Source organism: Vigna umbellata, chromosome 4 (genome assembly GCF_029865625.1).
Source record: "Vigna umbellata cultivar VRB3 chromosome 4, Vumbellata_1.0, whole genome shotgun sequence".
Lineage (NCBI taxonomy): Eukaryota > Viridiplantae > Streptophyta > Magnoliopsida > Fabales > Fabaceae > Vigna > Vigna umbellata.
Genome location: NC_142168.1, coordinates 48690071 through 48762159, shown reverse-complemented (window position 1 = coordinate 48762159; position 72089 = coordinate 48690071). Strand labels below are relative to the sequence as shown.

The 72089-nt window shown below is 38.8% G+C and overlaps 4 protein-coding genes across 5 annotated transcripts; 2 read left to right on the top strand and 2 right to left on the bottom strand.

The window, feature by feature from the left end:
* Positions 1 to 32658: 32658 nt before the first annotated feature.
* On the top strand, positions 32659 to 33449 carry LOC148200453 (uncharacterized). Its single transcript, XM_088112956.1, has 5 exons — positions 32659 to 32691; positions 32773 to 32942; positions 33017 to 33106; positions 33203 to 33261; positions 33319 to 33449. The coding sequence occupies exons 1-5, from the start codon at positions 32659 to 32661 to the stop codon at positions 33447 to 33449; spliced, it is 483 nt and encodes a 160-aa protein (XP_087969082.1).
* A 1265-nt stretch (positions 33450 to 34714) lies between these two features.
* Positions 34715 to 38645, top strand: LOC124826633 (UPF0481 protein At3g47200-like). 2 transcript variants are annotated; one of them, XM_088111782.1, is made up of 3 exons: positions 34715 to 34839; positions 35086 to 35943; positions 36826 to 38645. In XM_088111782.1, exon 3 carries the CDS (start codon positions 36837 to 36839, stop codon positions 38130 to 38132), a length of 1296 nt encoding a protein of 431 aa, XP_087967908.1. In that variant the 5' UTR covers positions 34715 to 34839; positions 35086 to 35943; positions 36826 to 36836; the 3' UTR covers positions 38133 to 38645. The 2 variants fall into 2 exon arrangements, with proteins under 2 accessions (XP_087967908.1, XP_047155508.1); XM_047299552.2 differs by having other exon boundaries at positions 34723 to 35943.
* Positions 38646 to 40830: 2185 nt separating this feature from the next.
* On the bottom strand, positions 40831 to 45255 carry LOC148200452 (uncharacterized). The gene is made up of 4 exons (XM_088112955.1): positions 44220 to 45255; positions 43528 to 43910; positions 42134 to 42423; positions 40831 to 41302 (listed from the first exon to the last, which is right to left on the bottom strand). The coding sequence occupies exons 1-4, from the start codon at positions 45253 to 45255 to the stop codon at positions 40831 to 40833; spliced, it is 2181 nt and encodes a 726-aa protein (XP_087969081.1).
* A 2965-nt stretch (positions 45256 to 48220) lies between these two features.
* LOC148200451 (uncharacterized) lies at positions 48221 to 52645 on the bottom strand. The gene is made up of 3 exons (XM_088112954.1): positions 51610 to 52645; positions 50918 to 51300; positions 48221 to 48748 (listed from the first exon to the last, which is right to left on the bottom strand). The coding sequence occupies exons 1-3, from the start codon at positions 52643 to 52645 to the stop codon at positions 48221 to 48223; spliced, it is 1947 nt and encodes a 648-aa protein (XP_087969080.1).
* Between the last annotated feature and the right edge of the window lie 19444 nt (positions 52646 to 72089).

The window sequence follows — 72089 nt, the reverse complement described above, 5'->3', positions numbered from 1 at the left end:
GCTCAAAAGTGCTATTACAAGAGAGGAGTTGGGTATTTATAATAACCCATGCTCCTTAAGAGCTAAGCTAGGAAAGGTAAAAATACAAAAGAAAGACTAAGTCAAGTAGGATTCCATCATCATGTCTCATGAAAGAAATTCTAAAGTCAACCAATGGACCAACAAGAAGAAAATTTATAAGGAATATCTGAGAAGTCCAACAAGGCTAAAGGTATACAAGTCGTATCTACTTGATGGATTGAAAATGGAAGAAAAAATGTGTGCTTTTGTACTTGGGTAAATAACTTCGGTAATCAAATTCCCTTGAGAAGTCCAACCACTCCAATTCCCTTCACGTTGATAAATAAGTAGACCCATTTAAAACCTATCCCTCATAAATTTGGTAATCAAATTCATGTTAACTTTTTTCTTGTGTTTTCCTTCTTTGGATTCTTAAGAACTCCTTGCTAACTAAACGTAGACATTATTATGATGAATAATGATATAGGATGTCCTCGAGCACAAATATTTGACATTAATATCCTGGACGTCGACGCCCTGTAAAATTCGACTTTCAAACATCATTCACTGAAAAAGTAAAAAATCTCTTTGGATTCTTAAGAACTCATTGCTGAGTAAACGTAGATATTTCTATGATGAATAATGGTATAGGATGTCCTCGAGCACAAATATTTGACATTAACTTTCTGAACGTCGAAGCCCCGCCCGAATTTGACGTTCAAACATCATTTACTGAAAAAGTAAAAAATCTTTTTGAATTCTTATGAACTCCTTGCTGACTAAACGTAGACATGTCATTGAGCAATATTTCGCATCAAATGCACTCAACATTCAACGTCAACATTATAAATTTATTTTGTCTTGGAGTTGTTTCCACCATAAGAAATCAAATAGCTCTGAAATCTAATGGTAGAAGACAACTCCAAGACAATTTAAAAAACGATTCATACATAGTTGATTGTTGAAGTTGAACATCTTCTTTATATAGTTATTTTAGATCATAAAATTGTTTCAGCATTAAACATATTGTGAACCATATTTCTTTTTCCCAAGCACTTTCCTTTCAGTAAGATAACTTAATCATTTCTTTACTGTAAAAAGCATTTTGTTCACTTGAATATCAAAGGCCACCTTCATATGAACTGAGACATGACTGAGGCAATTTGACATTCAACCGAGCAAATTACAATTTAAAGAACAAACATAAATGCAAAGGAGATAAAAAGCATGAATCCTAATAGGTTTAATACGAAAACAGGAGGCAAGGGATTATGTTAAATGAAAGCTATATTTATAGATGAACTCATGACATACATCGTGTAATTATGCTTAGTAACTGCTATACTTCAGTTTCTTGTATGAACGTCGAAGCCCCGCCGAATTCGAGGTTCAAACATCATTCAATAAATTTCGTTTGATTCATTTAAAAACAAAATGACGTTCTGCTCCCCAGAAATTGTCTACTTTTAAATCACCCGCGAAGAAGGTGAGATTTGGAGGTCTTGAAGTTAAAAAGTTTGATGTGCCCCTCTATGTTCATATAATTCCACTCTCGATTTTGCTAACTTAATATAATTGATTCTAAATAATAAAGAATCGATCCAAAGCGTTATAAATTAAGAAATGAAAATAATGTTATTCATAGTATTTTTTTATATTATAATCATTTATACTAATAACTAATTATAATTATTAAAATATTCAAAATAATTTATCTAAATGTGGCAAATAAAAGTTGTTCTGAGTTCGTTTGATCTTTGATCGTCGTCGACTTTTTAAATTCGAGTTTTTTTATAAATGCTTATGTGGTAGTCGTGATCACTCCGTTTCAAATGTACATACCAATAAAATAGTGACATATAGTTGGTTCCTAAACAAAATTTTGTTGTTCCTAGAATTCTGACAAATCTCTTTCATGACCTTGCTTGTCTGTCTCGACTTTTTTGAATTTTACTTATGGTTCATAAGACAAAGATGGAAACACCACAATATAGGTATAAATGTTTAAGGCACCTAATTAAGCAACCCTAAAAGAAATATTTGCCACAAAGATGTTAATCTTTAATAAGAATCAAAGAACCAAGAACCAAAAGAATCCTCTCTCAACATTGCAAATGCAAATTTATGACTTCCAAAATGTCTACATATGTATTTGGTGTCCCTATATATAGGTATAAATGTTTAAGGCACCTGATTAAAAATCCCTAAAAGAAATATTTGCACCAAAGATGTTAATATTTTATAAGAATTAGAGTTGTAAACCAAGAACCAAAAGAATCCTCTCTGATGGAATCCTGCCTGACGTACCTTTCTTTCTGTTCTCTTTTTGTAATTTTACATTTCATCGTATACGTAGCTTAACTTACAAGGAGCATGGGTTACTATAAATACCTAGCTCCTCTCCCTTAATGGGACTTTTGAGATTAATTAGAATTAGGTCTTCTGAAGTAGAAATTATTCTCTCTTGAAAGTCAGGCTAGAGAGTCCAAAGACTCCCTCTAGCCACCTTCCAAGCACCTCTCTCACTTCCATTCTCCAAATTCCACGATGCTTCTCTCTCCTCCACGACGCCTTTTTCACCAATCCGCTTCCTCTCCGTGGCGCGCTCCTTCAACCACGCGTATCGTCTTCATCACTTATCGCCACATCTTCATTTGGCATTTCCTTCCACATTGTAGACACACACATCTTCATTCTCCACATTCTCTCGCTCGCGAGAGCATTTCTCCATCTCGCAAGCCACATCTTCAGATTTTCATCTTCTTTGTAAGTTTCATTCTCACCACAATTTCATATCTTCTTACTTCTTCACCATCGCAGAACCTTACCTTCTACCTAGGGTTTCTTCCTCTTCACTATTCCTTCCATTTCCATCGATTGTTTTCAATTTCTCACCATTTAAATCACTTTCCACCGATTAAACTACCTTTTCCACTGATCAATCTCCACTTTACACCGATTAACTCGGTTCATTTTATGTTTTCCCCCTTTTCTAAGGTTCCATGGGTTAGTTTAGGATTTCTGGTCCAGTTTAGGGTTTTAGTGAGTTCGATCTCACTTTTGGTCCGATTAGGTTTCCAGTTTGTTTCCTCCTTCAACTTTTTCCTTTATTCTGTTGCGTCGTTTTCTTCGTCAAAGAAGCTTCGAGGAGTCTGCATCGCGCCTTTGGTCACTTCTTGGAGCCGCTCTTCCATAAGTTGGCACCAGAGCTCAGGTTGCGTCCACGCATCAAAGGTAAGTATCTCTGTTTCGATTCTTTTTTCAGTTTGATTCGCGTCTCTGTCTCTGTTTCTAGTTTTGTATTTGGATTTTGTCTTGATTCTGCGTTTTGTTTTTCTTGATTCGATTTTGATTCTGAGTCGCCTTTCTGCTTCGCGTCTTTGTTGCGTTTTCTTCATTTACGTGTTGTTCACCATTTTTCGTTTAATGTCTTGAATTGTTTGAGTCTTTTAATTGTTGAATCATTTGAGTTTTTGCATCGTATTCTGTGAATTTTGTTTTCATGGGTTTAGGTTTCCAAATTCTGATAAGGTTGCTTGATCTGTGCTTGTTTTAAGCTTTTAATTTGTGCTTTGAGTCTTATTTCATTTTAATTCGGTGAATTCAATTTGATTGAGTCATTTTAATTTCTAAATCCATTTATGTCATGTCTTAGTCATGTTAATTGTTTATTTTGTCATTTAATTTCCAGTTTGAGCCTTGAATTCATGATTCTTGATTCTAAAGTGAGTCTTGCTGTTTGCATCACAACTGCACACCATATGAGCCATGAAAAGTATGACTAAGAGCTTGGGTGCAAGTTTATTTGGGAGCAGTATAGATCTGAATTGGCCATTGCATTAAGCTTAAATCAGTTTTCAATTTCTATGTTAATTGGAAATGAAGTTTGGTTTTTAGTTGAATTGCTAAGAAATTTCAAGTGTCCATGTAAGCAATGAAATGCTTAGCATAGCTTGGTTACAATTTGTGAGAACATAGCAGTAAGTGATTGAAACAATTTTCACTCAGAATTGACCTTATTTTTATTTTTCTGGTGTGTCTTTTCTGCTTGGTGTTATGATGGCAACCCCTTTAGGGACTTCCCATTCAAGAAGTATCAACTACAACTAAGACTAAAGAAAGGGAAGTAGAATAAAGATTTCCAAAACTCTTTCCTTATCTAAGTCTTAGACAGATTCTCTTTTAAACTAAATACCTTTACTTTGTTTTGTAGGTCACCAATAAAGGTGGGGAAACCATGTGTACACATACTAAGGAAGACTTGGAACCTATAGCAAACAGCCGAGAAGCCTTGCTGTTGTTAGTCACCAAATAGCCAAGTTGGAAGTACATTTTACATGTGCATCATGTGGAACACAAGCCAACCATGTGGCTTCCCTAATTCAGCACATGTTCAATAAAGTGCACATGAAACACATGGCCTGGAAGGAGCTCCTGCATGTTTGGATTCTGCACGTTTTAAATGTAGCTGATGTAGCTTTCATTGTACATTTCCAAGCTCATCTTTGCCTATAAAAAGAGAGCTTCATCATTTGTAAACTCAACTTGAATTGATATAGTGAAATGCTGTTGGATTGTTTCCAGCCACTTCTTCTTCAAGTTCACTAACTTGTGCCTTCCTAGCACACTTATCTCTAGCTTCCTTCCCTCTTGGAAGGCCGTCTGAGCTAGAACCTCTGCCTACACACTCCAAAACCGCACCAGACAATTCATCAAACACCTTCCGTGCACCTCCAACTACATCTGCGTTTTCCAATTCCGCTGCCACCTCTGGTCCGAGAAGCCGCTCATTCTTGAAGAGTGAAGCTGCTTCCATCATCTTAGCTCATTACTAAGCTTCTAGTTTAATCATATTCTAGAGTCATTTGTGTTTTGCATCTGGTGTTGTTAAAAAAAAGTTGTAGTTTTCTCTGTGTTGAATCAATTGTTTGTGACTCATATCTTGTGAAGTTGAATTGGAATAGAAATAAAATTATATGTTGTGAATTATAGTAAAAGAAAGTGAAAGTATAAAAGCATGAGATCTTGTGATTTGAAAAGAAAAGGCAATTAGAAAAGAAGTATTGACTGAACCACATAAAGAGCTAAGTGGCATGTGCAATTCACAACACAATTTTACTCTTAATGTTTCTCTCCTTTTTCTGGTTCATCATTTAATTTGATTGGAGTGAACATTTTAGAGCAATTGGCAATGCATTGTTCTATTTCAGTTGCAAATTTGTTTGGTCATGTATGATTCAACTTGCTTGGATTTTTCTTGTGTTCTTAATCTGTTCTAGATCCTTTGGTAGGTTCAGTTTGTGTGCCTTCTTAAATTACCTTATTTCTTGGTTGTCTTGTTGATAACTCTGGGCTTGTCTACTTCATACGTGCAATATGTTTTGTTGTTCCTAATTGAAGTTTTTGTTGTTTTTATAATCTGATCTATAGTTTCTATTGAGTCTGTTTACTATGTTGTCCTGTTCTATTCTGGTTTCTGATTTTGACCTTAGCCTAGTCTATTCTGGTTTGAGAAGCTGATCACTCTGGTTTCTGGAATTTGAAAGAAGGTTTGTGTGCTTGGTAGCATCTTAGGTGGTGATGGTCTGAAAGACTCTCCAGCCTTGAACTACCAAGGAGAATTTCCTTCCAAACCTTTCATTGGTGTGTGTAAAATCTTTTAAAAGAAGAGCCTGAGTTTAGTGAGTTTAGGGAGGCTAACATGGCCTAATTCCTTGGCACTTTGAAATAGAGAATTTGTTGTTCATCTAACTGTTTGTTGACTGATCATTGTGCAGATTGATTAAGCTAGGATGTACTCCATTTGACTAAGAGAGAAAGTTTTATTACAATCAATTTAAATATTGCATTCTGCTGCTTTAATTCTGTGTATGCTGTTTTGCAGGTCTGAGTTGATGGGAATCATCTAACTACGTGCAACAGATTCCAGTTTGAGAGCAATCTTAATTTGTTGTGTAGTTTTCGTGATATATGTGTTGGTTTAGTGTTTTTGATAGTTTAGTAGAATTAAAGTGAGCAAGTTGTCTCTTTGAGTCATTTCAGATAAGAAATTGGATACTGTAATAGTTGTTTGAAAGCTGAAATATTAGAAACATCAGGACAAAGAGAGTTTGATTTAGAATGTGATCTAATTTCTTTTGCTGCCAAAAGTCCAAGTTGAGATGTACTGCTATATATGTTGATGTAGGATAGTGTAGAATGCAGGGAGATTCCTGATTTGGTTCAAAGAATTAGCAACTAGAAGCAATCATTTGATTAGGGGAGTTGATTAGTTTAATTACTTCCAGTTTTCTAGTTGTTTCTGAATAAAGTTGTCCATTTTAAGCATTGAATGCTCTGCTGAGTTGGTTTGAATATCTATGCAGGTTTGGATTAATGAGAAATATAAAGCTAGTGCAACATCTTACAATTTGAGAGCAATAAGGACATTGAGCTGCACCAGTTGCATATGACCAAGAAAGGGAAGCTTATTTTATAATCCATATTGTTTTCTCTTGCAATCTATTTGACTGAACACTGATCCAAGTTATCAAATGTGTTTGTAGGAGTGAACCAAGCAGCTTCTTGATTAGGCTGAGAAAGCTAGTTGAAGGCCACATTTTGATCAAGTGAATCCCTGCAGCAGTGGACCGTACCCAGAACGTCCAAGAATAAGACCAATAGCAAAGCTTTTGTTTTCTTTGAATTTGTTTTTGTGTAATCTGGTTTGTAGTAGGCTAGTGTTAGCTTTCTAATTGGGTTTATTCTCCATTGTAAAAGGCCATTAAAGTCCAAGTGTTTTGGAAGAGTGCTTGGTGCTCTTTCAACTCTTGGCAACTTTCTTGATTATTTGAATTTTTGAATTGTGTTCACGTTTATGGTTGATTAGGCTAAAAGGGATTAAACTCTAAGTCTTCTCACATTAGAGTCCGCTCGTCTCTTTATTGTCTTTGATTGTTTGTGTTTGTTTGAGTCATGTACTTTGTTTCTAAAGCTGATTTTAGTTTAAGGGGTAAATAGTTAGTAACATAAGACATTTCTGGCAAGGAAAGATTTCGTAGTTAAGCAGTCTTTATGACTCACCTCTCTTACTTGAGACTTGTCTAGGTGGAAGGTTTTAACCCTTTAGATTAAGAAAACTTTTAAAAACAAAGATGTCTTGTTATGGTTCATATAGGTCTTCTAGGTCATCTAGGAATCTTCCATTTTTGGTAAAGACATAGGTGCATTAACATACCTAGCTTGGGAACAAGAAATTGATAAAATAAATCATTGGTTTTATATAGAGAGCGTATATCTCTCTATGTTAGAAGAGAATGCAAGTGTGTGGTGGGATGAAAGACAATTTCATGTCAAGAAAGGTAGAAAGTTCTCCATTCATGATTGGCATGATTTAAAAGATTGCATGAGAAGAAAGTTTGTGCCTTCAAGCATTAAAAGAAATGTAGAATTAATTAGAGATTGCATTGGAGATGGAAAATTATTTCTTGAGAGTTTAAATGGTCATGGGTTTCTTCGTAGAGAACTAGAATTTGGGGCAAGACTTAAAGAGATCAAGAAGAAGAAAGGAGAGAAGAAGAGAGAAAAGAAGTGAAAAGAAGAGAAGAGGAACAGAGAAAAGAAGAAGATAAAAGAAAAGAAGAAGAGAGAAGAGAAAGAGAAAGAAGAGAAGAAAAGAAGAGAGAAGAAAGAGAAAAGAAAGAAAAGGAGGAATTGCTACTGATGGCAACTTTGACTCCAATCATGGAACTTAAATTTTAAAGGGAAGGTTTCCAATCTCTTAAATCTTTTCCAATCATTTTTAACTCTTCTAATTTTAATTTCTCTTTCAAACCAATTGTCATAATATATTCTATGCAAACATTTTCAAAATATGGCAATTCAAATCTTGAGTTATTGTTATCTTTAAGAAAAGCAGTAACTTAAGACAAAATTGAATTTGGACTTCTAAAATTTTCAAAAATTATGAATCAAAATATTAGAAGTTCTTATTCTCTTGTTTTTGTAGAAAATTTCTTCTTTGGATCAATATTCATTGAAGATATATTTAATGCGTATTGCATATTCGTTTTTCATCCAGGAGGAAGAAAAGTGGATCTAAAAGAATAAGGCCACTTCAAGATGGCCATGCTCCCAAGACTGTGTGGAGCTTCTTCATAAGGTGATTGCCAGATTTGAGGACAAATCTTTTTTTTAAGAGGGAGGGTATGATGGAATCCTGCCTAACGTACCTTTCTTAGTGTTCTCTTTTTGTATTTTTACATTTCATTGTATACGTATGATAACAGTTGAAAATCAATAATCACACAAATAAACTAGTTAAACCACGAGTCCCCAACAACGGCGCCAAAAACTTGATGACAAATTTATGAACACTGAAAAATGGCGCCAAAAACTTGTTTAACCCTCAACAAGTGTGACCGAATCGTATCAAGTAATAAACTTGGTAAGACCAAGTATCGTTCTCCCAAAGAACTCACGACCTAGTTAGTTATATGATTTGTTGATTATTTAAGACTTGTAAATAAATTGTTGAGATTTCAAATGCAAAAGACAATAACTAAACATGTATGCATGAGTTTTGATCAATGGAAAATAAGAACACAAACACTTGAACAAATTAGATGGATGAGTATGTTGTTGGGGTAATCAATTTCATCTTATCCACTCTCATATACTTTAGGAATTCATCATTCTTTTCATCAATGTTAATGCTACTCTCTAAATCACCTTGCAAGAAGGCCTATCCTTAATTACGAGTTCATACAATTCCTAGCATCCCTAATAATTAATTCTGAAGCACAAAAGCTTAAAGGCCACCAACCCTCATATTCCTATGTCTAGGCAATATGCTATTGGGAGAAATTCCCCGGATCTAGATTTCCCCGTACGTTCCCATATCGATAAAATGAATAATCATGACATCGAATGAGTTAAACAATGCATGCTTTGAGCAAAGAGGAAAAACTCTAACTAATGATGAAAGAAAGCATGTATCTCAAATAAGATGTTTAAACACAAATTCCATATATGAGAGCTTCATAAGATTACATTGATTCCCCAACAACAATACAAAGTTTAGTTCACCATATTCATGGTGAAACTAGATGAACAATAATGAAAGAATGAAAGATAGAACCCTAGAAAGATGAGTAGGTAGCCTTAGCATCCCAGATCTTCCTCCAAGGGGTGGAAAAGTAAGTGTTTGCTTCGTACTTTGCCAAAGATACAAACCCTAGGACGTCCTAAAGCATATATACTATTCGAAATATTACAGAAAAGTGGGCCTAAGCCCAAAATAATGTCGCTCAGCGGTAAGTGCGTGAGTTGATTCTTCCCCTCAGCGACAATTTCACCCCTCAGTGGATCCAACATGTGTTCCTGAGTGTCGCTCAGCGGTAAACTGGCGCTGAGCGGTACTTGCGGTTTCTCTTCTTTTGCACTTTTTGAGTTCTTTTCTGATTCCATCTCTATCCTTCTTCACTTCTTTCACCAAATTCACCTTAAAACCTGCATAAAACACTAAAATCAAGCATAAACCTGTCCAACTCTCTTATTTCTAAAAATATGAACAAAAACATGATTTCAAGCTAGTTTCTAAGTGTTAAAGGTTGCTTTTAGTATAATTTTAAGCATGAAAATAACAGTTTTTCAACTGTTATCACAACCCCAATAGAACTTTGCTTGTCCTCAAGCAAACAAGATATAACTCAATCTTCTACCAATCAATACAATGGTTTACTCCATTCAAAAATCCTCTTTTCAAGATAAGTAAATAGTTCAATTAAACTCATGACAAAGATTTTAATCAAGGCATGCACATGCTTTAATGTGCACAAAATCACCTAATATCCAACAAATGCTATTTTTCATCAATGATCAATCAACTAAACATGGATGTTCATGTGCTCATGGAATCTTTCCTCACTAGGTAAAGTGTTTCACTCAAACCCAAGTGTATAAGAGGTACCTTTCTTAGTGTTCTCTTTTGGTATTTTTACATTTCATTGTATACGTAGCTTAGGTTGCAAGGAGTATGGGTTATTATAATTACCCAGCTCCTCTATTGTAATGGGACTTTTGAGATTAATGAGAATTAGGTTTTCTGAAGTCGAAACTATTCTCCCTTGAAAGTCAGGCTAGAGAGTCCAAAGACTCCCTCTAGCCACCTTCCAAGCACCTCTCTCATTTCCATTTTCCAAATTCCACGGTGCTTCTCTCTCCTCCATGACGCATTTATTCACCAATCCGCTTCCTCTGCGTGGCACGCTCCTTCAACCATGCGTATCGTCTTCATCACTCCTTGCCTTCATTTGAAATTTCCTTCCACATCGTAGACAGGCACATCTTCATTCACTACATTCTCTCTCTTGCGAGAGCATTTCTCCATCTCGCAAGCCACATCTTCAGATTTTCATCTTCTCTATAAGTTTCGTTCTCACCACTGTTTCATATCTTCTCACTTCTTCACCATCACAGAACCTTACCTTCCACCTAAGGTTTCTTCCTCTTCACTACTGCTTCCATTTCCATCGATCGTTTTCCATTTCTCATCGTTTAAATCACTTTCCACCGATCAAACTACCTTTTCCACAAATCAATCTCCATTTTCCCCCTTTTCTAAGGTTCCATGGGTCAGTTTAGTATTTCTGGTCCATATTAGGGTTCTAGTGAGTTCGATCTCACTTTTGGTTCGATTAGGTCTCCAGTTTGGTAGAGGTTTCTACACAAACCTGAGGGTTGTAAATGAGGTCATTCACTCAAGGGTAAAAGGTGTTAACATTACTATTGACGATAATGTTTGGTCACATATTGTTGGACTAAAAGTTGAAGGTTTGGATTCTCATATTCGTGATTTTGAGTCAAATAGATGGCTAACAAAGAGAGCAAAATATATAAACTGCTTAAGATATCCACGAAGGTACAAGGTGGATAAGTAGTACCTACATGATGGCTTAAAGAAGGAGGAGAAACTGATTGCTTATGTCCTGACTTGGCTATTGCTGCCTGGAAGATTTGTCGAGGACAAAATGTCAATAGAAGGATTGTATTTGTTGAATGCTATCAAGATCTAGAATCCCAAACAATTGGGTTGCGGTACTAAAAGACCACATGATCGCTGCAGGAGATAAATATGCACACAAATTGCCATATGGATCATTTATTAGTCAGGTGCTGATACTCCAAGGAGTAGATGTATCTCAAGAAGTGAGACTTATGTGCAACAAGTCACAAGAAATTGGTATACTAAGTCTGTTTTCTATTGGGCTGGAAAGGAATGTGAACGGATGGTTCTTCAGAGATGAGCTAGCTGTTGGAAGTACACCTACTCCTGTTGCAGATCATTTTTCCTTCATTCCACAGACTGATTTTGAGAAATATGTTGTTGATCAATTTAGGAAGAAGTCTGAAAGGGATGAGAGAGTTGAAGATACTCTTTTCAGATGGGAGAAGAAGGGAAACAAGAATGGCATTGGCTTTCAAACTGAAGATTCTGATGATGAGTCAACTAATAAAGATTGAATGAAATCTTCTTCATAAGAATAGGGACTACTTTTCTATGTGGATTATTTTTAATATTTTGTAATCATGGCTATTAAGTCACCTCTAGTTTTATGTAATGCTTTCGGTTTTATTTTAAAATGAAATAAATATTTATTTTGGTAAACGATATGTGAATTGTGAATGTTGATTGCATTGTATGTGGACTAACCCTCAATCTAGTTGAGAAGAGAAGATTATGCAGTTCTAATATTGATAAAAAACTGATCACTGGTTTAAAAGTGTAAATTTCAGTACGCTGCTAACTTCAATCAATTAAGGAAGAAGTAAAAAGAAAAAATTTCATGTTTGATTTTAAAGAAAAAAGAATCATAAGAGCGCCACATTTTGCTATTGGCGGAAGAAAAAAACCTCAAAGCCCCATCGAATACGACGTCTATTAAGAACACAATTAATGCTCCTAAGTACTTCAATTCCCTTCACGTCCCAGCCTGGCAGCCTTCGACGTTCTATGGGAGGGGAGAAAAGAAAAAAGATTCGAAAGTACAATACTTTTTGGCGGAAGAACAAAATGTCGAATTCTGTTGGAATTCGACGTTCTATTAATGCTCTCGTGTTTAAAAGAAAAAACTAAAAAGAATTAAAAAGGTAGACAGTTTTGGCTTCCAATACTATGTCTAAGCCCCTAAAAGTTCGACGTAACCTTTGCAATTTATAAGAAAAAATTAATCAAAAAAGGCGCGTTGTTTTAAGAGAAAAAGTTGAATGATTTGGGACTTCGATGTTGTTTTTAAACATAACGTCAATTTTTTATTGTATTCGATGTGAAATTTATTATGGAATGTAGAAACATAACACAGTCTCACTGTTTGTTCGCAGTTCAATTTCTGCTTGAACTTTCTTCTTGGTGAATGACTGCGATAAAGAAAGAAGCTTATTTTTAAGTCGTTTCTTTCTTTGTAATGTCATTTGGTTCTCATTTCTAAGGTTGACCGATTGTCTTTTGTTTATCTTTAGGCTATTTTTCGTACGCAGTCAGCAAACTTCATCATCTTCTCCAGTGACACCATTTGAAGTATGTTTTTTTTTCTTAAAATACTCTTACGTATGATGTACGTGCTCGTGTTTGTGTTGTGTTTGTCAATTCTGGACGTATGATATCTATATGTATAACGATACTATGATAGTTTTTTTTTCCTTCAAAGTATGATATTTATGTTCGTTCGTGGTCAGCGAACTTCGTCATCTTCTCTAGTGAGACCACTTCAAGTTTGTTTTTTTCCCTTCAATATCTCTTACGTATGATATATGTGTTCGTGTTTGTCGATTTTGGATGTATGATATATGTATAATGATAGATATTTGTGCTCTTGTATGTATACTATGATAGTTTATTTTTTTCCTTCAACGAATGATAGGTATTTATTTTTGGTTCTCTACGTAAGTTAGTTTTTTTTTCCCGTGCATTCTTTGATTTTAATGTAGTAGTATGGATCAAAGCTGGATTCATCAACGTCGTATTAGTGAAAAGTATGAGCGAGGGGTTTCTAAGTTCATACAATATGTTAAAGAACACGCAAAACCAGTGAAAGAGGCATATTTTTGCCCTTGTGTTCGTTGTCTCAATCAAGTATATGAAGACTTGGACAACATCTGTGATCATCTGTTCATCTATGGAATAATGAGAAGTTATACAGTTTGGGCTTGGCATGGGGAAGTATTATATAAGCCAACAACTTTAAGAGGTTCGGATTATGTCGACGAATGGATGAGTGATCATTTAGACGAAATGGTACATGACATTGGCGAAGAAAATTTTGGAAGAGCTCATTTATACGATAGTCTTAAGAACAATTCAGAGCAAGAGTTGTATCTAGGATGCATCAATTTTACAAGGTTATCGACTACTTTGAAATTGTTTTATTTGAAAGCAAGAAACGGATGGACTGATAAAAGTTTCACGGAATAGTTGGAGTTGCTGAAGGAGATGCTTCCAGAAAATAACACGTTACCTATCCGTAATTACGATGCGAAGAAAATTCTATGTCCAATGGGTTTGGAATATCAAAAGATACATGCATGTCCCAATGACTGTATATTGTATAAAGATTAGTTTGCTTCAATGAAGGTGTGTCTGACGTGTGGTTCGTCATGATTTAAGAAGAAACTTGATGGAAATAACGATAAACACAATGAAGATCCACCAGCTAAGGTCATGTGGCATTTACCTATAGTACGTAGGTTGAAACAGTTGTTTTCTTTTAAAGAAGATGCGAAGAATCTTATGTGGCACGTTGATGGAAGAAAATGTGATAATCTTCTTCGACACCCAGCTGATTCCCCACAACGGAAGAACATTGATGGCACATTTCCCGAATTTAGTGCAGAGCCGAGAAACTTAAGTCTTGCACTTGCTACCGATGGTATGAATCCTTACGACAACTTAAGTAGCAAACATAGTTCATAGCCAATTATTTTGATGATATACATTCTATCTCCTATGTTGTGCATGAATAGAAAATACATGGTGTTGTCTATGATGATATTGGGTCCTAGACAACCTGGAAATGACATTGATGTTTATCTAAAACCGTTAATTGACAATTTAAAAATGTTGTGGGAAGAGGGCGTCAAAGTCTTCGGTTTATATTCAAAAGAAAACTTTTGTTTGCATGCAATGTTGTTTTGGACCATAAATGATTTCCTAGCATATCGGAACTTGAGTGGTTACAATGTTAAAGGTCATTTTGAATGTCCAATTTGTGAAGAAAATACTAGTTATCTTCAACTGAAGCATGGGTAGAAAACTATGTACACAAGACACTGAAGATTCCTTCCTCGAAATTACCTTTACCGTAGATTGAAAAAAGCGTTTAATGGAAGTCCTGAGATGATGTAGTGTGCAGACCACGTAATGGGGAAGAGATATACGACCAGGTGAGGAACATTGATGTTGTCTTCGGAAAACATAAAAAAAACACCGTTGTCGCAACCGGAATCGCGACGGGACGACGATCCAAATAAGAAACGTGTTTTGAAAAGAGATTTGGAGTCGCCACCATAGTTTATTATGGAAAACTATGGAAAAACCTCAAAACGATAAAGCACGGTCCACGAAAACCAAAGATTGGGTTCGGGAGTCGGTTACGCGTGGGGAAGGTGTTAGCACCCCATAACGCCTGCCCTAAGGCAGTACCTTTAACTAAATGCACGAATATGATGTGGTTTTTCAAAATGTTTAATTATCCCCTAAAATAAAATTCTAAATAAACAAAACATATTTTTTAGTTTTTTGGGCCCGACAAGGATTGACCTTGCTCCTACGTATTCTCATTCAAAATGAGAAATCATGGTTACGTAGTTCTAGCTAAAAGATTGTTTGTTGTTTGGAAAAGCATATGTTTTTAATTTTTGGAGATTTTTATGTTTTTAATATTTTCGAGAAGGTAATGAGTACTAGGCTGACGCGAACGGTCGCACGAGTACTCATACCTTTAAAATGATATTTAAATATTTTTAATTATTTTTGAAAAGAGAGATAACGATATTAAGCACTAGGACGATGCGAACGATCACACGAGCACTCATACCGTTATTTACTTATTTAGGAAAACTAAAAAAGTATTGAGTGCTAGGATGATGCGGACGATCGCACGAGCACTCATACCCTCGTTTAATATTACATAAATAAGAGAGAAAGGTATCGAACACTAGGACGATGCGAGCGATCACACAAGTGTTCAACCTTTAAAACATATTTTTGTAAATTTTATTTAAGAAGAAGAAAAGGTTTTTAGCACAAGGACGACGCGAGCGGTCACACGTGTGCTTAAACCTTTAAAACATATTTTTGTAAATTTATTTAAGGAAGAAGAAGAGGTTTTTAGCACAAGGACGACGCGAGCGGTCACACGTGTGCTTAAACCTTTAAAACGTATTTTTGAAATTTATTTAAGGAAGAAGAAGAGGTTTTTAGCACAAGGACGACGCGAGCGGTCACACGTGTGCTTAAACCTTTAAAACGTATTTTTGAAATTTTATTTAAGAAAAGAAGAAGAGGTTTTTAGCAAAAGGACGACGCGAGCGGTCACACGTGCGCTTAAACCTTTAAAACTTTTCTTGTAAATTTATTTATTTAAAATATTGTATTATTACATATATATTTAAGGCTAAATAGATGTTTAAAATAAATAGAACAAAATAAGAGAAAAAGATAAATAAATAAATAGAAATAAAAAAATAAAATAAATAAACAAAAGAAATGAAAATGGCTGAACGGACGTTAAGGACAGATTCAGAATAATGAGCGTTCGTTAGGTAAAGAACGAACGTTCGTTGGGGGAGAGGACGAACGTCCATTGGGGAACATGACGGACGGACGTTTAGAAATGTGAGCTGAATGACGAGCGTTCGTCGAGAGATATGACGAACGGACGTTGAGAACGAAGGCTCAATAACGAACGCTCATTGTGGGGAAGATGGTGGACGAGCGTTCATTGCGGGGGAGATGGCGAACGGACGCTAAATAACGAGCGTTCGTGGTGGGGGAGATGGTGGACGGACGCTTGGAACGAAAGCAAAATAACGAGCGCTCATTGTGGGGGAGATGACGAACGGACGCTAAATAACGAGCGTTCATTGCGGGGGAGATGGCGAACGGACGCTAAATAACGAGCGTTCGTGGTGGGGGAGATGGTGGACGAACGCTTGGAACGAAAGCAAAATAACGAGCGCTCATTGTGGGGGAGATGACGAACGGACGCTAAATAACGAGCGTTCATTGCGGGGGAGATGGCGAACGGACGCTAAATAACGAGCGTTCGTGGTGGGGGAGATGACGAACGGACGCTAAATAACGAGCGTTCATTGCGGGGGAGATGGCGAACGGACGCTAAATAACGAGCGTTCGTGGTGGGGGAGATGGTGGACGAACGCTTGGAACGAAAGCAAAATAACGAGCGCTCATTGTGGGGGAGATGACGAACGGACGCTAAATAACGAGCGTTCGTTGTGGTGAGATGGCGAACGGACGCTAAATAACGAGCGTTCGTGGTGGGGGAGATGGTGGACGAACGCTTGGAACGAAAGCAAAATAACGAGCGCTCATTGTGGGGGAGATGACGAACAGACGCTAAATAACGAGCGTTCGTTGTGGGGAGATGGCGAACGAGCGCTAAGTAACGAGCGCTTCAAAAGAGGCCCAAGGTTCCCGGACGTACGCTCATTTCTGGGCCAGGCCCAGTGGAATAATTTCTAACCTAGAATTTTCTAGGGGTTCAGAAGGTTCATCCCCATTTCTCACTCTCCAATTCGCGCCTTCTATACAGACCTAAGGTCTTCCACTCTGCACCACGTACTCACCGTCGCCTCTACTATAACCGGCCACCGTCGCCCCAACCAGAACACGTCTTGGCTTCGCCGGCGGCACCTCGCGCCCTATAGCTGGACCAGAGACATCACCGGCGGCAAACGCTAATGCTGGAAATGCCTTCGCTGCTCGCAGATATCCTCACGGGTCTCCCTTTTACGCCTGGGATAGAAACGCCGTCACCGGCACTCCCCTTTGCTCGACCCTAACTCCCGCCGGCGGAACTCCCAGCCACCATTGCTAGCATGGCAGATGATTGTTCTACCAATTTCTCTTATCTCTGTGTTTAGGTTTTCTCATTTGGTGATTTGAATCTGTTTTGGTGTTGTTTGTTGCCAGAGCAATGAAGACAGACTTTGATTTTTTTAGTTAATGGTGTAGTTAGTGAAGATAGGTGGTGACCGTGAGGTGTTGGTATTGGCCGTGGGTATTAATATGTCTCGTGGCAGTGGGTGAATATGGATGAAAGGAGTTGGAGGTTCAGTGTCAAGAAAGGATGAAGATGGATGCTTAGAGGAAGAGGATAAACGAATGCTATAAGATTCTAAAATGGGGAATGTGGCAGACTCACCATAGCATCAGCAAAATGGCATAAACATAAAAGGCAGTTATACCGTAAACATACATGATCACTCAGGGGAGCAAGATGCTTACCTCTCGGAGCTCTAAGGCTGCTGCTTGCTGCGAGAATCCGGTGACTTCCCCTCCTTCCTCCTTTGGCCTTTGTCTTTCTTTTCCGGTGCCAATGGTGGATATGCTTCTGTGACTGGATGATCGCCTCCCCCCCAACGTCCCTCGTGTGCCCCCTTTTTCTCCTTTTTTCCCCTCTGACCCCCAACAAAATCCTGCCCCAAAATCCTTGGAAAATCCTCCGCTCACCCCTTTGTCCCCCCCAAGATCTTGGGAAAAATCCTTTCCTAACCACCTGGTCCCCTCACCCTAGACACGTATTCCATCCCATTTCCCACGTTTTCTTATTTTCTTATTTCAATTTTATTTTATTTTTTTAATTATTTTCAGTTTTAACTTTATTTTTCAATTTTTTAATTATTTTGATTAATTAACTCTATTAAAACAAATTGAAGATAAGAAATAAAATAGAAATTGAATTAAAAGCAAAGATCTAAATACATAAAAATAGAATAAAATAAAAAAAGAAAATAATAAATAACCAATAAAAATAGAATTTTTTACAACCCGGACAAAATTGAGTGTTGACAGCTGCCCCTCTTTACTTAGATATTACTAAATAATATGAAAATTTAATCTTTTTGTATTATTTAAGTAAAGCTAAGTAAAGATAGAAACACTAATTTTGTCCGGGTTTCAATCATGAAAGAAAACGAACAAAATGATTCAAGTCACGATGCCAAACGACCAATGTCAAGTAAAGTATCAGTAACAAAAACTAAAACCTGGATTTGACCATTGCTTCGCAGAGGGCCAAACTCACAGAACAGAAATTTAAACCCGACCATTGCCCTGCAGAAGGTCGATAACAGAAAATTAAAACCTGGATTTGACCATTGCCTCGCAGAGGGCCAAACTCACAGAACAGAAATTTAAACCCGACCATTGCCATGCAGAGGGTCGATAACAGAAAATTAAAACCTGGATTTGACCATTGCCTCGCAGAGGGCCAAACTCACAGAACAGAAATTTAAACCCGACCATTGCCATGCAGAGGGTCGATAACAGAAAATTAAAACCTGGATTTGACCATTGCCTCGCAGAGGGCCAAACTCACAGAACAGAAATTTAAACCCGACCATTGCCATGCAGAGGGTCGATAACAGAAAATTAAAACCTGGATTTGACCATTGCCTCGCAGAGGGCCAAACTCACAGAACAGAAATTTAAATTCGACCATTGCCATGCAGAGGGCCGATAACAGAAAACTAAAACCTGGATTTGACCATTGCCTCGCAGAGGGCCAAACTCACAGAGCAGAAAATTAAATCCGACCATTGCCATGCAGAGGGCCGATAACAGAAAACTAAACCTGGATTTGACCATTGCCTCGCAGAGGGCCAAACTCACAGAGCAGAAAATTAAATCCGACCATTGCCATGCAGAGGGCCGATAACAGAAAACTAAAACCTGGATTTGACCATTGCCTCGCAGAGGGCCAAACTCACAGAACAGAAATTTAAATCCGACCATTGCCATGCAGAGGGCCGATAGAAAAAACTTGAGTTTAGAGTGCCAGGCGAAACTGGGCTTGGTGGGCTAGTGAAACTGGGCTTGAAACGCTGAACCAAAACCGTGCTTGAGGGGAACGAGGTGTACAAACCTCGTGGAGGGTGTACAAACCCTGAACAAATGATGTGAGGTGTACTAACCTCGTGGATGAATGCTATGAGGTGTACTAACCTCGTGGAGGGTGTACAAACCCTATGGATGAATGGTGTGAGGTGTACTAACCTCGTGGAGGGTGTACAAACCCCATGGATGAATGAAATGAGGTGTACTAACCTCGTGGAGGGTGTACAAACCCTGTGGATGAATGATGTGAGGTGTACTAACCTCGTGGAGGGTGTACAAACCCTGTGGATGAATGAAATGAAGTGTAAAGACCATGGTAAAATGTTGAAACCCTAACTTACAAGCGGTGAACAGCGCCCTGTGGATGTGGGTGTCAAAACCCCAAATGAGAGAAAAAAACATAATCAACAAGAAACAACATGACTTGAAGAGAAGACCATAATGTTATTCTTTTGTACTTTTGAAGAAGGATTCGACAACCATTCATATGAATGAAGAAGGTTTCGATCAGAAAAACTTTCCTTTTGATGGATTGATGGCAATTTATGAAAAACATTTGCTTTGTTTTGTGTTTTGTTTTTTTTTTTTTTTTTTTTTTTTTTTTTTTTTTTTTTTTTTTTTTTACTTGAGTCATTCATCTTACTTGCAAACATCATCAAACAAATTTTTATTTTCAATGTCTTGTGAAAGTGAGGAATGTCATACATTCAAGGTCTAATGTTTGATATGATTACATTTTGACTTTTTCTTTCGTGACATCAGTGCATGCATGCTTGAATTTACTGGCAAGTGAAGAATAATGACATATGTTTAGGATGGTTTGGAGAAGACTAGGACAACCACGTGGGCACATTATTCCCCATATACTCCTCGCCGGAGATGTGATATGTGAATGTTAAAGTGAAACGGGATATCCCGAAAGTTGCCCAGTTTGGTGCTTGGGAAAATGAGCATGGGGTATGGATCTTTGAAAATTCGGGTGAAAAATTCAAATGAGATTCACAAAGCTGCCCCAGTCTTGAAATTATGGGTTGATAAAAAAACTCTTGGGAGACTCACAAAGCTGCCCCAGTTTTTGGCATGAGATTATGTTTGGAAGAGGTAGTGGGCATGAAAAAGATAAGCTAAAAGGGTGCCCCCAATTGGTCTGATTTGCTTTTGCATACTTTTGCTTAGTTGGCAAAGAGATCCCTTATTCCTGAGACATTACTTTTTTTTCTTTTCAAAGTTTTTGTTTTTGTTTTTTTTTTTTTTTTTTGTTTTTTTTTTTTTTTTGTTTTTTTTTTGTTCTTTTTTCTTTTTTTTTTTGGACACATTGCAAGTCATTTTGTCTTATCGCAAAATTAAGCTTTATGAAAATTTGAGCAAACATTATTCAATCTGCGTGGGCTTTATTAGGCTTGTAATGTGGCTAGGGCTAGAAGGTATCGAAAGAAAGGGTTAAAGGCCCAAATGAATGCTTATCGGATACATTTTTTGAAGCAAGGGTTGTCATCTGGCATTGTGTCAACTATTTGACCTTTTGAGCACTTTGCTTTTCTTGAACTCCATTTTTATTTTTCATCATCATTTTGTGATTTTTTTGTTTTTTATTGTTTTTTTGTTTTTGGTTACCCTTTTGAAGGATTCCTCCGTTTGATCATTGAGTGCTCTTCAACTGCTTCCTAAGTTGACTCATACTGATGACAACCCTTGCTTGGGAATAATTTTGAAAAAGGATTTATTTTTGGCTCAAAACGGGGTGACAATGGATATATTTTGTTTTTTGGTAAAGACAAAATGGCCACACATCATTTCAAATTCTGATTGCTTTCTTTTCAAAAGATTAATTCTACGACTAGATGACCTCAACATGAGTGATTTTTCCCTTTCCTTTTCTTTCTAGACCGCCCTTTTGGGTTTTCAATCTAGTGGACTTATTCTCCTTTTGAAAATTCTTTTATTTGTCTCAATGGGTTCAGGGATCACCCAACTAGCGCAAGCAAGGAAAATTTTGGCCAGGCCAATCTGCCCCAGTGTAAAGGCTTACATCATTACTAAGGGCAGTGACAGTGTTTGTTGGGGAACATCCTTTATTTTGGAACAGTGAAGGGTGAAGGTTTTCAAGCAAAATGCGCACAAACGTCTCGGGAGAAAGCGTCAAATTGTTATTTTTTGATTAAACACTTGACCTTCGAAAAACTTGATATCCCAATTTTCCTTTTGATTATTCATCATTTTTTTTTTTGCTCTTTTCTATTTTCGAAAAACAAAAGTTTGACGATTTGCAAGAAAGATAAGTGACTCAAGATTGACTTTATTTCATTTTTTTTTCAATTTTTACGATACCCTTTCAGGACTCGATTTCCAGCACTACTTGGAGAAACCCTGTAGTGAATGCTTGCATCCAAAGTCATGGATGAAGACGTGATACCAATGAGCATACTTCCCAGTAGCAAGACACTCCACAACATCAAATTCACTTGTACAATGACTTATGATTTCTTGTGTGATCTTAAAGCCCACTTCATTTCTTCATGGCATTTGTGGAGGCATTCTCAAGCCTTGCCTCAATGTTGGATTGACTTTCTTCACAATTTAATCATCTTGAATGAATCAAAGTTTGCCTTTGCGCTTGAACCACCAGCATTTTTGGTGGAATGACCGATAGCCACTCCATGGTAATCACCTTTTGTGTATGATGTATCATGAGTCTTGAGGTATTGAGGCTTTAAAGGCTTCATGTAACAAGTAGAGGCCACGCCTTTTTATGCAGAAGACATGGAAGAAATGTTGCATAAGTCATATGGATAGGAGTGAAACTCATAGGCCTTTTCTCTTGATCAAACATTTTTCTACCTGACAGCTTGGTAGGAAGTTGAGTTTGGGTCTAGTCTCCAATCTTCCTCAAAACGGTTTCAAAGGGTAGGCCAACGGTATTTGAGCGGTGGGATATGATTGAGCTCTTTCTTCTCTCCTTATCCCAAGCTTAGACCAGACTTGTTCACATTTACTGCCATGGTAGGACCTTGAGTGATCTCTTCAGTCTTCACACAAATTTTAATTCTTTATTTGATCATCACCAAGTTTGTAAAGCTTATGGAGACACTGCTCACCACGGTCTCATAGAAGGGTGATTACAGAGTATTGAGGAATATGGGAACCATTTCCTTGTCACTCTGATGAAACTTCATTTGAGCAACAATCTCTTTCCACCTTTGGCATATTCTTTGAACAATTTAGATTCCTTCATTAAGGTCTGCAGTTGTAACCAATCAAGTGCCCCATCCCTGATATATTTGTACTGCCTCAAGAAAGCATCCACCAAATCCTCCCAAAACCGGATGCACGATGTTCAAGGTGAGTGCCCCAGTTTTATGCCATGCCAACCAAATTCTCGGAACAAATGAATTAGCAACTTTCCATCACATGCATGAACAACCATTTTCTTCCCATATGTCATGAGATGATCTTGGACAAGTGGTCCCTTTGGGTAATTTAAACCTTGGGAGGTATCACCACATTTGGGACTAAGCATAGCCTTACAACATTTTCAAACTTAAGGCTTCCTCCAACTTCTATGGCTCTCACGACTTTTCAAAAACATTTCAAATTTATGTTTGTCAGCCTCAACATCCATTGGCGTAATGACACGAGGAGCAGATTTCAACTCGGGTTCCTTCGTCATTGTCTTACTCACAAGGCGTGGTTGAATCATCTCGGTAGGGACCATGAAAGTGCCCCAAGCTTCTTTCCTCTTTCAACTGCGTTCTCTTCGGCCTTTTGAATGCAAAGTTGTCCCGAGTCCACTCCCAAGGGTGTAATGTAATTCTAGGGGAGACCATAAGGAGGGAAAGTTTGTGCTCTTGGAACTCTTTGTTGCGCTCATGATGCGCGCGAATCTACAAGGCTTTGTAAGACATTCAGAAGCTCTAGGATTCAACTCATTTGTTCTTTCAATTGGTTGATATCAATTTTCATCCTTTCTTGAACTTTCCCTTGGTTCTCTAAGATTTGGTGACTGGTTCGAGTCCTTTAGGGTACCTTGGATGTTTAAATGTATTTTTTTTTTTAAGTTTTTTTTTTTTAGATGAAACAAATTAAGAAAAAGAAAATAAAAATGAAAAGAAAAAGAAGAGACAATGTAGTTCAAATACTCTAGTCAGAAATTATAAAGTTGCAAAAATATTGCCCCGGTGTAATTTGGAAATTAACATGAAACAAAGTCAATAAGGTGGTTCATCATTCAGAAGTTCCCAAGACGTGAGACATAGGACGTATTGGTCAACCATCTCGGGCTTTAGCCATAACATTCTTCATTTCTCTGATAAGTTCCCTGCAGCAATTGAGGAATGTTTCAATCCCCTTAGGTAAGTTAAAGATCGACACTGCGGACTCAACATTAGTTAATAACTTTAGAACACCTTCAATGGCTTCACTGGCGAGGGAAGCTAGTTATGAGAGACTTCTCTTTCAATTCCCCTTTGTTCAACAATATGCTTCTTCATATGAATTACAAATTCTTGATGCCTTTTTTTCTTAGCTCGGTGACATTTCTTCTCTAGTTTTCCCACTGCTGCTTTCACACGTTGCTCAGCAGTGTGAAATTACTTTTCACAATTTGGGTCTGGAGAAATTACATTGAATGACAACTTGATTGTCTTAACCCTCTCTGTGATCTATTGGCTAAGGGAACTTTCATCAAAACTCCATGATCTTGGGCCTTTCCTCGAAGCGAACAACATTGCCCCAAGCGTTCTTAACTTGATGAAGCATTTTAGCAAAAGTTCATTCCTCACAACATAAAATGGCCATGAAAGAAGATGAAGAAACCAAGAGGGAAAAGGGAGTGTTCCCACGAGTCCTAGCAGCCTTCCAAGCTCTCCTCTAAGTGAGATGCATCTCCAAAGAACCAAAGACCGTAAGCCCTTCGTATTTCTGGATTAAATAGACACATCAGCAAAAGTTGCGCCCGTGGAAAAATCGAAAGCAGATGAGCGTTCACTGAAATTTGGACGAGCGTCCTATTCTCTGGCTTGGACGAACGTCCTAAATCTTGGACGAGCGCCCTCTTATCCCACTGGACGAGCGTCCTCTTCTACTCGCCGATCGTCCATTCAAAGAGTCCTGGACGAACGTCCTCTTGTGACGTCATCTGGACGAGCGTCTTCAAAACGAGCGTCCTCTTCTGCTTCAGGACGAGCGTCGTCTTCAAACGAGCGTCCTCTTCTGCTCAAGGACGAGCGTCGTCTTCAAAACGAGCGTCCTCTTCTGCTCCAGGACGAGCGTCGTCTTCAAAACGAGCGTCCTCTTCTGCTCCAGGACGAGCGTCCATTTCTGCCTGGACGATCGTCCTCTCTAAGAGTCCTGGACGAACGTCCTCTTCTCACGTCACCTGGACGAGCGTCTTCAAAACGAGCGTCCTCTTCTGCTTCAGGACGAGCGTCGTCTTCAAACGAGCGTCCTCTTCTGCTCCAGGACGAGCGTCCATTTCTGCTTGGACGATCGTCCTCTCTAAGAGTCCTGGACGAACGTCCTCTTCTCACGTCATCTGGACGAGCGTCTTCAAAACGAGCGTCCTCTTCTGCTTCAGGACGAGCGTCGTCTTCAAACGAGCGTCCTCTTCTGCTCCAGGACGAGCGTCCATTTCTGCCTGGACGATCGTCCTCGCTAAGAGTCCTGGACGAACGTCCTCTTCTCACGTCATCTGGACGAGCGTCTTCAAAACGAGCGTCCTCTTCTTCTGCTTCAGGACGAGCGTCGTCTTCAAAACGAGCGTCCTCTTCTGCTTCAGGACGAGCGTCCATTTCTGCCTGGACGATCGTCCTCTCTAAGAGTCCTGGACGAACGTCCTCTTTTCACGTCATCTGGACGAGCGTCTTTAAAACGAGCGTCCTCTTCTGCTTTAGGACGAGCGTCGTCTTCAAAACGAGCGTCCTCTTCTGCTCCAGGACGAGCGTCGTCTTCAGAGAGCTGGACGAACGTTCGCTTGGCGTCACTCTTGCGCCGAGCGTTTTCTGCATGTGTGACGAGCGTTTCTGCGTGCCTTGTGGTTGATTCATCTCTATAATTTGTTGGAGACTCTTCCAAGCTCGTTTTTAGCTCCTGCAATGATATATAATCTGCGATCTATGCTGCCAAGGGACACGCCATTAATGTTCTCTTTATAAGCTTGCGCAAAGCCGCACCCATTCATTTGCTCCTTGAATTTCTGTTTACTCTGCAATAACTAGTCCGTGGGGTACGGGGAATTTAAGGCGTCTCGGGAAATGAACCACATATACAACACTGGTAGACAACATAACATCTTTCCCCCCTTAAGTTCGTAACAACGATTAAGGGTCCCATAAACTTCATCCAAGATGGCACTGACTGGATTCTCACAACGCTCTTTATATCCCACAAATGCGTTCGTAGCGGCATAATTGACGAGGTTTTTGACATTTAGGAGAAAGCATGACACCATAGAGGAGAAGAGCTAGTACATCCGTAAACATCTCCCAATTTTCCTCTTAAGCCAAACGATGTAGGTATTCCCATAAGTATCTTTGAGGAAGGCCCCTCACTTTGCCCTTGATTGTGAACTTGCTTTCCAACTTCATTGGGTGTACTTTCCTGATCCTCGTTAACTGCAAGATAGGAATATACTGCTCAAGGTAGTTGTAGGGAATTTTTCCTTCAAGAGGTATATCTAAGATTTGCTCGAATTCTTCTACCATAGGCACCGATTGGAAATCCCAGAAAGTGAAACATCTCAATGGTGGTTCATAAGACTGGGCTAAAAGAGTAATGGCCGGTGTTTGAACTTCCACCTCTAACAGGCTCAACAAATTCCCATACTCCTTCCTGAATGCATCCTTTTGGGTTGTCTCCATTTTCTTCAGCAGTTCTCTCAGGCCATCCATATTACCCTCCCTTACTTCAATGGCTATCCTTTCCTTTAAAATGTCTGAACTTGAACCCCCCTTGACTTCAGATCTCATGTTAATTTCCATTTTATCTCAAAGGCTTAGTCACAAATTTATAATTTCCTGACTAGAACCAGTGACAAGACCATAAAAATGCATGAGAAAAAGAAAGAAAGAAAAGAAAAAGGTGTATAAAAACGGTATAAAGATATATACAAGGTGTTGGATTTTATTAAGAAACAATGAGGATTATAAGGCTGCACACATCTCCCTTTGCACGAGCACTCATACCGTTATTTACTTATTTAGGAAAACTAAAAAAGTATTGAGTGCTAGGATGATGCGGACGATCGCACGAGCACTCATACCCTCGTTTAATATTACATAAATAAGAGAGAAAGGTATCGAACACTAGGACGATGCGAGCGATCACACAAGTGTTCAACCTTTAAAACATATTTTTGTAAATTTTATTTAAGAAGAAGAAAAGGTTTTTAGCACAAGGACGACGCGAGCGGTCACACGTGTGCTTAAACCTTTAAAACATATTTTTGTAAATTTATTTAAGGAAGAAGAAGAGGTTTTTAGCACAAGGACGACGCGAGCGGTCACACGTGTGCTTAAACCTTTAAAACGTATTTTTGAAATTTATTTAAGGAAGAAGAAGAGGTTTTTAGCACAAGGACGACGCGAGCGGTCACACGTGTGCTTAAACCTTTAAAACGTATTTTTGAAATTTTATTTAAGAAAAGAAGAAGAGGTTTTTAGCAAAAGGACGACGCGAGCGGTCACACGTGCGCTTAAACCTTTAAAACTTTTCTTGTAAATTTATTTATTTAAAATATTGTATTATTACATATATATTTAAGGCTAAATAGATGTTTAAAATAAATAGAACAAAATAAGAGAAAAAGATAAATAAATAAATAGAAATAAAAAAATAAAATAAATAAACAAAAGAAATGAAAATGGCTGAACGGACGTTAAGGACAGATTCAGAATAATGAGCGTTCGTTAGGTAAAGAACGAACGTTCGTTGGGGGAGAGGACGAACGTCCATTGGGGAACATGACGGACGGACGTTTAGAAATGTGAGCTGAATGACGAGCGTTCGTCGAGAGATATGACGAACGGACGTTGAGAACGAAGGCTCAATAACGAACGCTCATTGTGGGGAAGATGGTGGACGAGCGTTCATTGCGGGGGAGATGGCGAACGGACGCTAAATAACGAGCGTTCGTGGTGGGGGAGATGGTGGACGGACGCTTGGAACGAAAGCAAAATAACGAGCGCTCATTGTGGGGGAGATGACGAACGGACGCTAAATAACGAGCGTTCATTGCGGGGGAGATGGCGAACGGACGCTAAATAACGAGCGTTCGTGGTGGGGGAGATGGTGGACGAACGCTTGGAACGAAAGCAAAATAACGAGCGCTCATTGTGGGGGAGATGACGAACGGACGCTAAATAACGAGCGTTCATTGCGGGGGAGATGGCGAACGGACGCTAAATAACGAGCGTTCGTGGTGGGGGAGATGACGAACGGACGCTAAATAACGAGCGTTCATTGCGGGGGAGATGGCGAACGGACGCTAAATAACGAGCGTTCGTGGTGGGGGAGATGGTGGACGAACGCTTGGAACGAAAGCAAAATAACGAGCGCTCATTGTGGGGGAGATGACGAACGGACGCTAAATAACGAGCGTTCGTTGTGGTGAGATGGCGAACGGACGCTAAATAACGAGCGTTCGTGGTGGGGGAGATGGTGGACGAACGCTTGGAACGAAAGCAAAATAACGAGCGCTCATTGTGGGGGAGATGACGAACAGACGCTAAATAACGAGCGTTCGTTGTGGGGAGATGGCGAACGAGCGCTAAGTAACGAGCGCTTCAAAAGAGGCCCAAGGTTCCCGGACGTACGCTCATTTCTGGGCCAGGCCCAGTGGAATAATTTCTAACCTAGAATTTTCTAGGGGTTCAGAAGGTTCATCCCCATTTCTCACTCTCCAATTCGCGCCTTCTATACAGACCTAAGGTCTTCCACTCTGCACCACGTACTCACCGTCGCCTCTACTATAACCGGCCACCGTCGCCCCAACCAGAACACGTCTTGGCTTCGCCGGCGGCACCTCGCGCCCTATAGCTGGACCAGAGACATCACCGGCGGCAAACGCTAATGCTGGAAATGCCTTCGCTGCTCGCAGATATCCTCACGGGTCTCCCTTTTACGCCTGGGATAGAAACGCCGTCACCGGCACTCCCCTTTGCTCGACCCTAACTCCCGCCGGCGGAACTCCCAGCCACCATTGCTAGCATGGCAGATGATTGTTCTACCAATTTCTCTTATCTCTGTGTTTAGGTTTTCTCATTTGGTGATTTGAATCTGTTTTGGTGTTGTTTGTTGCCAGAGCAATGAAGACAGACTTTGATTTTTTTAGTTAATGGTGTAGTTAGTGAAGATAGGTGGTGACCGTGAGGTGTTGGTATTGGCCGTGGGTATTAATATGTCTCGTGGCAGTGGGTGAATATGGATGAAAGGAGTTGGAGGTTCAGTGTCAAGAAAGGATGAAGATGGATGCTTAGAGGAAGAGGATAAACGAATGCTATAAGATTCTAAAATGGGGAATGTGGCAGACTCACCATAGCATCAGCAAAATGGCATAAACATAAAAGGCAGTTATACCGTAAACATACATGATCACTCAGGGGAGCAAGATGCTTACCTCTCGGAGCTCTAAGGCTGCTGCTTGCTGCGAGAATCCGGTGACTTCCCCTCCTTCCTCCTTTGGCCTTTGTCTTTCTTTTCCGGTGCCAATGGTGGATATGCTTCTGTGACTGGATGATCGCCTCCCCCCCAACGTCCCTCGTGTGCCCCCTTTTTCTCCTTTTTTCCCCTCTGACCCCCAACAAAATCCTGCCCCAAAATCCTTGGAAAATCCTCCGCTCACCCCTTTGTCCCCCCCAAGATCTTGGGAAAAATCCTTTCCTAACCACCTGGTCCCCTCACCCTAGACACGTATTCCATCCCATTTCCCACGTTTTCTTATTTTCTTATTTCAATTTTATTTTATTTTTTTAATTATTTTCAGTTTTAACTTTATTTTTCAATTTTTTAATTATTTTGATTAATTAACTCTATTAAAACAAATTGAAGATAAGAAATAAAATAGAAATTGAATTAAAAGCAAAGATCTAAATACATAAAAATAGAATAAAATAAAAAAAGAAAATAATAAATAACCAATAAAAATAGAATTTTTTACAACCCGGACAAAATTGAGTGTTGACAACCGTTAAGAAAAACATTTGGAAAAAGCGATCAATATTCTTTAATCTTCCATATTGGTGTAAACTTGATGTGCGACATTGCATAGACGTGATGCATGTTGAAAAAAATGTATGTGATAGTGTTGTTGGGACTTTACTAAACGTTAAAGGAAAGACAAAAGATGAAGTGAAAACACGACAAGACTTGGTTGATATGAGAATCTGTTCTAAGTTACATCCGCAATCCATAGGAAGACGCACCTATCTTCCTCCAACTTGTCACACTCTTTCAAAAAAAGAAAAACAATTTTTTTTGTCAATGTTTACATAGTGTGAAGGTTCCACAAGGTTATTCGTCGAATATTACTAGCCTTGTTTCTATGAAAGATTTGAAGTTAGTTGGTTTAAAATCTCACGATTGTCATGTCTTAATGCAACAACTTTTATCAGTAGCTATTCGAGCCATATTACCTGCCTCTGTTAGAGGTATTCTCACACGTTTTAGTTTGTTTTTCAATGCCATTTGCAAGAAAGTTGTTGATCCTCGACAGTTAGATGATTTACAAAATGAGGCCATCAGACTATTGTGCCAATTGGAAATGTATTTCCCACCCTCATTTTTTTATATCATGGTTCATTTAATTGTCCATCTAGTGAGAGAAATTCGAATATGTGGGCCGATTTTCTAGAGGTGGATGTACCCGGTTGAAAGAAACATGAAGATCATAAAGGGATATGTTAAGAATCAATTGAGACCAAAAGCTTCGATTATAGAGCGCTACATTGCCGAGGAAGCCATTGAATTCTGCTTAAGTTATATGCCAAGTTATGACCCAATAGGACTTCCAAAGAAAAGACATGAAAACAGACGTGAAGGAAAGGGAGTTCGAGGAGTAAGGATTGCAAGTGTAAGTGGAAAAGAAGATAATCAAGCTCATTTGTACATTTTAAACAACACAGAGGATGTTATTCCTTACATTTCACAACACAGTGATAAAATTAAGTCAGCGCATCCACGTATGAGTCAAAAGTGGACACTTAATGAACATAACAAATCCTTTTTAGCTTGGTTTAAGAAAAAGATTCATGCGACAAAGAATGTTTCTGAAAATCTATTGAGAGTAGCTCGTGGACCTAACACTGATGTGATCACTTTCGGTGACCATTACATAAACAATTACTTGTTCTATTCAAAGGAGGAAGACGATAAAAGTAGAGTTCAAAATAGTGGAGTTACCCTATAAGCTGAGATTGTACACTTTTCTATTTCCAAGGATAAGTATCCAATTACAACATCAATAAGTTATTTTGGAATAATACAAGAAATTTGGGAAATTGATTGTCACTTTTAGAGTTCTAGTTTTCAAGTAATTGGTTGACAGTAATTCTAGTGTGGTGACAAAAGACCTGAGATTCACTTTGGTGGATCTTAACAAAATGAGTTACACGGATGAACCATTTATTATGGCTAGTCAAACAAGACAAATATTTTATGTCACTAACGTAGTGAATCATATATGGTCAGTGGTATTGGAAGGGAGAGCCATGCACACAACTGATGATGAAGACTCTTTAGCTATACTTGAGACAAGCTCCTTCTTATCAAGAACCATTGAAAATAAGGTTGATGATGTACCCGATGAAATACATGCAACTTGATGTGATCACAACGAAGGCATATGGGATAAATAGGTGTCTTAACATTGTTTTAATTACTTGTAGAATTTTTTTTTTGTTATAACTATAATTTACTAACACTTTCTAAACATGTATGATGAGCTCTGGATCAGGTCCGATGGGAGGAGGTGGTAGATTTGTGACTCAAATGCCTGATGTCACATCCCGTCGGGTTAATGATAAACCATTGACGGTGGAGTTTGATCCCCGAACATTTGTGCCTATTGGGCACATGCAACATCGTTCAGGAGTTACTTGGGCATGATGGCAAGATATCATGTCCGTATTGTCACTACCTGTTGGGATGATGTCTCAGAGGTTGAAAAAAATCTACTATAGCAAGATATTTTGGTATATTTAAGATGTTTTACTTCCATCATTGACTTATTTTTGTTGATCATGCTTTAACATTAATTTTGTTTTTAATAGGAAAATTGGGATATCCCTAATGATGAGAGGATAAGGAAGAAGATTTTATCCCTTATTGCAGTCCCGTGGAGAGACTTCAAGACGAAAATGACACATCAATACGTCTTTGGCTTTAAACAAAACGACACTTCTTGTACAAAATATAAAATAACTGAGGAGGAGTGGGTGTAGTTTAAAGAATCTAGACTTACTCATGAGTGGCATGTATGTTTTTTAATATTTTGCTCTAGTCACACAAGATGTTAATTTTTGATTTATGCTTAATGATTTTCATTTTTTAATAGGTGAAAATGATAGCCGCCCAGCAAAGGGAGAAGCTTAAGGATACACCACACATAATGTCACATGGTGGTTATGCGTTACTAGAGAAAAAGATGAGAAAACATCGTGCTGAGGAGTTAGGTCTTGAGTCACCTGATCTAGCATCTCCACCAGCTAGACATGAATTGTGGAAGGCTGCACAGACAAAGTCTAATGGCCAGTTTACATCCCAGTCTGCTCAGGAGATATCCCAAAGAATTGTAAGTGGAAACTTTTAACTAATTACCATAGTTCATAAAAAATTATGTAACAAGCTTTTTAATGTGTCTAACTTCATTATGATATCCAGGATGACTTGGTTGACCAACAGAGTCAAGGCACATTTGTGGCATAAGGTAGGCAGGAACTCTTAGTAGCACCTCGTGTGAGCACCAAAGGATCATGCTCTACTGCAGATCGTACTGATTACAATATTCAGTATGAGTTTTTGGTTGATGAGGATCCTCTGCGCGTAGTGGCCGTGGGACGACAGATTGTAGGAGGACAGACCATTCATGGTGCTCCTTTATTGCCCACTCACGCGCGGGTAATGATTGATGATCAAAGAGACCCCTAGGCTCGAGTGCCAGTGCCTACATCTGAAATCCAATTCGTGGGGAGGCCTTAGGCACATTTATAGGTTGGCCTAAGGCTATGATGATGCCATATTTTGGCCCACCAGTGGTATTATATTCTTCTTTTTATTATCTTAAATCTTCAAGTTATAATCAAATGATTCCTAACTTTTGTAAATGTGAGTTGCAAGTCTACCGTCCTGAGAAACAACCAATTTCTCAACCTGTGACTGAGGCTCGTGAGGAAGTTGAAGACCATGTTCCTATATCCATATTGATCTCGAGATTAAATAAGTTGACAAAAGGACCGGTAGAGTTGCGGTGGGAGTTAAGAACATTTGGCCTAGAGTGCTATGTACCATTGTATATTAATTTTGATGATGCATATGAGATCATTAGTGGAGAAAAAATGTTGAACATTTCATGCATACAACTGTGGTTCATGTAAGTTTTTATTTGTTATTTTCCAATTTGTATATTAGTATTATTACTTTTTAATAAATATACTTAACTTTATTCTTACACGTACATGGACACCATCGTAGTAGAATCAGGTCGGGTGTCAGTTTATGGCTTTCTTGAACCTCAATCCATTCAATCATCTGGAAACACATTAGATTCCAGAAAATCATATATTCAAACATGGATGACTAAGTCTAACAGAGATATATATATCGCGCTATACATTGATGTGTATGTGTTTCCCAATATTGTCAGCTTTTATCAAATTTTAATCAATAAACTCACTAGTTGTTGGTACATGATAGGGGCCATTGGCAACTCATGGTGATCGTTCCAAAAAAAGCACAAGTTGTATGGTTTTGTTCTCTTCATAGGAAGATGAAAGCGGAGTTGAAGTCCTTGATACAAACGCAAGTATTACATTCATTCTTATCAATTCATTATGATATTAATATATTAACTTATGTTTCTAATGTTTCAAAATTTTTTAGATTTGTGACTAGGACTAGAGGACAACAACTTGAAATTGTATATCCTAAGGTTGGAATTCGTTGATCTTTAACCTTTAATTTTCGTGGTCAAATTTAAACCATTACATTTGACTAAGTTCTTTCATATGTTTACTGTAATAAGCATAATGATTCCTGGGCATGTGGCTACTACATCATGTCATGGATGAAGGCAACCATCCGAGCAAATATCAGAGGGGAATGGACTGAGGTAGAAATTTACATTTGAAAATCTTACAAATATCAATAAACTTTTGACATTAAAATGAATATAATAGTAAAGTTTATTTTATTTTGTAGCGGTTCAACACTACCTCTTCATTGTCCCCTCCAGTAATAAAGACGATAAGAGAGGATTGGGCATAATATTTGAATAAACATTTTAAATAGCTATAGCTTTAGGTTTTTCCTTTCATGATAGTAGCATTTGCTTACTTGTGTAACTTTTAAACTGTTAATAGATTATTGTGAATAGATTAATACTGTGAATAGATGAATACTGTGAATAGATGAATATTGTGAATAGATGAATACTGTGAATAGATGAATACTATGAATAGATGAACGGAAAAATGGGTTCTTTTAAGTTTTGATGTTAGCATTAGCGTCTTTTAGTTTTACTATTTAATTGGAATTGATGAATTGATGATAGCATGGTTTAAATTAATTAATTCTATGAATATATATGAATTGGAAAACTGGTTTCTGTATTTTAGGGTTGGTTAAATAAGCTAAACCGAATGAAATGTAAAAAAAAAAATAACACTGACGGTAGAGTCAAAGTATACATTGTTCGACGTTCATACATGATAGTAACGTCAAATATCGACACGTTCAACGTTCATACATGATAGTAACGTTAAATATCGATACGTTCGACGTTAACCTTACGTCCTTCCCCTTATACTTGATGTCAAATATTCCTTTAAATATAAATATTTATTCAAATATTACTCAAAAATTGACGTCCTCTTTGAATTTCGACATGAATATTACATCCATTATCTTCCACAGCAACATCAACTTTACGTTAGTTCTCTCGTACATTAGACGACAAATCTTACTATATAAATATTAATATTTATTCAAATATTGGATGTCATTCTCTTTATTAGTGGACGTAACCTCATGTCATTGTACAAAATCGACGTTAGAATTACGTCAAGTCTCGATCCATTTGACGTCAAATTGTTCGAGTAACGTCGCCCAATAATGTTTGACGTAAACTTTACGTCACTAGATATGACGTCGGACTCGAATTCGTCGTTAAAAGCCAATAATAACCGACCTAATATGCTGTTTTTGTACTAGTGGTGCATTCATATTTACCTTCTTGTTTTTGCATTTAAAAATATAAATTGTTTTTAGAAAGTCTTAATTAGTTAAGAAATCACATGATTGTTTAGTGTCGTGAGTCTCTTGGAAAATGATACTTGGTCTTACCAATTATTATTACTTGATACGATACACTGAGGCCTTAATACACATCCTCGCGCATGCGTCAGCATCCTTACCACATCACCAACGCACCAATTCCTTCTCTCGAGAACGCCTCATCCGTCAAGCAATTCTCTCACAGATCCACCACCTCTCCTTCATAAGCATCAATCTCTTCACAGGTTTACACATTTGTTCGTCTTTCCTTTCATTTAACCGATTGATTCCTCATTTCTCACCACTTTCACTGATTGTTCCATTTTCTACCGATTAAACACCTTTAATCCTTTTGATCTTCATTATTCACCTTTCAATCTTTTTTTTGAACCGATTAATCGCGTTATTTTATGTTTTCCCCTTTTTCTAGGGTTTTTATAAGTCGATCTCACTTCTTGTTTGTTCTCTCTCGGTCTTTGCCCTTCCTTTAGTGTTTAGGGTTTTTGCGAAGATAATTGCACTTCAGTTTCATAGTTTCTCTCTGGATCTTGTGTCAAATCATCATCCTGTTGTGTCTTCTCTCGTTGAGGAAGCCTCGAGGATCTGGATCACGCTCGCACAACTTCAATCGGTCTCATCTCCTCAAGCGCTTCCATCACACTTGCTATATATGACTTCAAAATTTGGAGGGAAGTTAACTTCCTGTTCTTCTAATCTATTATATCAATTTGACCATCATATGACTTAATTTAAGAGATATTTTTTAGTTTATTAATTAATTATTAATTAAATCTTTCCTTAAATTTATTAATTAATTTAGTTTGAAATTATTAGTATCACATAAATTATGTATAAGCACCTTAGCTTAAAAGTGACTCTTTCTTCTTCAATTACATCATCATATATCCTATAAAATTTATATTTTTTTTCTTTCCAGTAGTTGAGATATTAATAGGGTAGTTGAGATATTCATTAAAATTTCGGATGTACATTTAATAAGCCTTAGAAATTGTCTCACTATTATATATACAAAGTCATACAAAATTCTTTGACCGCTGGTGCAATTTCTCTTACTCATAAAGCGAAATCTATTGTGTGTGATAAGAAAAGTCAACATGAATTAGTTCCTTCGATGAAGTCAATGAATCTGTATAGCTATCCATTCACGCGTTTATACACGAATTTTCTGTAATATATAGTCAGATTGTTTTCCAGTACCTCTGCCATTGCATGACTGAATACACCAACCAGATCTTCAGATTATAAATATAATACAAGTACCTGCTAATTGCTCCTCACTCATCACAACCTTGTTTGTCATCCTTCTAATCTCAACAAAACCAACTCAGGTAGGTTCCTTCTTTTTTCTCTAGTCAGTTCTTATCCTTTAAGTATCTACTGCTTTAGCATCAATGAAATTGTCAATATTGGAACTGTATTTTATAGTTGATAAATGCTAATTATAGTCCATCTTTTCTTAAACTGTGTTCGTATAGTGTGCAATACATGATGATATTCTTGTTACATAATTACTCTTTTTTTTTTCATTTTAGCATATTAATAAATAAATTGTTGCATGACAATTTAAAAGTATATTTGCAAAGTTGTTATGTTAAAAAAGGTTAATTACTGACAACTATTTCTAATATTAATTACCACGAACACTCTTTATTTTAAAATAAAATTATTTTAAAACTTAATATTTTAATTAGACATAACAATGTTAAAATAATTAAAATTAGTGAATGTATACAATATTAAAACCCAAAAAAATGTTTACAATATTTTCGAAAGTTCAAAATTTAAAAATGATTTTAATTAATATTAAATTTAGATTATCAAAGCTTATAATTTTGAATTTAACTATTTAGTGTCAAGTAAAATTTTGCATGATTTTTCTAGATGCGGTATGCCAAATCGTTTTTTTTAACATAATAAAAAGTATAACATCCAATCTCTTTGTCATACTGTTTCTTGTCACTTATTTTTGTTATTAAATAAAGTATATGAACAGTCCCTAAAATTATAAAATTCATGTTACGTAATCTTTTAACTATTACAGAAATTTCTTTAGATTAATAGTTCAATGTCAGTAATTATATTAATGTAGAGACCAAACTGAGATATTCACAATTTCTATCAAGGAAAGGAGGTAACATCTAGGAATTAAATTGGTTATCTATCCAATTTATTAATATTGTAGTCAATATATATCAACTTTCACGTTACAGAATTTAACCAAATGGGAGGACGATCGAGAGATTTAGCGGGTGAAATACAGAGTTTAGAGAGAGAATGGACAGAGATGCTTCAAGATGTGAAAGCTCCAGACATGGATGAATTCCACAGGCAATGCATTTATAGGGTACCCCCAAATATTCGTGAATATAATCCCAAAGCCTACACACCTCAAATTGTTTCAATTGGCCCTTATCACAAAGTACGTGACGTTGGAAAAGAAGACAACATTTTTCAGTCAATGGAAACTCTTAAACTGAAGTATCTCAAGGGATTTCTAGATCGAACCAACATGAGAGATTTGGTTGTGAAAATGAAAGAGTTAGAAGAAAGCAACATTCAAAGTTGTTATGCAGAGACTATTGAATCTAATGATGATTTCTTAAAGATGATTTTAGTTGATGCTTGCTTCATAATTGAACTTTTTCTAAGATTGCATAGACACAGTGACTGGAAGGGAAAAGACCGTTTGATGCAAAAACCACGGATGCTAGGCTATATTGACCTTGACTTGCTATTACTGGAAAATCAACTTCCTTTCTGTGTTCTTGAAGAACTTCACAAGCTCACTGGTATGAATGAGAACTTTCTTGACATTACTTTAAAGTATTTTGAAAGCAGACTTTTCGGAAACATGCGTCCAAAAGAGAGTCCAAAACACTTCACTGATTTGTTAGTATCTACTATAATATCATCACCAAAACTTGGTCTTGAAAAACTAGAGCGATGCAAAGAAGTTAAACATGTATACAGTGCAAGCCAACTAATGGAGGCAGGTCTTAAGTTCGAGGTCAATCCTAATACAAGCTTTGTTGATTTGACCTATTCTAAATATGGAGTGTTGAGCATGCCAATCTTGAATATACATGACAATACAGAACTTTTGTTCAGGAATATGATGGCATATGAACATTGTCACCTTTCTACTACAAACATCATTACTCAATATGTAGTGATTCTAGATTTTCTTATCAACACTGAAGAAGATGTGAACATACTTGTTGAAAATAAAATTATTGTCAATTGGACCGGTGATGCTAATAAAGTGGCTACAATGTTTAATAATCTCACCTCACAACTTAGCATCCCAGATTTCAATTCACACTATTTCTCCATCTGCAATAGCTTAAATGAATTCTATGAAAATCCTCGCAACAAGTACAAGGCTATCTTCATACACGAGTACTTCAACACTCCTTGGAAAATAGCATCTACTACGGCTGCAATTATGCTACTTTTGCTAACGTTTATTCAGACGGTATGTTCAATCATCTCACTGTTTCAGGGTAAGAAATTATGATATATTAATACTCAACTACTGTAACATCCCAAAATACAGTAATTACTATATTACAGAATTAATTACAATTAACAGTAAAACCAAGCAGTCTTTATATACTGAAAAGAAGTTCCAGAGCCGAACGGCTTCAGTACAAAAGAAACGCGCATAAAACGCATACAAAGGAAACCTAGAACGAACGTTCTTAGATATAAAATAACGTATGCGTCAAAACAGAATCAGGGATAATTAGGACGAACGGCTTTACAAAATATTTAACCGAACGTCCAAACTAATCTAACATTCACATTACTAAACTAACGAGCGCTCTAAGGCTCGGCCTTTACTTCCACTTCAACCAGATTTGCATCTTCCAAATTTTCTTCTTCCAGTAATTCTTCAAGAGATGCACCACCATCTGCTCACATCCACATGGATGATCATTGCAAGACAAGACGAACGTACATAGACATGAGACAACACAACGGAAATATGCAAGGGTAAGCTTATATTATTTAATTCATACAATTAACACATACATTTAACGTTTCAATACACACATACAACAGGTAACTTATCATAGAATAACATAGAAATATGTATATATATATATATATATATATATATATATATATATATATAACAGACCGTCCGGACTGTATGAACCATGTAGTTACAAGCGTCCTTGCACACGAGTGGTGTAATAGCCGGGATATACCTAATCAGCTGCCACTCGAGGTTAGTCCGTCGCCCATGCTAAGTGATGGACTAAGGACCTCCTGCCATTCCCACACATGACTACCCCCTTCTACGTGAAGATGAGTATCACGGAATATCAGGATGGACAGCGAGTCTTAACTTATCCATGTTCATACTTTACCAAATTTAACATTTAACACATCTGAGACGTTCCTCCTTGGAACGCTCGTTCAAATTTCATAATCGTATAACCATTTAATATAGTGTTCAAACGTCTTACCATTTCATATTTGTAACATTTCCATTCTATGTTCCACTCTCTTAAAAAGACGAACGTTCAACTTTCTGAAGGAAGAGGACGAACGTTAAGAGCCAGATTTAGAAGAATCCATTTAACAATCAGGAAGACTCCAAAATAATGAAATCATTTTCAGAATATTTTTAAGTATCAAGAGGTCAGGTTGACTCAACTTGGCTAAGAGATATCAATATGAATACTTAGCTACATTGGGAACCTTTTATTTAAAAGGGATCGACTGCCAGTAAATGACCGAACGCGCCAATATACATTTACTAACCATTTGGACGAACGCTATTTACGTTCATTAAGGATTCGAAGATAAGGACGAGCGTTCAATCTAAGACCGCACGCTTCATCAAGGCGAACGCTAGGTAGATGACCGAAAGTAAATCGTGACGAACGTTCGATACAAGACCGAGCGCTCTTTAGGACGAACGCTTCGGTATGAAACCGAGCGCTATTTAGGACGAACGCTTCGGTATGAGACCGAGCGCCATTTAGAACGAACGTTCGGTATAATACCGAACGTTACGTATTTTTAAAGTTTAAAGTATTACATACCGCTGAGCTAAACCGAACGCTCAGACATTCAAATGGGAACGCACGTTCTCGAGCAGAGTTCTTTCCAAATGAAAGAATTCCATTCTTAAGTTATTTTAAGGAGAACCGAACGGTCTAAGACCGTACGGTGACGAGCGTCATTTATCAAAGGGAAATGATTTAAGTTTCAGATTTCTCAACCTTAACAAATTTCCAGATTTCAACATTTTAACTTATACTTTATACTTCATATGATTCTCAAATTTATGAACTTTATAACTTTCACTTCCAGATTAATTCACATTCAACAATCATCACATTAATAACTCATACATTATAATATTCATCCATCATTCATACGTATCAAACTAACATGCAGAACAAACCAGAATTCATATCCGATATCAGTGAACGTTCATAATAGATCAAACATCATACTTTTCATACATGCAACTCAGATCATACAGCAGGCAGGTATAAATTAAACATATAAGCTTCCCTTACCTGGATAGCAGTGCACGCCCTAATGCAAAAGTTGGGTTTGTCTCTTACAGTGCTCTACCCTCAATTTCACTAACACTTTCATTTGATCTAATCATCAAAATCAGAGATGGCTCAGATATAGTCCATGCATGAACCGAGAGTATGGTTTCGCATGAAACCCTAATGGACAACTACTAGAGAAGGAACTTACCAGCTTGGATTCCAATTCTGTTCGGTCCAAAAGGAAGATCACAGCTGGACGAACACTCCTATGGTGCTGTAAACGTGATCGGAGAAGAGGTGTGAGATTTACAGTAGAGAGAAGTTAAGGGTTTCTAGAGAGAAGTTGGAGGAGATGAAGGGTTGAGGTTCGTGAGGAAGAAGGTGAGTGATGCAGGTGAGAGAGAGTTTTTCAAAAATCTGGTTTTGTTAAACTCACGTTCGTATGAACGAACGTCTCCCAAGCCAACACCTGTACATCAAACTCTGAAATGGAAGCTTCTCCCGCGACAGGTGGCGTGTGTGCATGTGGTGATTGGTGCGTTTTTAATGCCCTGGGAAAATGATGGGCGTGTCTTTCAAGGCACGGCAGAGTGGATAAAAAGGAATTAAATTCTGATTTGACATGTATTTCAGAGTTTAATTATTTAGGGTCTCACATTTTCCCTAACTACAAAAATTTTCGTCCTCGAAAATTTAGAACTTACCCGTAAATAAGTGAGGATACAAGTCCCTCATAGCATCCTCCACTTCCCACGTTGAATCTCCAGTTTTAGCGTCCCACACCACCTTCACTAAACGAACGTTCTTCCCTTTGTGTAGCTTGGTGCGGCTGTCTTCTACACGTACTGGTTGTAACTCCAGCGTTCGGTCTGGACGAAGCTGAACGTTCTCCAACTCCAGTACATGTGATGGATTCGCTATATACTTCCGAAGTTGAGAAACGTGGAAAACTGGGTGAAGGTTTGATAGTTGAGGAGGCAAGGCAAGTTCGTAGGCTACTGGTCCAATCTTTCTCAGAATCTGGTATGGTCCAATGAATTTGGGAGACAGCTTCTTTGGACGAACGGCTCGGCCTACACCAGTGATTGGGTTGAGTCGAAGGAACACATGATCTCCAGCAGCGAACTCCAACGGTCTTCTCCTCTTATCAGCATAAGATTTCTGCCTGCTCAAAGACGTCTTCAACCTCTCCTGAATTTGCTTGACTTTCTCGGTCGTTTGCTGGATAAGCTCAGGTCCAGTTAGCACGTTCTCTCCTTCCTTGAACCAACAAAGTGGCGTTCGACATTTCCTCCCATAAAGTGCTTCAAACTGTGCCATTCCAATGCTCGCCTGGAAACTGTTGTTATACGTGAACTCCACCAGTGGCAAGACTTCATCCCATGCGCCTAAGTGATCTAGGACGCACGTCCTCAACAAATCTTCTAACGTCTGGATAGTTCTTTCAGACTGGCCGTCCGTTTGCGGATGATACGCTGAACTCATCTGTAGTCTGCTTCCTAATTCACCTTGTAGAGATTGCCAAAACCGAGATGTGAATCTCGTGTCTCGGTCAGAAATGATGCTCGAAGGTACTCCATATAAGCGAACGATCTCCTGGATATACAACTTAGCCAAGTTGGTCATCGACGTCTTCAAGTTCACGGCCAGGAAGTGGGCGCTCTTCGTTAGTCTGTCCACAATCACCCAAATCGAGTCATGATTCCTGACCGTACGTGGTAGATGGGTCACGAAATCCATGGATATGCTATCCCACTTCCATTCTGGAATCTCCAATTGCTGCAATAGGCCGCCAGGTCTTTGGTGTTCCGCCTTCGCTCGTTGACAGGTTAGACATGACGCTACAAAACGAGCGACATCGCTCTTCATTCCAGGCCACCAGAACGAACACCGAAGGTCTTGGTACATCTTAGTCATACCTGGATGTATGCTAAGACGACTATGATGACCTTCCTCCAGAATAATTCTCTTCAGCTCGCCATCATTAGGGACGCACGTCCGACCCATGTAACGCAATAAGCCGTCCGTTCCAGTGTTGAAATGTTTGGCCTGATCAGTATCGAGCGCGTCTAATATCTTCACTAATTCTTCATCCTCTCGTTGCTTTATCTTGATACGGTCAAAGATGTCACTGGAAATTCTAAGATTACAGCATCTAATAACGTTCGCTCCCAGGTCGAACTGTAATCTTAGGTCTCGGAAACTCTCCACCAAACTTAGCTCTTTAACCATCATCACCGAGACGTGAACTGCCTTTCTGCTTAGGGCGTCCGCCACTATGTTAGCCTTTCCCGGATGATAAAGTAATTCAAAGTCATAATCTTTTAAGAACTCCAACCAACGCCTCTACCTCATGTTCAACTCCTTCTGATCAAATAAATATTTGAGGCTCTTGTGATCACTGAAGACTTGGAACGTGGATCCGTACAAGAAATGCCTCCAAATCTTCAGCGCAAAAACGACCGCTGCCAACTCCAGGTCGTGTGTTGGGTAATTCCTTTCGTGATTCTTCAATTGACGAGACGCGTAAGCCACCGCTCGCTTCTCTTGCATAAGCACACAGCCCAACCCTTGATGAGACGCGTCGCAGTATACTTCAAAGGGCTTGGACGTGTCCGGGATGATCAATACTGGAGCGCTCGTCAACTTATTCTTCAACTCTTGGAAGCGCTCCTCACACAAATCAGTCCACGCGAACGGTTGGTCTTTCCTGGTAAGCTGCGTCAGCGGTGCTACTATTTTAGAAAACCCTTCAATGAAACGCCTATAGTAGCCCGCGAGACCAACGAAACTCCTTACTTCAGTGACCGAACGCGGACGTTCCCATTCCATGACCGCTCGTACCTTCGCTGGATCTACCGAGATCCCTCCAGCGGACACAACATGTCCCAAGAATTGCACCTCTTTCATCCAGAATTCACACTTGGACAGTTTTGCATATAACTCCTTTTCCCTCAACACGGTTAGTACTGCCCTCAAGTGTTCTTCATGTTCGTCCTTGGTCTTAGAGTAGATGAGAATATCATCTATAAAAACGACCACGAACTTGTCCAGGTACGGCCGGAAGATGCGGTTCATATAATCCATGAACACTGCAGGAGCGTTCGTCACTCCAAATGGCATCACCACGTACTCGTAGTGTCCATAACGAGACCTGAACGCTGTCTTCTGGATGTCGTCCTCCTTCACCCTGATTTGGTGATATCCCGAACGCAAATCAATCTTAGAGAACACCGTTGCCCCATGCAGTTGATCCAACAAGTCATCAATCCTTGGCAACGGGTATTTGTTCTTGATGGTCAGCTTGTTCAATTGCTTGTAGTCTATACATAACTGAGAGCTGCCATCCTTCTTTTTCACCAAGAGCACAGGCGCTCCCCATGGTGATACGCTCGGCCTGATAAATTTCTTCTCCATCAGCTCTTCAATCTGCTTTTTAAGTTCAACCAGCTCTGCAGGTGCCATCCGGTATGGTTGAACTGAGATAGGTGCTGCCGTAGTCACCAAATCAATGGTGAACTCAACCTCACGAACAGGAGGCAGTCTAGGGATCTCTTCTGGAAAAACGTCTGGAAACTCATCCACGACCGTTCGTTCAATACTGCCCTCCCTGGACGTTCGTTCTTTTCCCAATCCTCCGAACTCCTGATCTTCATGTGTCATGATCAGAAAACAGCTTGCTCCTTCCATTATATCCTCCTTTAACTGAACGAGCGTTACCGAAAATTCCTCTTCTTCTTCATCCGGAAACACCAACTCTTTCTTCCCACAATCTATGAGAATGCGATTGGTGGTCAACCAATCCATTCCTAGAATCACCTCCAAACCTTGAAGAGGCAAGCAAATTAAATTCACCTTATAACCACGCCCCTCAACCACAATAGGACATCCAATACATACAGTAGACGTCCAAATCTCTCCAGCTGCCGGGGTAGAAACCACCAGGTCGAACTGCATATCCCTCTCTACTATTCCCAATTTCTCAACACACGCCTTCGAGATGAAGGAGTGAGTCGCCCCCGAATCAAACAACACATGACAGGACACTCCATGCAGCAAGCATTCACTGGTTATAAGGTTACCTGAGTTAGTTGCTTCCGCCTCAGTTATGGCATACACGCGACCCACTGCTTGTGCTCTACCACCTCTCGGTTGGTTCCTCCCAGCATTAGGTGGTCTCGTCACTGTACGTCCGCTCAAGTTGCACTCGTTATCTAAGTGTTTGTTCCTTCCACAAAGATTGCAGTGCTTTCCTCCCATCAGCTGAGGGCATGAATTTCTATAATGCGGCCCTCCACACTGGAAACAAGTAACGTTCCCTTGTCCAGACTGTCCGACAGGAACGACTGCTTGTGATCCACTTGCAGGAGTGGTTTGGCTTGGACGAGCGTCAGGTAGTCTTCTCTGAACGGTACTTCCCCTGGACACGATCGGTCCTCGATTCACTTGTTGCTGTTTCTTCTGTCGTTCCGCTTCAGCCATATTCTTCTCCAACACTTTGGCTCGCTCAACCATATTGGGAAAAGACCGAATGCACAAACTGGATATCAATACCTTCAAATCACTCCTCAGTCCGTTCTCAAATTTCCTACACTGCCACTCCTCATTGGTGGCCATCGTATTGAACCGAACAAGGTGCTTGAACTTGTTGGTGTATTCCGAAACCGACATCCCTCCTTGAACCAGTTGCAAAAACTCTACTTCCTTCGCAAACCGGACGCTATCAGGGAAATACTCCTCGTAAAATTTACTACGGAATACTTCCCAAGTAATAGGGCGTTGAGCGTCTACCAGAATGGCTCTTGTGCTCGCCCACCAGTGGCTTGCTTCCCCTGTCAACAAGTATTCTGTGTACGCCAACCTGTTCTCGTCCGGACACCTCTTGGCGTTGAAAATTCTCTCCATGTCCCCTAACCACTGGTCTGCCTCGTCCGGGAGACCCTTTCCACTGAATTTAGCTGGGTGATGCTGAAGGAAGCTCTCTAAACTCCACTCAGCAGTAGGTTGGGCAGCGTTTGAAGAGGACGCTCCCGGGGTGTGTCTGGTAGCAGCTAGGATCTCCATTAATTGCCTTTGTGTTGTTTCAGAGTTGGCACGAGAGGCCTCCAAACTCTGCATAGCGGCCTGGTTTTGCTGCATCAATGTGGCGTTCTGCTCCAGTAACGTTGTGTTCTGTTGATGCAGCCTTTCAACCACGGTTTCCAACAACCTAGTGTTGCTGGACGTATCAGACTCGTTCGGTTGAGGAGGAGGAGGGAGTCTAGGCGCCATTAGTTCTCTGGATCAGAGAAAAACGATCGTTAGTTAAGTCTAAGAGTTAAAACAATAACTCATTAAACACACAATAAGCACACAGCAAAAACGCAATGCACTCATAACCTACAGCGTCCTTAGAAGAACAAAACTGCTCTGATACCACTAATGTAACATCCCAAAATACAGTAATTACTATATTACAGAATTAATTACAATTAACAGTAAAACCAAGCAGTCTTTATATACTGAAAAGAAGTTCCAGAGCCGAACGGCTTCAGTACAAAAGAAACGCGCATAAAACGCATACAAAGGAAACCTAGAACGAACGTTCTTAGATATAAAATAACGTATGCGTCAAAATAGAATCAGGGATAATTAGGACGAACGGCTTTACAAAATATTTAACCGAACGTCCAAACTAATCTAACATTCACATTACTAAACTAACGAGCGCTCTAAGGCTCGGCCTTTACTTCCACTTCAACCAGATTTGCATCTTCCAAATTTTCTTCTTCCAGTAATTCTTCAAGAGATGCACCACCATCTTCTCACATCCACATGGATGATCATTGCAAGACAAGACGAACGTACATAGACATGAGACAACACAACGGAAATATGCAAGGGTAAGCTTATATTATTTAATTCATACAATTAACACGTACATTTAACGTTTCAATACACACATACAACAGGTAACTTATCATAGAATAACATAGAAATATGTATATATATATATATATATATATAACAGACCGTCCGGACTGTATGAACCATGTAGTTACAAGCGTCCTTGCACACGAGTGGTGTAATAGCCGGGATATACCTAATCAGCTGCCACTCGAGGTTAGTCCGTCGCCCATGCTAAGTGATGGACTAAGGACCTCCTGCCATTCCCACACATGACTACCCCCTTCTACGTGAAGATGAGTATCACGGAATATCAGGATGGACAGCGAGTCTTAACTTATCCATGTTCATACTTTACCAAATTTAACATTTAACACATCTGAGATGTTCCTCCTTGGAACGTTCGTTCAAATTCCATAATCGTATAACCATTTAATATAGTGTTCAAACGTCTTACCATTTCATATTTGTAACATTTCCATTCTATGTTCCACTCTCTTAAAAAGACGAACGTTCAACTTTCTGAAGGAAGAGGACGAACGTTAAGAGCCAGATTTAGAAGAATCCATTTAACAATCAGGAAGACTCCAAAATAATGAAATCATTTTCAGAATATTTTTAAGTACCAAGAGGTCAGGTTGACTCAACTTGGCTAAGGGATATCAATATGAATACTTAGCTACATTGGGAACCTTTTATTTAAAAGGGATCGACTGCCAGTAAATGACCGAACGCGCCAATATACATTTACTAACCATTTGGACGAACGCTATTTACGTTCATTAAGGATTCGAAGATAAGGACGAGCGTTCAATCTAAGACCGCACGCTTCATCAAGGCGAACGCTAGGTAGATGACCGAAAGTAAATCGTGACGAACGTTCGATACAAGACCGAGCGCTCTTTAGGACGAACGCTTCGGTATGAAACCGAGCGCTATTTAGGACGAACGCTTCGGTATGAGACCGAGCGCCATTTAGAACGAACGTTCGGTATAATACCGAACGTTACGTATTTTTAAAGTTTAAAGTATTACATACCGCTGAGCTAAACCGAACGCTCAGACATTCAAATGGGAACGCACGTTCTCGAGCAGAGTTCTTTCCAAATGAAAGAATTCCATTCTTAAGTTATTTTAAGGAGAACCGAACGGTCTAAGACCGTACGGTGACGAGCGTCATTTATCAAAGGGAAATGATTTAAGTTTCAGATTTCTCAACCTTAACAAATTTCCAGATTTCAACATTTTAACTTATACTTTATACTTCATATGATTCTCAAATTTATGAACTTTATAACTTTCACTTCCAGATTAATTCACATTCAACAATCATCACATTAATAACTCATACATTATAATATTCATCCATCATTCATACGTATCAAACTAACATGCAGAACAAACCAGAATTCATATCCGATATCAGTGAACGTTCATAATAGATCAAACATCATACTTTTCATACATGCAACTCAGATCATACAGCAGGCAGGTATAAATTAAACATATAAGCTTCCCTTACCTGGATAGCAGTGCACGCCCTAATGCAAAAGTTGGGTTTGTCTCTTACAGTGCTCTACCCTCAATTTCACTAACACTTTCATTTGATCTAATCATCAAAATCAGAGATGGCTCAGATATAGTCCATGCATGAACCGAGAGTCTGGTTTCGCATGAAACCCTAATGGACAACTACTAGAGAAGGAACTTACCAGCTTGGATTCCAATTCTGTTCGGTCCAAAAGGAAGATCACAGCTGGACGAACACTCCTATGGTGCTGTAAACGTGATCGGAGAAGAGGTGTGAGATTTACAGTAGAGAGAAGTTAAGGGTTTCTAGAGAGAAGTTGGAGGAGATGAAGGGTTGAGGTTCGTGAGGAAGAAGGTGAGTGATGCAGGTGAGAGAGAGTTTTTCAAAAATCTGGTTTTGTTAAACTCACGTTCGTATGAACGAACGTCTCCCAAGCCAACACCTGTACATCAAACTCTGAAATGGAAGCTTCTCCCGCGACAGGTGGCGTGTGTGCATGTGGTGATTGGTGCGTTTTTAATGCCCTGGGAAAATGATGGGCGTGTCTTTCAAGGCACGGCAGAGTGGATAAAAAGGAATTAAATTCTGATTTGACATGTATTTCAGAGTTTAATTATTTAGGGTCTCACATTTTCCCTAACTACAAAAATTTTCGTCCTCGAAAATTTAGAACTTACCCGTAAATAAGTGAGGATACAAGTCCCTCATAGCATCCTCCACTTCCCACGTTGAATCTCCAGTTTTAGCGTCCCACACCACCTTCACTAAACGAACGTTCTTCCCTTTGTGTAGCTTGGTGCGGCTGTCTTCTACACGTACTGGTTGTAACTCCAGCGTTCGGTCTGGACGAAGCTGAACGTTCTCCAACTCCAGTACATGTGATGGATTCGCTATATACTTCCGAAGTTGAGAAACGTGGAAAACTGGGTGAAGGTTTGATAGTTGAGGAGGCAAGGCAAGTTCGTAGGCTACTGGTCCAATCTTTCTCAGAATCTGGTATGGTCCAATGAATTTGGGAGACAGCTTCTTTGGACGAACGGCTCGGCCTACACCAGTGATTGGGTTGAGTCGAAGGAACACATGATCTCCAGCAGCGAACTCCAACGGTCTTCTCCTCTTATCAGCATAAGATTTCTGCCTACTCAAAGACGTCTTCAACCTCTCCTGAATTTGCTTGACTTTCTCGGTCGTTTGCTGGATAAGCTCAGGTCCAGTTAGCACGTTCTCTCCTTCCTTGAACCAACAAAGTGGCGTTCGACATTTCCTCCCATAAAGTGCTTCAAACTGTGCCATTCCAATGCTCGCCTGGAAACTGTTGTTATACGTGAACTCCACCAGTGGCAAGACTTCATCCCATGCGCCTAAGTGATCTAGGACGCACGTCCTCAACAAATCTTCTAACGTCTGGATAGTTCTTTCAGACTGGCCGTCCGTTTGCGGATGATACGCTGAACTCATCTGTAGTCTGCTTCCTAATTCACCTTGTAGAGATTGCCAAAACCGAGATGTGAATCTCGTGTCTCGGTCAGAAATGATGCTCGAAGGTACTCCATATAAGCGAACGATCTCCTGGATATACAACTTAGCCAAGTTGGTCATCGACGTCTTCAAGTTCACGGCCAGGAAGTGGGCGCTCTTCGTTAGTCTGTCCACAATCACCCAAATCGAGTCATGATTCCTGACCGTACGTGGTAGATGGGTCACGAAATCCATGGATATGCTATCCCACTTCCATTCTGGAATCTCCAATTGCTGCAATAGGCCGCCAGGTCTTTGGTGTTCCGCCTTCGCTCGTTGACAGGTTAGACATGACGCTACAAAACGAGCGACATCGCTCTTCATTCCAGGCCACCAGAACGAACACCGAAGGTCTTGGTACATCTTAGTCATACCTGGATGTATGCTAAGACGACTATGATGACCTTCCTCCAGAATAATTCTCTTCAGCTCGCCATCATTAGGGACGCACGTCCGACCCATGTAACGCAATAAGCCGTCCGTTCCAGTGTTGAAATGTTTGGCCTGATCAGTATCGAGCGCGTCTAATATCTTCACTAATTCTTCATCCTCTCGTTGCTTTATCTTGATACGGTCAAAGATGTCACTGGAAATTCTAAGATTACAGCATCTAATAACGTTCGCTCCCAGGTCGAACTGTAATCTTAGGTCTCGGAAACTCTCCACCAAACTTAGCTCTTTAACCATCATCACCGAGACGTGAACTGCCTTTCTGCTTAGGGCGTCCGCCACTATGTTAGCCTTTCCCGGATGATAAAGTAATTCAAAGTCATAATCTTTTAAGAACTCCAACCAACGCCTCTACCTCATGTTCAACTCCTTCTGATCAAATAAATATTTGAGGCTCTTGTGATCACTGAAGACTTGGAACGTGGATCCGTACAAGAAATGCCTCCAAATCTTCAGCGCAAAAACGACCGCTGCCAACTCCAGGTCGTGTGTTGGGTAATTCCTTTCGTGATTCTTCAATTGACGAGACGCGTAAGCCACCGCTCGCTTCTCTTGCATAAGCACACAGCCCAACCCTTGATGAGACGCGTCGCAGTATACTTCAAAGGGCTTGGACGTGTCCGGGATGATCAATACTGGAGCGCTCGTCAACTTATTCTTCAACTCTTGGAAGCGCTCCTCACACAAATCAGTCCACGCGAACGGTTGGTCTTTCCTGGTAAGCTGCGTCAGCGGTGCTACTATTTTAGAAAACCCTTCAATGAAACGCCTATAGTAGCCCGCGAGACCAACGAAACTCCTTACTTCAGTGACCGAACGCGGACGTTCCCATTCCATGACCGCTCGTACCTTCGCTGGATCTACCGAGATCCCTCCAGCGGACACAACATGTCCCAAGAATTGCACCTCTTTCATCCAGAATTCACACTTGGACAGTTTTGCATATAACTCCTTTTCCCTCAACACGGTTAGTACTGCCCTCAAGTGTTCTTCATGTTCGTCCTTGGTCTTAGAGTAGATGAGAATATCATCTATAAAAACGACCACGAACTTGTCCAGGTACGGCCGGAAGATGCGGTTCATATAATCCATGAACACTGCAGGAGCGTTCGTCACTCCAAATGGCATCACCACGTACTCGTAGTGTCCATAACGAGACCTGAACGCTGTCTTCTGGATGTCGTCCTCCTTCACCCTGATTTGGTGATATCCCGAACGCAAATCAATCTTAGAGAACACCGTTGCCCCATGCAGTTGATCCAACAAGTCATCAATCCTTGGCAACGGGTATTTGTTCTTGATGGTCAGCTTGTTCAATTGCTTGTAGTCTATACATAACCGAGAGCTGCCATCCTTCTTTTTCACCAAGAGCACAGGCGCTCCCCATGGTGATACGCTCGGCCTGATAAATTTCTTCTCCATCAGCTCTTCAATCTGCTTTTTAAGTTCAACCAGCTCTGCAGGTGCCATCCGGTATGGTTGAACTGAGATAGGTGCTGCCGTAGTCACCAAATCAATGGTGAACTCAACCTCACGAACAGGAGGCAGTCCAGGGATCTCTTCTGGAAAAACGTCTGGAAACTCATCCACGACCGTTCGTTCAATACTGCCCTCCCTGGACGTTCGTTCTTTTCCCAATCCTCCGAACTCCTGATCTTCATGTGTCATGATCAGAAAACAGCTTGCTCCTTCCATTATATCCTCCTTTAACTGAACGAGCGTTACCGAAAATTCCTCTTCTTCTTCATCCGGAAACACCAACTCTTTCTTCCCACAATCTATGAGAATGCGATTGGTGGTCAACCAATCCATTCCTAGAATCACCTCCAAACCTTGAAGAGGCAAGCAAATTAAATTCACCTTATAACCACGCCCCTCAACCACAATAGGACATCTAATACATACAGTAGACGTCCAAATCTCTCCAGCTGCCGGGGTAGAAACCACCAGGTCGAACTGCATATCCCTCTCTACTATTCCCAATTTCTCAACACACGCCTTCGAGATGAAGGAGTGAGTCGCCCCCGAATCAAACAACACATGACAGGACACTCCATGCAGCAAGCATTCACTGGTTATAAGGTTACCTGAGTTAGTTGCTTCCGCCTCAGTTATGGCATACACGCGACCCACTGCTTGTGCTCTACCACCTCTCGGTTGGTTCCTCCCAGCATTAGGTGGTCTCGTCACTGTACGTCCGCTCAAGTTGCACTCGTTATCTAAGTGTTTGTTCCTTCCACAAAGATTGCAGTGCTTTCCTCCCATCAGCTGAGGGCATGAATTTCTATAATGCGGCCCTCCACACTGGAAACAAGTAACGTTCCCTTGTCCAGACTGTCCGACAGGAACGACTGCTTGTGATCCACTTGTAGGAGTGGTTTGGCTTGGACGAGCGTAAGGTAGTCTTCTCTGAACGGTACTTCCCCTGGACACGATCGGTCCTCGATTCACTTGTTGCTGTTTCTTCTGTCGTTCCGCTTCAGCCATATTCTTCTCCAACACTTTGGCTCGCTCAACCATATTGGGAAAAGACCGAATGCACAAACTGGATATCAATACCTTCAAATCACTCCTCAGTCCGTTCTCAAATTTCCTACACTGCCACTCCTCATTGGTGGCCATCGTATTGAACCGAACAAGGTGCTTGAACTTGTTGGTGTATTCCGAAACCGACATCCCTCCTTGAACCAGTTGCAAAAACTCTACTTCCTTCGCAAACCGGACGCTATCAGGGAAATACTCCTCGTAAAATTTACTACGGAATACTTCCCAAGTAATAGGGCGTTGAGCGTCTACCAGAATGGCTCTTGTGCTCGCCCACCAGTGGCTTGCTTCCCCTGTCAACAAGTATTCTGTGTACGCCAACCTGTTCTCGTCCGGACACCTCTTGGCGTTGAAAATTCTCTCCATGTCCCCTAACCACTGGTCTGCCTCGTCCGGGAGACCCTTTCCACTGAATTTAGCTGGGTGATGCTGAAGGAAGCTCTCCAAACTCCACTCAGCAGTAGGTTGGGCAGCGTTTGAAGAGGACGCTCCCGGGGTGTGCCTGGTAGCAGCTAGGATCTCCATTAATTGCCTTTGTGTTGTTTCAGAGTTGGCACGAGAGGCCTCCAAACTCTGCATAGCGGCCTGGTTTTGCTGCATCAATGTGGCGTTCTGCTCCAGTAACGTTGTGTTCTGTTGATGCAGCCTTTCAACCACGGTTTCCAACAACCTAGTGTTGCTGGACGTATCAGACTCGTTCGGTTGAGGAGGAGGAGGGAGTCTAGGCGCCATTAGTTCTCTGGATCAGAGAAAAACGATCGTTAGTTAAGTCTAAGAGTTAAAACAATAACTCATTAAACACACAATAAGCACACAGCAAAAACGCAATGCACTCATAACCTACAGCGTCCTTAGAAGAACAAAACTGCTCTGATACCACTAATGTAACATCCCAAAATACAGTAATTACTATATTACAGAATTAATTACAATTAACAGTAAAACCAAGCAGTCTTTATATACTGAAAAGAAGTTCCAGAGCCGAACGGCTTCAGTACAAAAGAAACGCGCATAAAACGCATACAAAGGAAACCTAGAACGAACGTTCTTAGATATAAAATAACGTATGCGTCAAAATAGAATCAGGGATAATTAGGACGAACGGCTTTACAAAATATTTAACCGAACGTCCAAACTAATCTAACATTCACATTACTAAACTAACGAGCGCTCTAAGGCTCGGCCTTTACTTCCACTTCAACCAGATTTGCATCTTCCAAATTTTCTTCTTCCAGTAATTCTTCAAGAGATGCACCACCATCTTCTCACATCCACATGGATGATCATTGCAAGACAAGACGAACGTACATAGACATGAGACAACACAACGGAAATATGCAAGGGTAAGCTTATATTATTTAATTCATACAATTAACACGTACATTTAACGTTTCAATACACACATACAACAGGTAACTTATCATAGAATAACATAGAAATATGTATATATATATATATATATATATATATATATAACAGACCGTCCGGACTGTATGAACCATGTAGTTACAAGCGTCCTTGCACACGAGTGGTGTAATAGCCGGGATATACCTAATCAGCTGCCACTCGAGGTTAGTCCGTCGCCCATGCTAAGTGATGGACTAAGGACCTCCTGCCATTCCCACACATGACTACCCCCTTCTACGTGAAGATGAGTATCACGGAATATCAGGATGGACAGCGAGTCTTAACTTATCCATGTTCATACTTTACCAAATTTAACATTTAACACATCTGAGATGTTCCTCCTTGGAACGTTCGTTCAAATTCCATAATCGTATAACCATTTAATATAGTGTTCAAACGTCTTACCATTTCATATTTGTAACATTTCCATTCTATGTTCCACTCTCTTAAAAAGACGAACGTTCAACTTTCTGAAGGAAGAGGACGAACGTTAAGAGCCAGATTTAGAAGAATCCATTTAACAATCAGGAAGACTCCAAAATAATGAAATCATTTTCAGAATATTTTTAAGTACCAAGAGGTCAGGTTGACTCAACTTGGCTAAGGGATATCAATATGAATACTTAGCTACATTGGGAACCTTTTATTTAAAAGGGATCGACTGCCAGTAAATGACCGAACGCGCCAATATACATTTACTAACCATTTGGACGAACGCTATTTACGTTCATTAAGGATTCGAAGATAAGGACGAGCGTTCAATCTAAGACCGCACGCTTCATCAAGGCGAACGCTAGGTAGATGACCGAAAGTAAATCGTGACGAACGTTCGATACAAGACCGAGCGCTCTTTAGGACGAACGCTTCGGTATGAAACCGAGCGCTATTTAGGACGAACGCTTCGGTATGAGACCGAGCGCCATTTAGAACGAACGTTCGGTATAATACCGAACGTTACGTATTTTTAAAGTTTAAAGTATTACATACCGCTGAGCTAAACCGAACGCTCAAACATTCAAATGGGAACGCACGTTCTCGAGCAGAGTTCTTTCCAAATGAAAGAATTCCATTCTTAAGTTATTTTAAGGAGAACCGAACGGTCTAAGACCGTACGGTGACGAGCGTCATTTATCAAAGGGAAATGATTTAAGTTTCAGATTTCTCAACCTTAACAAATTTCCAGATTTCAACATTTTAACTTATACTTTATACTTCATATGATTCTCAAATTTATGAACTTTATAACTTTCACTTCCAGATTAATTCACATTCAACAATCATCACATTAATAACTCATACATTATAATATTCATCCATCATTCATACGTATCAAACTAACATGCAGAACAAACCAGAATTCATATCCGATATCAGTGAACGTTCATAATAGATCAAACATCATACTTTTCATACATGCAACTCAGATCATACAGCAGGCAGGTATAAATTAAACATATAAGCTTCCCTTACCTGGATAGCAGTGCACGCCCTAATGCAAAAGTTGGGTTTGTCTCTTACAGTGCTCTACCCTCAATTTCACTAACACTTTCATTTGATCTAATCATCAAAATCAGAGATGGCTCAGATATAGTCCATGCATGAACCGAGAGTATGGTTTCGCATGAAACCCTAATGGACAACTACTAGAGAAGGAACTTACCAGCTTGGATTCCAATTCTGTTCGGTCCAAAAGGAAGATCACAGCTGGACGAACACTCCTATGGTGCTGTAAACGTGATCGGAGAAGAGGTGTGAGATTTACAGTAGAGAGAAGTTAAGGGTTTCTAGAGAGAAGTTGGAGGAGATGAAGGGTTGAGGTTCGTGAGGAAGAAGGTGAGTGATGCAGGTGAGAGAGAGTTTTTCAAAAATCTGGTTTTGTTAAACTCACGTTCGTATGAACGAACGTCTCCCAAGCCAACACCTGTACATCAAACTCTGAAATGGAAGCTTCTCCCGCGACAGGTGGCGTGTGTGCATGTGGTGATTGGTGCGTTTTTAATGCCCTGGGAAAATGATGGGCGTGTCTTTCAAGGCACGGCAGAGTGGATAAAAAGGAATTAAATTCTGATTTGACATGTATTTCAGAGTTTAATTATTTAGGGTCTCACAACTACTGTTGTAAAATTAGTTACATCTCTTAAAATCAGTTATGTTAAATGTGTAGGTAATTAATGAGATGGATCGTTATGTGAAGAACAAGAAAGTCAGTTAAGGGAAGAAGATGTTGCTGATTGTATTTGATTGTGTACGTTGTATTTGTAAGAGAACCTTGTAAGGTGATTTACTTTGCTGTTGTTTTTCTTTCATTAAAATAAAGATTCAACTTGTTTTCTAATTTTTCTACTTTGTACTTAACTTTAACTACCTTTTTTTTCACTGAGTATCTTTATTACGACTTCTTACATGATTGTACATATTTTTAAGCAAACAAAAAAATCTTCGCTTTTATCATAAAAATTCAAATATTATTATTTTGATCATATCATATGAGAGAACAATAAGAATAAAAAAATATAAAGTGGTAAAGTAAACATTCTTTTATTGGAGTTAGTACATCGTTTACAACGGTGAACTTTTCATTAGAGATGTCTTTGGTATATGTTATTACCAAATTTGGCTAAGTAGTCTTCAAAGTCGACTAATCTAATTGTTGATGTGTAACCAAATTTTGAATCACAAAATGGAGAAGATCGACTTACAAAGACTTTTTGACACTTAAGTTGTTAGCACAAAGCTGAAGAAAAGAAGTTTTGTTGATGTCTCAAAGTCAAGTCTCAAGTACTCTTGTTGTAGGAAGATCTTCAGAAAGACTTATTTTTTATGTTAAACCTTTTGTGACTTAGTAGTTTGATGTATAGGGTGTGATTTATCTTTGATTCTATGTATTGTTTGCCTTAGGTTGCACGTAAATGCGTTTTCAATTAGAAAACCTCATTTTTACTAAAGATATTCGATTACCAACTTATGATAATTGATTATCAGTAATTGATTATGACTTGTCATAATCGATTATCATGAGCAATTATGAGATTTTCAAGCAAGTTTTTGACCGTTGTGTATTCATTCATGCATAATCGATTACCATAAGTGGATAATCGATTATTACACGCTAATTAGCTGACAATGGATTTTTACAAGTATCCTTGAGTGAGATCTTTATAAATTAGATTGAGACTTTCATTCTAACATACGAAATACATTGATTTCGAAAATCTTATCTGTTATGTGCTATGATAAGTGTTCTACAGTTTGTGTAACCATTGTTCTATGGTTTTGAGAACTTGGCGTTTGGCATAGAGCTAGAACTTTCATTGGGAGTGTGATTGGGTGTTGTTGTTGTTGCTAAGTTTAAAGTTGTTAAAACCTCGACAAGTGTACCGAGTCGTATTAAGTAATAATAATTGGTAAGACCAAGTATCATTTCCCAAGAGACTCACGACACTAAACAATCATGTAATTATGAGATGAGTATTGTTGGGGTTTAGATTTCACCTAGTTTACTCTCATGCTTATAAGAATTCATCTTCTTCATTCAATTGTTAACATCACTTTCTAAATTACTTAAAACCCGATCTCTTGGCGAAGAAAGTCTATCCTTAATTACTAGATCACAATCCCTTGCATCCCTAATAATTAATTATGCATTACGATTAGAAGCTTAAGATGACCAAAACTCATATCCTCATCCATGAGCAATACTGCTTTTGGGAGAAATTATCCAGATCGTGGTTTCTAGGTATTTCCCAATAACAAAGAAGACCATAAAATCATGCCATGAATGATCAAAACAATTGATCAAAGAAGCATATATCAATTAAAACCAATTCAAATACATGAGAATTCACAAGGTTTCATCATCCTCCAACAACAAATTGAATTTAGTTTTCCCTTGTCATGGAGAAACTAGATGAACCGTGGAATGAGAATGAAAGTGATCGGGGTTGCACCCGATACTAATTTAATGTGCATTAAGAATGCAGTATAGACTAGGAAGTGATTCCTAGGTCATCTCTCAAGGACCAAATGTGGTTCGAGAATTAGGTCAAACACGTAGTGGGGTGTTAGTGAAGAGTTTTGTGATGTGAAAAGAACTAAATTTAAAACAAATGGTAATGCTAAATGAGAATGACAGTAAACACATTTTCAAATACAGAATAAAAACGGTTGGTCATTAAGTCAATTACATGCTTCCAATCACAGATTAACAACAATTACACACTACTTTAATCCAAATCCAACACAAATTAACAAACTAAGCGATGGCTAATCCAATCTTCAAAATTGAAAACTAAGCGAATGTAATGCATAAATCCAATTAGTCCTGCACCATACAACTTAATCAACTAAGCGAAGATTAAACACCGATTAGACAACTAAGTGTATACCCAATCGCAAGCATAAAACAAATTGAATATTGAGCCAAATCAGAGCAGGGACATGATAGTTAAAGTGCAAGAGTCTCATGAATAAACTACTCTAACCTGTAATCCAACATGAGTGAATCAACTAAGCGAAGACCAATCATGCTATCATAACCGCGAACTAAGCGAACGCAATACATCCATTCCATCCAATGTGTTGTATACAGATTGATCAACTAAGCAAAGATGCAATCACCAATTGGGCAACTAAGCGTATACCCATTGCAAGAACACAATCAGATTTCATAGAATGCCAGGCAAAGCAGAATAAACACAAGTATACAGTCCGAAAATCTCAAGGAAGCAATGTAATATCCCTAATGACCAACCTAACTAACTTAAGCTAACATTATAACTAAATTATAACAACTGAACATAATAGAAAATATTAAAATAAATGAAAACAATAAACTGAACAGTTCTAAAGCAAGATGTGTGAACTAATTAAAATACAGTCGTAATAATAAAAAGAATGTTTGGCTAATAACGAAATGCACATTTCAGCTTGGAATAAAATGAAATGTAACACATAAACTAATAAAGAAAGAAAAAATATTGCAGCTTATAAAGAAACAACGCTTAAAACACCACTCCAAAGCAATTGAAAAGTGAATCACCGCTTCATTACAAGAAAAGAAATTGTGCTTCTGGAATGGTAAAAAAAACATACAGGGGGCTCCGCTTCTCAAAGAAAACATAAAGTGCTTTTCTCCAAAATTAAAATCACCGTGCTTTTACTCCTCCAAAAGTAAATCATCATGCTTCTTCCGCGTGTGCATTTCCACAAATGAGAATCACCGTTTTCTCCTCTCTACTTCCACGTTCCCGTGCACACCTCCAAGCCGTGACACCAATTCCATTTTTAAGCGAGAGCTGCTGAAGAGAAAAAATGAGAGCTTTTATTTATGAATGATCGTGCACACCAAATGCTCTCCCTTCCAGCCGTCACACCACTTCCTCTTTCTCTTTTTGTGCTACCCCGCTTTAAGCCAAATAAATGCCTTTCTTCTAGGTAGCGGCGGTTGGACCCTCTTTTATTCCCATCCAACACCTTTTTTATTCTCCAAGCCAACCTATTAATCTCTGCTCCTACTGGACATAACCCGCGCCTCTTTTCTCATGGGCCGTGACACCACACTGCTGGACCATTTCTCCAAGAAATAAAAGGATTGAATTCTCCTCATGTGAGTAGCGGTTGCACACTTTTATTTAATCACCCATGTGCTTCCTAAAGCAAATTCATCAGCGCATCCGTCAACCTGTGCACACACCTGGGCCTATTTGCATTTAAATGAAATAAGCGTGTTGTTGGACGCCACCTTCACACCCATGAAATCAGCCATCTTTCTAATTTGAATCCAGCGCTTCTTTTCTTGTTCCAACTCTCCTAGCCCAAAATGAGTATAACGCTTCTTCATCATTGTGGGCTGTAACAGCGTGCAGGTGATAACGGTTGAAAATAAAGTTATTTGTGATGTAATTTTGATACTAAATGAACCGTTTTTTACTTAGAAACCATGTTTTTGCTTTAGTTTTATGAATAAGAGAGTTCAGGTTATACTTGATGATTTTATCATTAAATTCCCTTGATTTTGTAGGCTATTAGAATGATTTGAAAGAAGAGTTAAAATGTCAAATAGTTGGAATGCAGAAAAGTCAACTAGAATAAAAAGTCAATCAGAGTGCAGAAAAAGGGCACTGGGCGCCAATTTCTTCTGTCTTACGTTTGAGCGCCACCGCTGAGCGTCAGTTTAGTGTCGCAACCACTGTTAGGCGCCTTAACTGGGGCGCTGAGTGCTAGTTTCATGGGCTTGGACTGATGACAAATTTATGAACACCGAAAAACGGCGCCAAAACCTTGTTTAACCCTCGGCAAGTATGACCGAATCGTATCAAGTAATAAACTCGGTAAGACGAAGTATTGTTCTCTCAAATGACTCACGACCTAGTTAGTTATATGATTTGTTGATTATTTAAGACTTGTGAATAAATTCTTGAGGTTTTAAATGCAAAAGACAATAACTAAACATGTATGCATGAGTTTTGATCAATGGAAAGTAGGAACACAAACACTTTGAACGAAATAGACGGATGAGTATGTTGTTGGGGTTGTTAATTTCATCTTATCCACTCTCATATACTTTAGGAAATCATCATTCTTTTCATCAATGTTAATGCCACTCTCTAAATCACCTTGCAAGAAGGTCTATCCTTAATTACGAGTTCATACAATTCCTAGCATCCCTAATAATTAATTCTGAAGCACAGAAGCTTAAAGACAACCAACCCTCATATTCCTATGTCTAGGCAATATGCTATTGGGAGAATTTCCCTGGATCTAGATTTCCCCGTACGTTCCCATATCGACAAATCAATAATCATGACATCGAATGAGTTAAACAATGCATGCTTTGAGCGAAGAGGAAAAACCCTAACTAATGATGAAAGAAAGCATGTATCTCAAATAAGATGTTTAAACACAAATTCCATATATGAGAGCTTCAAAAGATTACATTGATTCCCCAACAACAATACAAAGTTTAGTTCACCATATTCATGGTGAAGCTAGATGAACAATAATGAAAGAATGAAAGATAGAACCCTAGAAAGATGAGTAGGTACCCTTAGCATCCAAGATCTTCCTCCAAGGGGTGGAAAAGTGAGTGTTTGCTTCGTACTCTGCCAAAGATACAAACCCTAGGAAGTCCTAAAGCTTATATACTATTCGAATTATTACAGAAAAGTGGGCCTAAGCCCAAAATAGTGCCGCTCAGCGGCAAACTACCGCTCAGCAGTAAGTGTGTGAGTTGATTATTCCCCTCAGTGGCATTTTCACCCCTCAGCGGATCCAACGTGTGTTCCTGCGGTAAACTGGCGTTGAGTGGTACTTGCGGCTTCTCTTCTTTTGCACTTTTTGAGTTCTTTTCTGATTCCATCTCTATCCTTCTTCACTTCTTTCACCAAATTCACCTTAAAACCTGCATAAAACACTGAAATCAAGCATAAACCTGTCCAGCTCTCTTATTTCTAAAAATATGAACAAAAGCATGATTTCAAGCTAGTTTCTAAGTGTTAAAGGTTGCTTTTAGTATCAATTTTAAGCATGAAAATAACAGTTTTTCAACTGTTATCATGGACCCATTTTCTCTTATTTTTATGTTCTATTTAAAGACTTGCACTTCCTAGGGATTGTATCTTTTGATGGCTTGAGTATCGAAACACACTTTTCACCCCTTGGGAGTAGATTTGGGGATATGACAGCTCTCCTCTTCTCTTTTTAGGCTTTTTTTATCTCTTTCATTCTTTCATTCCATTGTTCATATAGTTTTTCCATGATAATGGGATCTAAACCTTATTTGTTGTTGGGAAAGATGTAACCTTTTAAACTCTCATTTATTGAATTGATTTATATTATAAATGCTTTACTTCATTAATTGTTAAGGTTTTTCCTCTACGCTCTATTCATGCTTTGTTTAATTCATTCAATTGCATGATTATTGATTTTCTCGATATGGACACATATGAGAAAATCCAGAACTGGGAAATTTTCTCAAAAGCAATATTACCTAGACATAGGGATAGGAGGGTTGGTTGCCTTTAAGCTTCTGTGCAAATGTAATGCATTATTAATTGCTCGGGATACAAGACATTGTGATCTAGTAATTAAGAGTAGACTTTCTTCACCGAGACATCAAATTTAAGGTAAATTAGAATGTGGCATTAACATTAATGAAGAAGATGAATTCTTATACGCATGAGAGTGATTAGGTGAAATCTAAACCCTAACAACATATTCATCTCATATTTTCAATATCATCCATTCACCCTTGTGTTTAGCCTCAATTGATCAAATTTGCATTCATGTTTATTTTTATTGCATTTTCATTCAAAAACCCCAAAAATTGTTCGTAAGTCTTAATTGGTTAAGCGATTACATAATTGTTTAGTGCTGTGAGTCTCTTGGAAAACGATACTTGGTCTTACCATTTATTATGACTTGATACGATTTGGTACACTTGTCAAAGTGTTAACAGCAGGCCAGTCCACAAGGGATTCCAAATCTAAATTCTTGGTCTTAAGGACCAAAATTCCAATTCTACCCTTCCCATTTTAGAATATCATTGATGTGGCATTTCTCTTTAAGTCCCAAAATGTATTTATGAAATTTTCGTGCAATCAATAATGAAAATAATAAGCTCAGATAATTGAAATTAATTCAAATAAGAATTTCTGGTCAAATTAAGCACAATTAGCAAAAATGGAAAAATACTAGACATGCAAGCACCATTCCCTAATTAAATATAGCCCAATAAGCTAAGTGAAGTGAAGAAAATATTGACTCATCAGAAAGATAAACCCAAAAAAAACAAAGAGGAGAGCTTTCACATCCACTTCTTCCTCTAGAGAGTTGGAAAAATCTTAATTTGTGTCAATTCTGTCAAAAGATACTCCCTCTAGGACGTCCAAGTCCTTATATATAGCTGAATTGGATCATGGGCCTATGTTGACACCGCTCAGCGCCCCAACTTAGGGCGCCTAGGCGAGCTTGCGAGAGGAGTGGCGCTCAGCGCCCCAAGAAGGGTGCCCAAGCGTGAAACATTACATAAAGATTGACGCTCAGCGCTCCTAAAAGGGCGCGCAGACGTGAATGCGAGACTCCAACGTTGAGGGCCCCAGAAAAGGGCGCCTGATAACGGTTTAAAATACCGTTATCTGTGATGTAATTTTTATACTAAATACACCCTTTTTGACTTAGAAACTTGCTTGGACTCATGCTTTTTCATTAAGTTGTGTGAATAAGAGAGTTGAGGTTGAATTTGATGACTAATTCCCTTTGTTTTGATAGAAAATGAGTTAATACAGGAAGCAAAGATGAAGTGCTAAGGATGTAGAGCTCAGAAAGGCCTAGAAAAGCACCAGAAAAGGGAACCGCACGAAGCTTATGCGACCTATAGGAGGCTTGAGCGTGGAAAATCAACGCCCGCCGCCTGGGCAGGTTAGGCTGCCCGGCCATCGAACCCCGAAGCTTGGGAGAAATTGAAGGCTCAAGCCCTACAGAAATCGACGTCCACCGCCCGAGCGCCCTAAATGGGCGCCCGAGCATCGTGCGTTGCACATCCGGCCCAGATTTTGCTCTATTTCAACTCTTTTGGACCGGGCCCTGTTTCTACTCTATTCCAACTCTTTTTAAAGGACCCAGACACTCTAGGTTTGGTATCTCTGGTTGGAACAACACACTCTTCTACTCTTCTGGGATACGATATTTGGTCTTACCACATGTGTCTGATTCTCATCATAAAAGCAATCAAGCAACATTCAAGAGGATAGAGAAGCAGCTCTGTCACATGATTAAGAAGCTGGATGATCTGGGGAGTAACCTGAAAGCCAACTCCAGAGAAAAATGCAACGCTATTATTACTATAAGTGACAAAGTTTTAGATGAGAGGTTGAGTGAAAAAGAAAAAGAAGAGAGTGAGAGAAAAGAAAAAGAAAGGTTTAGTGAAAAAGAAGATAGAGAGAAAAAAGAAAAAGAAGAGAGAGAAGAAAACAAAAGGAGAGAGGAAGAAGATGAGAGAAAGAAAAAATAATCTTATGAAAAAACCCTTCCTTACCCAAAGAATTATTCAAGGAAGGAAAAAGAAAAACAGTTTGAGCGTTTCATGGAAATCTTCAAGAAATTGGAGATTACTATACCCTTCTCTGAAGCTTTGCAACAAATGCCTTCATATGCTAAATTTTTAAAGGAGCTCCTTACAAAGAAAATGAAGTACATTAAAGAAGAAACTATTGAAGTTCAAGGAATAACATAAATGAAAAATTAGTAATAGTAATAGTGTTATTTGCTTACATGAGTCTTCCGAGATCTTTCATCAACGAATTGATTAGTGCCCTTCCTTACATGAGTCTGTGCAAAGACCTCATCAACATCGACCGCCCGTCCCAGAGCTTGTGCTTGTAACATAATTTAGAATTACAAGTGTACATATGAAATAGAAAATACATAACTTATATATGAAAGAAAAACTCATGGGATGAAATTTTACCATATGAATGGCATGCTCATGAATGGTTATCGACCCACCAGTATGCAGGGTGTCACCCTTTTCAGATGCTCTGTTCCTCTGGGCTTTGGCACACTTATTGCGAAACTCTAATGTGTTCCAGTGAGTCAGTATAGAGTTCCAAATTTTTTCGCCCAGCCAGTAAGGGCGCTCTCCTGAATTGCGGGCATCCCTAAAATTCTTTGACAGTCGATGAGATGCTTTCATGTGGAAATTTCTTTGTATCTGTGTTTCATGTTCAGGTTTCCAGTGCACCTTTATCTGTAACATTAAACAGAACAAACATTGATTAACGAACATACTAAAATAAGAGGGCCAATTAGTTTAATGGATTGTTCACCTAAAAGCGCTCTCAGAATGGTTTTTTGTCGTCATCAGGTATTGTTCCCCAAGTAGGCCATGGACTTAAAAACTATTGCTTAATTGAACGTGTTATGGCTTGGGAAGCAACCCTAGATGGAATAAACCTGCATAATAAAAGTCATTTGAATTACAGTAGGGTTTAAACATCAAAATGGTTAAATAAGGGATTAAAATTTTACCCTTTTCCATACGGCTCAATCCTGGTCAACCATGGAGGGGCAGGTCAAGACCTTCACCACCACCACTTGAATCTGGATCAGCAGATGGTGTGACAGTCTTAGAAGGTGGTATACAAGATGAGGAAGGTATAGAAGTAGGGTCAAGGAGAGGAGTGGGGGTAATAACCACAGGGGGAGGAGTGGGGGTTATAATCACAAGAGGAGGAAGAGGGTCTGCTGTAGGGGTAATAGAAGGATGTACTGCAAGGGTAGGAGAAGGGTGTACTGCAGGGGTAGGATAAGGGTGTATTGCAGAGCTAGGAGTATGGTCTACTGTAGGGGTAGGAGGCTATATTGTAGGGGTAGGAGGAGGCCCTACAGATGATGTACTGCAGGCAACAATGGTAGGTAGTTTAGCAGGCACCCTAAGTACATACTTTGGTGCATGTCGTTGCCTCTTTTTAGGCCTTGCTACCCCCTTTCCTTTATCAGGACGTTCTGAAACTTGTCCTGTCATTACTACATTGAAATGGTAACAAATAAAGCGAATAAATAGAAATGAATAAGGAAGGATCAATGGTTTTTAAAGTCAATGTATAAATAATTGCATACAACTTTTAAGATGGTATTTTAAATAACTCTATTCAAATGATAGGCAAGTAGAACATGGACTTTAAGGGAATTGGTTTTTTTGGCCTCTGTCCAGCATGTATTGTATGATATCGAGGTGATCCACAAAACTTGCATTCAACCAACAATGCATCATTTTTACCACTGTCATTATCATAGAATAACAAACATTCATTAACACAACAATCAATCTTCTTGACTTCCAATCCCAACTTTGAAACACATTTTTGGGCTTGGTAATAATTCTTCGGCATAAAATTGTTTGGTGGTGTCAAATCTAACATCAATTTTGTATAGAAGTCCACTGCTTGAATGAGAACGTTCCAATTCGATTTGCCAGCCATGAGTCTAATGCACACTGACAATTTTGACTCAGATGAACCTTCAAATACAGGTAGATTTGCCTCTGTCAGTAAATTGTAAAACCTCTGAGTGCTTTTGATGGAAGAGGGATCCAGCTGATTCTGGTGCAAGATGGAATCAACGGAACTTCTTCTAGGAGCTTCTGGAATCTGAACTGGAAAGAAGGATGAACATCATTTTGTTGCAGCGGAAGAAGATGAAATATGATGACTATGACCAGAGGAAGATTAAACTCTGGAACCCACTCTTCAACAGTGTTCGGTGACTGGATTGAAGGAGAATGGATGATTCAGTTATGAAGATAAGGTTGAGGCAAAGGAAGATTGAATCAAACAGTGATGCGGTGAAGAAAACAGATGAATCAGTGATGGAGAAAATGGAATGAGGGAAGTGGTTTAGGTGCTGAAATATGTTACGGAATGTGCAGAGGAATGCTAGGAATGGAAGCCTAGCTAGGGAGAGAGGCTAGAGGAAACACTCAAGCTCTCTCTCGGTGACCTTCAATAAGAAGAAAGTTCTGGACAGCATCAACAGAAAACTATTCTTCATTCAAATCAAAGGTAAAGGTTACAAGCAATGGAGCAAGCTATTTAAAGGAGAAACAAAGCTCCTGGTTCATGCCTATTTAGCTAACGTTAGCTATGATGCAAGGGCCAGCTGTGCAAGTGGAAAGAAAACGTGAGTGGCTACGTGGCCTATCAAACAAAAAAACTGGTGAAGAAACGTGAATGGAAACTGGTGCATTTGTTGACGCTGGGCGCAAACCCTCATCTGCTGAGCACTAGGCTTTCTTTAACTTCAACCAAGCTGCTGGTTGGAATGTGACTCATGTGGGCTTCCAAAGCAGCTTACTATGCATCTAAGTGAAGATTCCAACATTCCTCTAAGTGAAGATTTGGCTTGCTTCTTCATTCTTGATGTTTCCTTGCTTCTTGATTTATCAAGTTTCTTGGCTAGTTGATCCATGATCTCCTAGCTTTATTAGACCCTACAAAACACATATAAACATATTAAAGATAATCCTACTAAGACTTAGATAAAGAAAATTAAGAAAGAGTCTTTAACAATCCTTCTTCACTTCCCTTTCTTAGCCTTAGCTTAAGTTGATACTCCTTTGAATGGAATGCCCTAACTGGTTTCCATCATACCCTCCCTCTTGAAAAATGATTTGTCCTCAAATCGGAAAGATATAAAGAAGCACAACTTTGGTTTGTTACTTTCCTCCTGGATCAAAAATATATCTACAATAAGCATCAAATATATCTCTAATTAATATCAATCCAAGAAAGAATTTTTTTATGGAAGTAACTTTGCAATAAAGACTTTGTTTTATAGTTTTAAAGAAATCTGAAAGTCCTAATTCACAAGTCACTTTTCTTTTATCTTGAGTTTCTTGTATCCCTAAGGGTAACAATAACTCAAGATTTAAATTGCCATATTTTGAAGAGGGTAGTATAATGATAATTGGTGTGGCAATTGGTTTAAAAGAGAAGTTATCATGCAAAGACTTAAAGATAACTGAAGAAGAATTAAAGGATTGGAAACCTTCCCTTTTTGGTTCCCTTTGAATTGTAGGAGTAGAATTTGCCATCAGTAGCAAATGCTCCTTTTCTCTCTTTTCTTTTTCTCTTCTCTCATCTTCTCTCTTTCTCTTTTCTTCTTCTATCTTTTCTCTCAATTCCTCTTCTCTCCTTTTAGTCTCTCTCTTTCTTTTCTTATCCAAGAGTTTCTCAAGTTTTTCTTTAAATTCAATTTCCCTTCTAGAGAAACCATCTAGACCTTTCATAAACGTTTTTCCCTCTTGAATGAGGTGTCCCATTAATTCTAGGTCTCTCTTGGCTGAAGGAGGAACAAAAGTTTTTCTCATGCAAGCTCTTAGTTCATACCAATCATGAATGGAGGATTTTCTACCTTTCTTGACACTATATTGCCTATGATTCCACCACTCACTTGCATGTTCTTTTAATCTAGAAAGATATATGTTAAGAGCAAAGGATTCACTATCTCTAGCAAGAAAAGGATGTATTTTATCAATTTTTCTTTCCCAAGCTAAATATGTTAAAGCACTAATGTCCCTACCAAAGAATGGAATATCTTTCCTAGCTTGGTTGTACCTTTCATCCTTCCTTCTTTCTTTTTGTTCACCTTCATTTTGATTTTTCATGTATTGGGCAAACAAGTTCCTAAGCTCACTCATTTCTATTTCTCTCTTGGTGATCATGATTTCCTCATACATCTTTTTAATTTCAAAAGTGGATTCTTAGTTTGAAAAGGTTTAAGATTTTACCTAGAAACAATTCCCAGGTAAGAGAGGTGAGCCAAAGGCCGCTTAAATACCAAGTCTTACCTAGCCAGAATGTCTAAGGTTACTTACTTTACCATTTTCAAAGTAAGATTCACTATTGAATTTAAAAATGGACTCAAACAATCTAAATGAAAGATAAAACACCTATACTTCTAATGGAACAAAAATCTTAGAGCATGAAAATAAAACAAAAGAAATCCTAGGTGAGGCTTGTAGCTTTGGCTAACAAGACACACTCACCGTCTACTATCAAAGCAAGCAAAGAAAATTGCCAAGATTGGATAGAGCACCAAGGACCCTTCCAAGTACTTGGTCTTAATTGGCCTTTTACAATGAAAGTTGAAAGAGATCTAAAAACAGGAACATTACAAATCAAATGACTCAAAGTAACTACAAAAGAAATAAAAAAAAATGTTGCTGCCACTATGTTAATTTGGTCCACTTCTGCAGAAAATGATTAACATGATCACATTGAGGCTTCTGGACAACTGTATTCTGCATCTGAACAACTGTATTCTGCTACTGGAAGGCACCCAAATGGAGGCTTAATAACTTGTACATTGCCTAGTTCAATGGTCATATGAAACTGCACTTTAAGCAGACGTTGTTCAACTGTTCCAAGTGCTGAAGGTTCAATATGTTCTGCTTTCTCCTTTCAATTCAAAGAAACCTGCACTGTTACATACCATAACCAGCAAATATACTACAGCTTTCCAAAATCAAGTTTACTCAAGCAGCAAAAGACTCAGTTCATTAGTGTCAATCAACTTGAAATGAGAAAGTTGTTTGTTCTAATTGATCACCAATAATGAACCAAGCTGGTCAAAATATATATAGCAGCACCAGTAAAACCAGAAAATCCAATTGGTCAAGTGTGATGAAATTTATTTTGAGCAGTTTGGATAGACTGAAATTTGCACCTTCAATTGGAAAAACCAGTTCGAAAAGGTGTTTCAAAAATCATTTTGATCATTGGCATTGCCTTTTCAAAACAAAAACTGTGTAAACATATTGAATAGCACAAATCAGACTTAAGAAATTGGACTTTTCAGCATTAGAAGCTAAAACAGGATTTTCCTCTCGGCCAAGTATTTTGGCTTCATGTGCATCCACTCAAATCTCACTTTCTGAACTGTTTCAGGGTATTTTCACTCCACTGACAAATTTCTTTTGGATGATATACACTCAATCTCACCATCACTCAGTTGTTTGGCTTGTGTCTCAAAATTTGGCTAATGGAGTTGCCAAATTTTCACTCTTTTTCTCACTGCAGAATGGTGTTTTAGGAAGCTATTTTTTCTTGCTGTGGAGGCACTTGGATCAAGAGCTATATGAGTTTCCACCCCTCAAGATGCTACCACTAGCATGAGCAATCACCCTAGCACAAAATCTGCACCAATAAGCATCTAAACAGCACCACAAATCAGATTAAAAGTGACCAGATGACCAGGATTTTAAACTGAAATAGATTTACTTTGATGAACAAAATCAGAATTCCAAGAATGACCAATCAATGAGTTTAAAGCTTTAAAAACAGGTTGGAACGTCAAAAGGAACTTATGAATGGTTCTAGAACTGATTAATAAAGCAAGAAAACCCAAAATACAGGTTGAAAGACAGTTAGCACGAAACTGTTTGATAAAAATAGAAGGTGTTCGATGAAATGCCTCAAAGAAACCCAGATTTTGTGTTTTTGGGTTTTGATTGGGCTGCACGGTTCAGAATCCCTTTTAACACTTTGCTTTTCTTCTTTTAACCATTTAATTCTATTTTAAATCACTGAACCAGGTATTGCTGCAAGCCAAATTGGATTTCAAAGCACATTCATCAAAACAGATTCAGTTTTCAACTCTACACCAGAAAAATTGGATTGATTTTGTGGTTTTAAACCCAAAACTGTGTGGAAGTGATTCAACAGCTGAATTTCTTCTTCAAACAACTTTGTATAATGAATTTAAGCATGTCCAAACTGTTAAACCAATCAGAAACATACTTCAATGCAAAATCACTGGTTCACTTCCATTTAAAGCACAATTTGAAGGTTTAAAAGGCAAATCTGCATATAGGCTGGAAAATGACCAAATGAACAGTGCAAACAACTTTCAAATGACAATTTAAACTTGCTCAAGCATTGTAAATGCACAGAAATCGCAAGATTCAACAATTCACCCTTGCTATAGCCTATTTATGCAGAAAATTCCCACCAAAACTGCACCAGATTTAAGCAACTTGTGGAGATAAGGCTGGACAGCACACACAATGACTCCAGAGAATGTTATTACACTGAACTAAGCTAGAATTAAAGTGCTTAGTATGAATAAACTCAGACTGGACTAAGCAAAGAATGATAGCACGGTGAAAAGCTAGAATAAAGCTGAAACAGTGACATGCTAGTGTTTATGCACAACCAAGCTATGCAAATTGCATTTCATTGCTTGTAATGGTTTGCTACACTTTTAGCCATGTCCAACAACATCAAACAAAGTTGTACAATGCTTCAGAATCAAATGAAATTAACTGAAAACAGGTTTAAAGATTTAAAACCAGAAACAGAATTCTGCATCAGAATTCAAAACTGAAATGAAACCAGATTTGAATTTCTTGAGCAGATTTGAAATCAGAATTAGTTTCTAGTGCTTTTGCTTCTCTCACCAAGGCTAGAACATGTTCTCATTGCCTTATTTGGTTTATTTAAAGCTTTTCTAGCACTTGAACTCAAGCAAAACGAATTATACCAGCAGAAAAGAATACCAAAGCAGTGACAGAAATTAAAACTGCAATATTCACTTGCACATGACCAAGACAACACTGAAATTGAAAATTAAAGTTGGAAATGACTCAAACAAAGAAAATTCACCGTTTAAAATAAAGGATAAACATAAGGCACTGTAAGAACACAAAATTAAAGGCTGGAACAGAATTACAGAAGCAGAATTAAAACTGAAACAGAAATAGAAAACAGAAACAGAAAACAGAAACAGAAAACAAAAACAGAGATGGAATTCAGCAGAATTAAATTGCAGAATGAGAAGAAATGCTTAGCTCCTTGGTGCGTGGAGAACCTAAGCTCTGGATACCACTTGATGGAAGAGGGATCCAGCTGATTCTGGTGCAAGATGGAATCAACGGAACTTCTTCTAGGAGCTTCTGGAATCTGAACTGGAAAGGAGGATGAACATCATTTTGTTGCAGCGGAAGAAGATGAAATATGATGACTATGACCAGAGGAAGATTAAACTCTGGAACCCACTCTTCAACAGTGTTTGGTGACTGGATTGAAGGAGAATGGATGATTCAGTTATGAAGATAAGGTTGAGGCAAAGGAAGATTGAATCAAACAGTGATGCGGTGAAGAAAACAGATGAATCAGTGATGGAGAAAATGGAATGAGGGAAGTGGTTTAGGTGCTGAAATATGTTACGGAATGTGCAGAGGAATGCTAGGAATGGAAGCCTAGCTAGGGAGAGAGGCTAGAGGAAACACTCAAGCTCTCTCTCGGTGACCTTCAATAAGAAGAAAGTTCTGGACAGCATCAACAGAAAACTATTCTTCATTCAAATCAAAGGTAAAGGTTACAAGCAATGGAGCAAGCTATTTAAAGGAGAAACAAAGCTCCTGGTTCATGCCTATTTAGCTAACGTTAGCTATGATGCAAGGGCCAGCTGTGCAAGTGGAAAGAAAACGTGAGTGGCTACGTGGCCTATCAAACAAAAAAACTGGTGAAGAAACGTGAATGGAAACTGGTGCATTTGTTGACGCTGGGCGCAAACCCTCATCTGCTGAGCACTAGGCTTTCTTCAACTTCAACCAAGCTGCTGGTTGGAATGTGACTCATGTGGGCTTCCAAAGCAGCTTACTATGCATCTAAGTGAAGATTCCAACATTCCTCTAAGTGAAGATTTGGCTTGCTTCTTCATTCTTGATGTTTCCTTGCTTCTTGATTTATCAAGTTTCTTGGCTAGTTGATCCATGATCTCCTAGCTTTATTAGACCCTACAAAACACATATAAACATATTAAAGATAATCCTACTAAGACTTAGATAAAGAAAATTAAGAAAGAGTCTTTAACAATCCTTCTTCACTTCCCTTTCTTAGCCTTAGCTTAAGTTGATACTCCTTTGAATGGAATGCCCTAACTGGTTTCCATCAGCTTTCATTAGGAGACTTTTCATCATGACTATCGTTTGCTTCTTGTTCAGCATGGCAACGAAGAACATTGTCGACCATCTCTTGTATATAGGCAAATTGATCTATCTCATATGTATGTACAATAGTATTCGAACATGATGCAAGTCGATTTTCAGCTGCAGTGG

Bases quoted from the DNA above. Each gene is read 5' to 3' on its own strand.
- LOC148200453 (XM_088112956.1), top strand. From the start codon at position 32,659: ATGTTGAACATTTCATGCATACAACTGTGGTTC. The intron at 32,692-32,772 runs ATGTAAGTTTTT...CTTTATTCTTAC, and splicing joins CATGCATACAACTGTGGTTC to ACGTACATGGACACCATCGT. The intron at 33,107-33,202 runs GTCCTTGATACA...AAAATTTTTTAG, and splicing joins AAGATGAAAGCGGAGTTGAA to ATTTGTGACTAGGACTAGAG.
- LOC124826633 (XM_088111782.1), top strand. From the start codon at position 36,837: ATGGGAGGACGATCGAGAGATTTAGCGGGTGAAATACAGAGTTTAGAG.
- LOC148200452 (XM_088112955.1), bottom strand. From the start codon at position 45,255: ATGCAGAGTTTGGAGGCCTCTCGTGCCAACTCTGAAACAACACAAAGG. The intron at 42,424-43,527 runs GTATCACCATGG...CATCCGGGAAAG, and splicing joins AGAAATTTATCAGGCCGAGC to GCTAACATAGTGGCGGACGC. The intron at 41,303-42,133 runs GTGCGTCCCTAA...GTCTTTGAGCAG, and splicing joins TTGCGTTACATGGGTCGGAC to GCAGAAATCTTATGCTGATA.
- LOC148200451 (XM_088112954.1), bottom strand. From the start codon at position 52,645: ATGCAGAGTTTGGAGGCCTCTCGTGCCAACTCTGAAACAACACAAAGG. The intron at 51,301-51,609 runs GTAACCTTATAA...GCATTCTCATAG, and splicing joins GGCGGAAGCAACTAACTCAG to ATTGTGGGAAGAAAGAGTTG. The intron at 48,749-50,917 runs GTATCACCATGG...GAGCTTATCCAG, and splicing joins AGAAATTTATCAGGCCGAGC to CAAACGACCGAGAAAGTCAA.